This window comes from Gorilla gorilla, chromosome 19, assembly GCF_029281585.2.
Source record: "Gorilla gorilla gorilla isolate KB3781 chromosome 19, NHGRI_mGorGor1-v2.1_pri, whole genome shotgun sequence".
Classification (NCBI taxonomy): Eukaryota; Metazoa; Chordata; class Mammalia; order Primates; family Hominidae; genus Gorilla; species Gorilla gorilla.
The window spans coordinates 110,527,438-110,580,794 of NC_073243.2; the positions used below are offsets into that span (position 1 = coordinate 110,527,438).

General features: G+C 51.0%; 3 pseudogenes; 1 reads left to right on the top strand and 2 right to left on the bottom strand.

Annotated features, from left to right (window-relative positions):
* The first annotated feature begins 18,657 nt into the window (after nt 1-18,657).
* Nucleotides 18,658-49,884, top strand: LOC134757564 (peflin-like; annotated as a pseudogene).
* Nucleotides 31,804-38,054, bottom strand: LOC134757636 (uncharacterized; annotated as a pseudogene).
* LOC115931237 (serine/threonine-protein phosphatase 4 regulatory subunit 2-like) lies at nt 36,601-36,867 on the bottom strand (annotated as a pseudogene).
* Nucleotides 49,885-53,357: the final 3,473 nt, after the last annotated feature.

Below are 53,357 nucleotides of genomic sequence, written 5' to 3' on the forward strand. Positions count from 1 at the left end.
TCACCCAAATGCCAAGGGCCTGTTTTGGAAAGCATCAACCACAAGTTCCTTGTGAGGCCTCGGCGTGGCCTGCCAGGGTCCCTCCCCTCACGGAGAGACACCCGGCCCAAGCTGGCTCTTCCCCACCGCCTAAGCCTCAGCCACGCCCCATCTTCCTCGTGTCCCCCCAGCAAGTCACCAGGCTGGTGGGGGCCCAAGGAAGCAGGAGCAGAGGCTACTCTGATCGTGTTCATTCCTAAATCCCTCCCTCCTGCCCCAACCTAAAACCCACTTGTGGGGAAGGAGGGCCAGTCCAGCCTCCAACAGGGAGGGCACTCCTGATGTCCTCCCCTGGACCCTTTGCCCTCAGGGACCCCCACACTGGGTGTGACATAGGGTGGCCCCTGGGAGCACTCAGCTACTGTCCTGCACAGGGCACCTGGGAGACCCACAGCATCCTCCCTGCACCCGGCCCTCGCCCCACCTCACAGCGTCCTGCGAGGCTGGCCAGATCCCATGGCCACATGGCCAGATCATGGATTTCCAAGCCCTGGCTCTCTCCTACATCCATGTTACACTCATGTGGTCCCTGGAGTGGGTTAGGGACAGCGTGGCCAGCCTGGCCCTCTGGAGAAGCACGGAACTGGGGTGGGAGCAGGGAGAAGGACAGGCCGCCATGGATTGTTCCAGGACCCCCCATGGCGAGGGACCCCATTCCCCCCGAGAATTTATCTGTTCTTGTCCCACTCTCAGGCTCCTCCTAAGAATGGGCCCTGCCCTTCCCTGGCCCAGCACCTCCCCCACGGCCTCTGCTTGTGCACCCACCCTGCCCCACACTCGGGGGCCTGAGGAGCCCTCACCTTGAGACCCCTCCTCTCGAAAGGTCCCTGACCACCCACCCACTCCAGGCACCCCCTTCTTCCCCAGGGAACTTCCACCCTGTCTGGGCCATTGCTCCAGACCCTCCATCCCCTCATCAACCTTCGGGGCAGGAGATCAAAGAAAAACCAGGCTGCCTTGTTCTCAGCAGGAGCTCAGCAGGAGCCCAGGGCCTGGCAGAGGCTCTTCGGGTCACAGGATGAGCCAGGGAAGGGAAGAGTGACACTGTCCCAGACCCTGAGGACCCAGGCCCCGAGGACCCAGGCCCCATGCCCCCATAGGCCCTGCCCCACAGGCCAGCCCTCCCCCAGCCCTACCCCTCCCCAGACCTCATCCCTCCCCAGCCTTACCCTCCCCAGCCCTGACATCTCCAGGCCACCCCTCCCCAGGGGTCATCCCTCCCCAGCCTTGCCCTACCCCTGCCCCGCCCTCTCTGGCCCCACCCCTCCCCAGCCCCACCTTCCCCAGGCCTCACCCCTCCCCAGGCCTCATCCCTCCCCCAGCCCCACCCCTCCCCAGCCCTACCCTCTTCCAGCCCCACCTTCCCCAGGCCTCACCCCTCCCCATCCCCCACTCTTCCCAGGCCCTACCCTCCCCAGGCCTCACCCCTCCCCAGGCCTCATCCCTCCCCAGCCCCGCCCTCCCCTGACCCCACTCTCCCCAGCCCCACACTTTTCTGGCCCTGCCCTCCCCAGGACCCACCCCAGCCCTCACGGCACGTCTGTCCAGCGAAGCTGTCTGGATCCCATGGCTCACTGCCAGGTGGTGAGCTTCCAAGCCCTGGGCTCCCGGGACTCTGTCACTTTAGGTATCCCCTCCCACCCACCTCCAAACTGCTCATACCCCCCACCACCCTCACCCGCAGCCCCTGCTTCCCCACACCCGGGATGAACACCCAGTAATTAAGATGTTCAAGTATTTTCTTTCTTTCCCTTTCTTTCTATTTATACACCTTCAAATTAAAATTGGAATAAAGTCGTCTGTATAACTTAACGCTCTCACTTAGCACAACCCTCTCATGAGTGTTTTCTCATGTTACTGGAAGTTCTTCAGCAGCACTGTCTACCTGTAGCGCCTGCCGAACACGACAGGATTTGCATTTGCCAGAATCAATTGAACTACTTCCATGAGGTTGGAAAGACGGACATTTAGGCCCTTTATTTCTTTATTTTATTTTTACCAACATTTTCTAAATGCTGCAAAATGAACACCTGGACCGTTTTGTTGTTTACTTGTTTACTCCTCCACGTAGATCAGGGGTCTGCAAACGTGCTCTGCAGACAGCTAGAGAGTCAGTATTGTGCTGGGGGCGAGGACGGGGAAGATGGTCTCCACCACACACTCTTCCTTATTCGCTAATCGTTTTCACAGTAACGGACCATTCCGAGCTCTTGGCCGTGCAGCAACAGGCCACAGAGCGGATTTTGACCACTTGCCAGTTTATCGTCCTAAAGGCAGCATTACTAGGTCAGCCAAATTGGAAGGCTTCTGGTGCATATTACCAAATCCCTCTCCAGAACAAAATTATGCTGATACTTTTGCTAGTAGTATCTGAAAATGCATATTCCTCTGAATATTTGCCAACATTGACTATTACTGTTTTTAAGCAAATTGCTAAATTCATCGTTAAAACTCAAATTGCATCTTCCTGGGTTGTTGTGATTCTATTTCCACATCTAACTTCATTCGATTGCACCTTCCTTCTTCCCCTAAGACCTCTAGGCACTGAGGACATCAGATGTCAAAACTGTCACAGCGTGCTTCTGGTTTTTGTTGGATTTTGTTTGTTTTGTTATGGTGTTTTTTGAAGTGTCACAGGGTTTAATGTCTTTGTAATCAAATCTAAATTTTTTTGAAAAGTGTTTATTGATACATCATAATTGGACATATTTACAGGGCAGTTGTGATATTTTGATTGTGCACACAGCATGTAGTGATCAAATCAGGGTATATAGTATATCCATCACTTGGAACATCTACTCTTTCTTTCTGTTGGGAAGATTCCAGTTCTTCTAGCTATTTTGAAATATACAGTGGACCAGGTGCAGTGGCTCACACCTGTAATCCCAATGCTTTAGGAGGCCAAGACAGGTGGATCACATGAGGTCAGGAGTTCGAGACCAGCCTGGCCAACATGGCAAAACCCCGTCTCTACTGAAAACACAAAAATTAGCCAGGCATGGTGGCACACACCTGTAATCCCAGCTACTTGGGAGGCTGACAGGAGAATCGTTTGAACCCAGGAGGTGGAGGTTGCAGTGAGCCGAGATCATGCCTCCACTGCACTCCAGTCTGGAGTGAGACTCTGTCAAAAAGAAAGAAAGAAAGTAAGAAAGAGAGAAAGAAAGAGAGAGAGAGAGAGAGAAAGAAAGAGAGAGAGAGAAAGAGAGAAAGAAAAAGAAGGGAAAGAAAGAGAGAGAGAGAAAGAAAGAAGGGAGGGAGGGAGGGAGGGAGGGAGGGAACGAAGGAAGGAAGGAAGGAAGGAAACAGTAAATGATTGTTGCCTTTGGTCTGTGAACTGTGCTATGGAACATTGGAACTTACTCCTTCCCCTGACTGCATGTTTGTGCCCCGTAACCAGCCTCACTTTCTGTCTGCCTCTCACCCACACACCCTGCCCAGCCTCTGGGAACCACCAGCCAACTCTCTGCCTCTGTGAGAGCCACTCTTTCAGTGCCCACAAATGAGTGAGAACATGGTACATTTGTCTTTCTACTCCTGGCTTACTTCCCTTAACATGACAGCCTTCAGTTCCATCCATGTTGTTGCAGACGACATGATTTCATTCTTGTGTATGGCTGCAGAGTATTCCATCGCGTATAGATACCACGTGCTCTGTATCCATTTATCCATTGATAGGCACCTAGGTTGATTCCATATCTTTGCCATTGTGAACAGTGCTGCAGTAAACAGGTGGGCACAGATTCCCTTTCACACAGGATTCCCTTTCCTTTGGATAAATTCCCATCAGCGGGGATGGCTGGATCATAGGGTAGCTCTATTTTTAATTTTTTAAGAACTCAATCCCGTTGTCCATAGCGGCTGTACTAATTTACATTCCCACCTACAGTGTGTATGGTTCCCCTTTCTCCATACCCTCGCCAGCATTTGTTATGGTTTTTGTTTTTAATTAAAGCCATCTGAACTGGGGTAGATGATACCTCATTGTGGTTTTGATCTGCATTTCCCCAATGATTCATGATGTTGAGCATTTTTTCGCTTGCTTTTTGGGGCCAATGTCCAGAATAGACAAGGAAATCAAACAACAGAAAAAAATAGATAAATAAATAATCCCATAGAAAGTAGACAAAAGATCATTTCTCAACAGAAGACATATAAGTGGCCAACAGGTATATGGAAAATTCTCAGCTTTTTAATCTTTGTGTTCCTTTCTTGTTTCAAGCAGTGTTTCTCTTTTTCTTTCTTTTTTTTTTTTTTGAGATGGAGTCTCACTCTATTGCCCAGGCTGGAGTGCAGTGGTGTAATCCTGGCTCACTGCAACCTTTGCCTCCTGGGTTCAAGCGATACTCCTGTCTCAGCCTCCCAAGTAGCTGGGATTACAGGCATGCACCACAACGCCCAGCTAATTTTTGTATTTTTAGTAGAGACAGGGTTCCACCATGTTGACCAGGCTGGTCTTGAACTCCTGACCTCAGGTAGTCCTCCCACCTTGGCCTCCCAAAGTGCTGGGATTACAGGCATGAGCCACTGCACCCAGCCCAAGCAGTGTTTTTCAAAGCCACGTCTCAGGACCACCTCAAGAATGCAGACATGAGGGTGGGATCAGCAGTTCTGGGGGCGTGGGGGAGCTGAGCGCCCCACCAAAGAAACGCTCACCTGTTTTGCAGAGCAAAGGATTCCACAGGGGGAAAAACAAAAAGCAAAAACAAGAACTTCCTGATCACCTTTTATTTTTGAGACAGTCTCAGTCTGTCACCCAGGCTGGAGTGCAGTGGTGCAATCTCAGTTCACTGCAACCTCTGCCTGCTGGGTTCAAGTGATTCTCATGCCTCAGCCTCCCAAGTAGCTGGGATTACAGGTGCAGGCCACCATGCCCAGCTAATTTTTTTTTTTTTTTTTTTTGTATTTTTGGTAGAGACAGGGTTCGCCATGTCGGCCAGGCTGGTCTCAAACTCCTGATCTCAAGTGATCTGCTCGCCTCGGATTCCCACAGTGCTGAGATTACAGGCATGAGCCACCACACCCGGTGGCTGATCACCCAAGTTCTATCTGCTCCTCCTGGAGCCTGCCAGAGCCTTCCCACCTGGAAGCATCCGAGGGACTGAGGCTGGGATTTCGGGGAAAGGAGGCTGTCTGAGGAGGCCACAGCTGGTGAGCTGACAGGATAGACCCACAGGGCCCGGGGTAACAGGCAGGGGTTTGGACACTGTCTTTCGAGTGACAGGGAGATGCTGGCGGGCACCAAGCAGGGTGGTGGTGCCATTACCTTGGAAAGTGAAAGGCTGCTTCTGCCTCAGAGAGCCATGGGCTGGAGAGAGGCGCCCGTGGGCTAGAAACCTCACACGATTAAAACGCCTATGACAGAAGGTTGGAGGGTGGCTTTTGCTTGTAAACATGATTTTTATTATCATTATTATTACTATACTTTAAGTTCTAGGGTACATGTGCACAATGTGCAGGTTTGTTACCTAGGTATACACGTGCCATGTTGGTGTGCTGCACCCATTAACTCGTCATTTACATTAGGTATATCTCCTAACGCTATCCCTCCCCCCTCCCCCCACCCCACAACAGACCCTGGTGTGTGATGCTCCCCTTCCTGTGTCCAAGTGTTCTCATTGTTCAATTCCCACCTGTGAGTGAGAACATGCGGTGTTTGGGTTTTTGTCCTTGCGATAGTTTGCTGAGAATGATGGTTTCCAGCTTCATCCATGTCCCTACAAAGGACATAAACTCATCATTTTTTATGGCTGCATAGTATTCCATGGTGTATATGTGCCACATTTTCTTAATCCAGTCTATCATTGTTGGACATTTGGGTTGGTTCCAAGTCTTTGCTATTGTGAGTAGTGCCACAATAAACATACGTGTGCATGTGTCTTTATAGCAGCATGATTTATATTCCTTTGGGTATATACCCAGTCATGGGATGGCTGGGTCAAATGGTATTTCTAGTTCTAGATCCTTGAGGAATCGCCACACTGTCTTCCACGATGGTTGAACTAGTTTACAGTCTCACCAACAGTGTAAAAGTGTTCCTATTTCTCCACATCCTCTCCAGCACCTGTTGTTTCCTGACTTTTTAATGATCACCATTCTAACTGGTGTGAGATGGTATCTCATTGTGGTTTTGATTTGCATTTCTCTGATGGCCAGTGATGAAGAGCATTTTTTCATGTGTCTGTTGGCTGCATTAATGTCTTCTTTTGAGAAATGTCTGTTCATATCCTTTGCCCACTTTTTGATGGGGTTGTTTTTGTCTGGTAAATTTGTTTGAGTTCTTTGTAGATTCTGGATATTAGTCCTTTGACAGATGAGTAGATTGCAAAAATTTTCTCCCATTCTGTAGGTTGCCTGTTCACTCTGATGGTAGTTTCTTTTGCTGTGCAGAAGCTCTTTAGTTTAATTAGATCCCATTTGTCAATTTTGGCTTTTGTTGCCATTGCTTTTGGTGTTTTAGACATGAAGTCGTTACCCATGCCTATGTCCTGAATGGTATTGCCTAGGTTTTCTTCTAGGGTTTTTATGGTTTTAGGTCTAACATTTAAGTCTTTAATCCATCTTGAATTAATTTTTGTATGAGGTGTAAGGAAGGGATCCAGTTTCAGCTTTCTACATATGGCTAGCCAGTTTTCCCAGCACCATTTGTTAAATAGGGAATCCTTTCCCCATTGCTTGTTTTTGTCAGGTTTGTCAAAGATCAGATGGTTGTAGATGTGTGGTATTATTTCTGAGGCCTCTATTCTGTTCCATTGGTCTATATCTCTGTTTTGGTAACAGTACCATGCTGTTTTGGTTACTGTAGCCTTGTAGTATAGTTTGAAGTCAGATAGCGTGATGCCTCCAGCTTTGTTCTTTTGGCTTAGAATTGTCTTGGCAATGTGCACTCTTTTTTGGTTCCATATGAACTTTAAAGTAGTTTTTTCCAATTCTGTGAAGAAAGGCATTGGTAGCTTGATGGGGATGGCATTGAATCTGTAAATTACCTTGGGCAGTATGGCCATTTTCATGATATTGATTCTTCCTACCCATGAGCATGGAATGTTCTTCCATTTGTTTGTATCCTCTTTTATTTCCTTGAGCAGTGGTTTGTAGTTCTCCTTGAAGAGGTCCTTCACATCCCTTGTAAGTTGGATTCCTAGGTATTTTATTCTCTTTGTAGCAATTGTGAATGGGAGTTCACTCATGATTTGGCTCTCTGTTTGTCTGTTATTGGTGTATAAGAATGCTTGTGATTTTTGCACATTGATTTTGTATCCTGAGACTTTGCTGAAGTTGCTTATCAGCTTAAGGAGATTTGGGGCTGAGACGATGGGGTTTTCTAGATATACAATTCTTACAAACCCACTTTCAACTGAATTTGAGAGCGGGGAAGCTGGGAAGGAAAGCCCAGGTGTAGACGGCCCTGGGTCCGCTAGCCCCGGTGCTGGGTGGATCCGGCGGCCTGGTGGGTGTGCGAAGAATTTCTGTCTCGGTCTTTCCCTCCAGGATCACTGAGGCTGAGCATGACCGTGCTGGGCGCGGCTTCCTGCTGGCGGGATGGATGTCTGCCCCTTCGCCAGCTTTCCACAGGGCCGCTCACGACTCTGGTCTCCACCTCCCTCCAAGGGGTCCTCCCTTCTGTCCCTGCCCTGGCCAGGACAGCGGTCCGTCCGGCCCCGACAGAGCTCTGAGGCCTCCTGCAAGCCCCACCACTGCCCAGGATGGAGGAAGGCTTCGGGGAAGCCCTCCCAGGCGGGATTCCGCCAGACCCGGGGACCATCCACAAGAGAGTGTGGGCAGCACGCAGGACGTCCTGAGAAGATGCTTGCTCAGCTGGAGTGTTTAAAAACAAACCGAATAGCTTCAGCTCCTGGGGACTGCAGGAAGGGAACAGGCTCAGGGCCAGCAGCGCGTAAGCTGCGGCTCCGGACTGGGGACGCGGAGACCACACGGTGGCGCTGTGGGCCGTGTTTCCCGACACTGCAGCGCGTTAGTTCGTTCCCGCGGTTCTCACCCTTAGCCCCCAGCAAACTCTGCAGCAGAGGAAAATCAGATTCACCTGCCTGCGGGGTGCGGGGGAGCTCGGTTTCAGCAAACTCTGCAGCAGAGGAAAATCAGATCCACCTGCCTGCGGGGTGCGGGGGAGCTCGGTTTCAGCAAACTCTGCAGGAGAGGAAAATCAGATCCACCTGCCTGCGGGGTGCGGGGGAGCTCGGTTTCAGCAAACTCTGCAGGAGAGGAAAATCAGATCCACGTGCCCGCGGGGTGCGGGGGAGCTCTGTTTTATGCCTTGAAATGCATTCGCGGCATCCCATTGTAAAACTGCCCGTGAACGCAGCGTCAGGCGCTCGTTTAAATAGGATGGTGCTCTAAGACATCACTGAGAGAATTAAAAGTAACTACATAGCAGGAACAGCACGATCTTGTTTGAAGATTTTATTTAGAAACACCAAAAAAGGTAAAACGGGTAGTGTTCTGTAGATGGAGGAATAGGAATTCGTTTATTTTCTTATTTTTGCATATATATGTGTAACTTTAACGCCACTACTCTGAAAATCACTGAATATCAGAACATCTTCTAAATATCTGAGTACCCAGGGCAGGTCCGAGGACGTTTCCCCAGGGAAACTGTCCCTTGTCGGGGTGAGTGGCCCAAAGGGGCCCCTTTGGGATGGGGGAATGGGGACCCTCCCTCCCCAGGGTTTCCCATCCAAGGAATTTCACTGGAGGTGGGAAGGCTTCAGAACAGTTTTTCCCCCACTCTTGGATGATTTTCTTGGACTGCCCCAGACCATACAGCCCCTGTCACTGAGCAGTGTTTTGATGCTGACAGCCAGCTCCAGTTTCTGAGCTACCAGCTTCAGCCTTGCTCCCGGGCACTTGTGAAAAAACCCTACCTGGGCCCCGCGAATCCACATTCTCATGCTCATTCTGATCCTTGGTGACTCAGGGCCACATGGGAGTCTGGGAAGAAACAGCTCTGCCGGGGCAGGAGCATCTGCAGCCATGATGCCCCCAGCCAAAGCACAGAGGGTTGTGCCCTCTCAACGGGAGTGTCAGGGGCAGGGACTGCATCCCCACCTGTCACCTGTCCACCTGCAGCATCTGAAAGAGGTGTAGTTGTTAGTATATTGGCATTACTAGAATCTCATTGCAAAACATTTCTATCATCCTGAAAAGGAGCCCTGGATTCACTCCCAGCTCCCTCTCTCCGCAGCCTCCGGCTGCCCCCAGTCTGCTTTCTGCCTCCAAAGAGCAGCTTATTCCCAGCATTTCATATGAACGCCATCACAGGACACATGGTTGCTTTCACGTCTGGCTCCTTTCATCTAATAATTTTTTTTTTTTTTTTTTGAGGTGAAGTCTTGCTCTGTCGCCCAGGCTGGAGTGCAGTGGTGCAATCTCGGCTCACTGCAACCTCCGCCTCCCAGGTTCATGCCATTCTCCTGCCTCAGTCTCCTGAGTAGCTGGGACTACAGGCACCTGCCACCATGCCCGGCTAATTTTTTTGTATTTTTAGTAGAGACGGGGTTTCACTGTGTTAGCCAGGATGAGTCTTGATCTCCTGACCTCGTGATCTGCCCATCTCAGGCCCCCAAGGTGCTGGGATTACAGGCATGAGCCACTGTGCCCGGCCTCACCTAATAATTTTTCTAATAATTTATTCAAATAGGCATCAAGCTCCACATAGGCACAAGGGCCAAGAGGTGCCCCCAAGGGCTTGTGTGTGGGGCGAGGTGGCAGGTGGTCCTGCAGAGGGGGTGGTCCTGCAGTGCAGGTGAGCGCCACACATGCTGGTGGCATCACCAAGGCGGGGACTGCGCTGCAGTAACACCCACCTCCCACTGGCTCAAAGCAAAGGGTCTGTGTGTCACTCATGTCACTGCTGAACCCGGGCTGGGTGGCCCTCCCACAGCCCCCAGGGCTATGGTCTCTGGGTCACAGAGCAGGCATAGGAGCTGCCTCAGCCTAGCCTGACCCCCAGCCCTTGTGCCCACAGTTTGCTGGGCAGAGCTGGTGGTGGCCCCACCCTGCCTGTGGAGGAGTCCTGGAGGTGTGGGAGCAGCAGCAGGCCAGGCTGGCCCAGGCCCCTCCCTGTTACTAAAAGAAAAGCATCTCATGTGGGAGGTAGAAAGGGCAGAGCTGGGGAGGTTCTCATTGCTGGTTTCAAACTCTTTTTGCCAAATACTTTTTGTCCACACCTAACCCTCCACAGGAGAGTGGCCAAGATGCCCGGCTGCTCATAAAAGAGGCCCCAGAGCACCCCTCCCCCGTCCGCCATGTGAGGACGCAGTGACACACTAGGGAAGCCGGTCCTCGTCCTCACCACACACGGAATCTGCCGGTACCTTGATCTGAGACTCCCCAGCCTTCAAAGCTCTGAGAAATGCATTGTTGTTTCTAAGCCCCCCAGTCTATGGCATGTTGTTATGGCAGCCAGAACTAAGCCAGGCTTCCACATGTGCATTCTGGGAGGACGCGGTTCAGTCCCTCACACTTGCTCTTCTCTATTTTCCTCCTTATGTTCCTATCCTTCATTCTGAGAATTTTCTTCTGACCTACTTCCCAGTTATTCATTATTTTTCAATGACATCTAAACTATTTTTAAACCCACTTATTGAGTTCTGAAACGTTGCTTGTATTTTTCCCAGGCAATCATTTTTGTATTGCATTTACAAATAGGCACAGAGATAGAGACTGCAATGAGAAAAATAGAGAATGCAATGAGAAAAGTTGGAGTTCTAGAAAGAAAGTGGAGGGAGAATAGGAAAAATACAATCAGAAAAAAAAATACAAATCTTTCCTTTTCGTGTAATTTTTATTTCTCCTCTGAAGTTCTTGACCTTGTCTTTTTCTTCTCATGGACAATGTCTCCAGTGCTTTCTGCAGCCATCTGAGGGCGCTGTGTCTGCATTCTTGTGTAGACGTTTTCATTCACTCAGTCTCCAGTGCTCTCTGCAGCCAGCGTCTGAGGGCGCTGTGTCTGCATTCTCATGTAGACGTTTTCATTTGCAGTGTCTCCAGTGCTTTCTGCAGCCGGCCTCTGAGGGCGCTGTGTCTGCATTCTTATGTAGATGTTTTCATTCACCGGGTTTCTCACCACTTACACTCGCGCTGCCATCTCTCCATGTGTGCCTGGCTCTTTCTTTCTTTGCCTGACATTCTATTTGCAATGTTTTGGAAGGAGAATCTGAGGCCAGAATGATGGCTCCTCCAGAGAGGGTGAGCCCGAGTGCCAGCAGCTTGGAGGGGCAGGGCGGCGGCTCTGGTGTCCTGTGGTTTGCATGGGCTCTCTCTGCATTTACAGTCACAAAAAGACAGCATCTCAGGCAGGAATTCTCGCAGGGTGCATGCTTCTCTTTTGACAGTTTAATGTCACGCATGGGTTCCTTTGTAAACACCAGATCAATAGCAGAGTTCCAAATTAAAACATTAGGACAAGAAGCCCATGTTGACTCATCAGTCCCTGGAATGGCCTAGAAGATGGGGCACTTGGTGTTCGGGGATGCGTCTGTCTCAGGCCGGTCTCCACCGGTCAGGCAGTCTAGGGTGGGAGGAGGAGGGCGGCGGGCAGCCCCACAGCCGGGATCCAGGAGAAAGGAAGGGCCACTCATTTCCTCTTCTTCACAAAGTCCTGGGAACGCAGGGAGGGGAGACGGGGTCTCGCTCTAAAAGGCACCTTTGTAGCCAAACTGCTCCCTCCAGGCAGGAAGAGAATCCCCGCTCAGAAGAAAGGTGGGCCACCCCTGATGACAGCAGGTGGCCCCAAGTGTTTGGATGCGATGGTCCCCGCTGGTTTGGGCCTAACCTCAAGCGGCTGCTAATGGTTCCATGATACTCTTCTCGCTAACACTTCACAGAGATGTCTGACTGATGTCCACTGCTCAGCCGCACCCCTGAGCTGGTGAGCATTCAGGTAGAGCACCCACCTCTACTTTTCTCACCCCTAAAATCAGAGACTGGTTCTAAGCTGGTGCAGCCACTGCCCCAGCGTGCCGGATGCAGGACTTTCCCTGCCAACACTGGACAGTCCCAGCAAAGCAGACGGTGGGTCGCTCTGTATCTCTGAAGAACAGCTGGGCCTGTGTGTGTCATTCTGAGGCATCTGGCCCAGGCCTTCTCCTCCAGGAAGGTGGGGAGGGGCTGCTCGGCTCCGGGCACTGCCAGGGGCCATGGGCCCCACATCCTTTCCAGGCTGTTCCGCAGCATCTGCCTTCATACTCATAGCCACAGCGGCGTGTGTCCCAGGGGTTCTCAGAATAGAATTCTGTGCCTCTCTCGCCTCTGGAAGTGACCGTGCTCTGTAGGAAAATATCACAGCACGCCGGCCTCAAAAAGGCCACGACGTGGCTCCAAACGCTGTAAGTATGTCAGTTGCTTAGAACAATCAGAAAGGGGCAGAACAAGCTGAGGTATAGAGTCGGGGGTCAGGGAACAGACAGCATCTCTTGTCTTGCAGAGAGACTGCTAGCAATTTGCAAGTTTACGTGAAAAGCTTTGTGATTTTCCAACACCCTGAGTAGTTCTAGCCAAAATGCATGATTGGCCTCACACTAAATGCTTGCTGTAACTGTGTCTCTGTATTAAACTGACCGTCCTTTGGAGCTTCAGAATGGACCAGGAGGAAAAGGTAAATACCAAGCTCGCTACAACCTCAGAGGCATCAATGCCCTCCTGCTACAGACGCATCTGTTCTCACCTGGCTCCTGCCAGCTGCCCTGGGAGAGGCCACAAAATGCCCTCCATGGACAGAAGACCTGAGAACCTTCGGGGCTCCTGCTGTCACTCACTGTGTTGAAGAACTGCCCAGTCAGCACCCTGGGCCCTACACACATACACACACGGCTCTGCGGAGGACGAGGAAGTGCTGTCAGATGAGACTTCACCGTGAAAAATCTGCAGAGACACAACAATCTCGCTGAATTAAAACTACAGACTCTAATTTATAAAAACTGTCTGTTTCAAAAGCCCCAAATGTTTACATTCTCCGATTCATCATTCCTTCTTCTAATTTATTTTAGGAAATAATGCAAAGTACTCACAAAAAAAATTTATATAGGAAGATGTTCATTGCAGAATTCATTATAATAAAGAAAACCTGAGTGCCCAGCATCAGCATGGTGATAACATGCATACGAGGGAATATTGTGCAGCTGCAGTTAGTTCTTATTACATTTCACAGGCATCTTAAGTGCTTTGTGAACATTGGTATATAGATTTTTTTGTTTGGTGTAGATGGCAATAATTAGATGGCTACAAGTAATAAAAACAGGACATGTAATTTTAAAAAGATTGAGTGACAGAAAAAAATGAAACAATGTTTAAAGAACTTTTTGGTTATGATATTATCACTACAAGGCCCTGTCTCCTTGCTCCCTTCTTTGGGGACAGTTCTGGCCTTGCCTGGCCCGTGGGTGGGAATTGTGGTGCTCCAAGTGCCTTCAGCTGCTGCTGGGGTCCCAGGAGCCCAGCCTAGGTGTTCTTCCGTCCTCACCACCCCATGGCCTCCATGGAGCCCCACAGCAGCCTCAGGAAAGAGGGCAGTATCGTCAGAACAGAGTCCTCATGGACCCCCAAGAGACCCTTGTACAGAATGCCCCATCCAACCCAGGTCCAGCTTCACTCAGCTCCTAAACAGGAGCACGGCTGCAGGCCGGCTCCACGCACCCTGTCCCCGGGGAAGCCACAGCCCCCGTCCCACACATCCCAGGCAGGCATCTGTAACTGAAGGCAGCGTGCTCGGGTGAGCAGCGAGGCACACACTAGCTGGGCGGGGAGGGGTGGCCCTGAGTGGTCGTCTTGCTCAGTGCTGGAGGGGCTCCGAGCCAAGGGTCCGAGGGTCCTGGAGCTGCCATGGCAGATCCCCACAGCCTGGGCAGCTCGAAACAACAGGGGCTCATTCTCTCCCTGCTCAGCAGGGAGGGGTCTGAAATCAAGGAGTCCACAGGCCGTGCTCCCTCCAGAGGCTCCAGGGGAGGACCCTCCCACCTCTGCCAGCTTCTGTGGCTCCAGGCGTCCCTGGGCCGCGGCTGCATTGCTGCACCTCTGCCTCGGTCTCCAGGTGGCCTCCTACTCTGTCAGCGTCTAACCTCCCTCTGCCTCTGTGTAACCTGCCTCTGCCTCTTGCCATGCGTTTAGGGCCAATGGGTTAATCCAGAATGACTTCCTTATCTCAAGATCTTTAACTTAATCACAGCCACAAAGACCTGCGTCCTGTCTGAAGAGAGGTCCTGTGCGCAGTTCCAGGGTCAGGAGGTGAACACCCGGTGGCCCAGCCTCAGCCACCCCAGTGAGGATGTGCAAGGTTTCAGAATGGCTGTGCTGCCCTGTTAGGAGCTATACACGCAAAAAGGCAACTCCGTCAGAGTCAGGGGTGCTGGATGCGTGCGGGGATCAGATGGCGTCGGATTTCCCAGGGAAGCTGGGGAGCAAGGGTCCTGCACCAAGGGAGGCAGGAGGCCGGAGACCAGCCCAGGCCCAGTCCAGGAGGAGCCTGGCCAAGAGTCCCACCAAAGCCACTGGAGCCTCCGTGACCCAGCCCTGGAGGGTCAGCGCTGTCCCTCAAATGGATTCCACTTCACACACAGGTCTCCCTGTCTGTGGGGGCTGCAGGGCTGGTGCCTGGGGAGCCCAGACTGCTGGAAACCTTCGGGGTGGGAGGCTCCAGATGGGACTTCCTGGCTTGTGTTTATGTGGAGCCCAGGCTGTGGGCGCCACAGTCAGGCACAGGTTAGGGGTGAGTTGTGGGTGATTTAAGAACTAGAAGCACAAGTAATGGCCTGATCCCCATGTCCCGGCTTTGCTGTGCGGTGGGAAAGACATGGGCTTGGGCGGCTGCTGGGGGTGGCCTGGCCTGCACCTGCTGGGGGTGGCCTGGCCTGCACCTGCTGGGTCCACCCCTGGCCACTAGGCTCACCCAAGGACAGTTGGTGACTGCCTGCCTCACTCCTACTGACCCTCAGGGGCCTAGGGGTCCCGTGAGGCGGGGGGGGGGCTAGGAACCATGCTGGAGGACGTGCCTGTGCCAGGCACACTAGGATGTCTACAGCAGGAGCCGGTGCTAGCAAACCCCACAACCTGAGCCCCAGAGCCAGGCTCCTCAGCCCAGGAAAGGGATCAGAGGCAGGAAAACCACACGGCAAAGGCTGTCCCGTGCAGTCATGGCTCCCCCACCACTGCCCACACATGGAAGGCAGCCGCAGCTGGGAGAAGCCATCTTCACAGACATGCCGTCCTTGAGGCTCTCACGCATGCGCACAGATGCTCCGTCCTCTCCCACCCCCCCCCCCCGCCCCCCGCCACCCCGGGCAGGCCAGGAAGTCCCATCTGGGGCCCCCCACCCCGAGGGTTGCCGTCAGTCCGTGTGCCCAGGCATCAGGGCCTGCAGCCCCCACAGACAGCGAGACCTGTGTGCGAAGTGGAATCTGTCCTAGGGACGGTGCTGACCCTCCAAGGCTGGGTCACTGGAGGCTCCCCAGGTCCAGTGGCTTTGGTGGGACTCCTGGCCAGGCTCCTCCTGGCCTGGGCTGGTCTCTGGCCTCCTGCCTCCCTTGGTGGAGCACCCTTGCTCCCCAGCTCCTCCCTGGGGCTGCGCACTGACACAGGGGCAGGAGGTGGGCCATCCTCTCCATGGACTGAAGACCTTGTCCGAAGGGAAAGCAGGGCCCGCCCAAGGCCTGGCTGGAAGAGTGGGTCTTGGTGGCAAAGGCGGCCCGTGGGGGCAGCCCACGCGAATGCTTCCCAGGCGCCCTGAGCCCCTGACCGCGGCTGAGCCTGCTGTACTCTGGCCCCTCTCATGGAAAGATGACCTGGGTCTACCATGCTCAGTATCACCCAAAAATTCCTACAGAAGTCTCTCGGGACAAGAAAAGGCCTTCTTCCCTCCCTCCTCCTTTCCTCTTCCTTTCTTTCATTAGGGAACAGCTTCCGGCCACCTGCACTGTTTGGGCGCCATCATAAAAAGCCGTGACGGCCTTCACAGAGCTCCAGGGCTCACGGGTGTGGCTGACCTGCCACAAATGGGGCGACAGAGGAGAGGGAGGGTCGGGCACCGATGGCTCAGGAGGGAAGAGATCCCTTCCGTATGGGGAGATGGGGGCTTCCTGGAGGGAGCTGGAGTGAGGGGCTCACCAGGGTGAGTCATCCAAGGGACCTGGGGGACTGGCCATGGGACACTGTGGTCCCACGTGGCTCCTGGATGCTCTGTGTGTTTGCTGAGCTGGAGGGGACGGGGAGCCCACGTGTGGGAGAGGGAGAGGCCATGCACGCCCTGAGTCGGGCTTTACAAAAACCTTCTGGCGACAGCAGGAGAGGAGCCAAGCGGAGGCAGAGCCAGGGAGAGGCGGTGGGGTAGTGAGGAGGATGTCGGGGTGCACGGGTTAGGAGACCCCCGAGCCCTGGGACCTGCATGCTGATGGTCAAGGTTGCAGAGGCGGCTGCTGTGGTGACCACAGAGCAGGGAGAGGCAGTGGGGTAGTGAGGGAATGTCGGGGTGCACAGCACCAGACCCTCCCAGATCTTCCAATTCAGTCCTGGGGGGACCCTACCCCAGATCTTCCAATTCAGTCCTGGAGGAACCCTACCCCAGATCTTCCGATTCAGTCCTGGTTCGGCCTGAGAATTTGCATTTCTAACATGTCCAGGGACCACAGTTTGAAAACCTCCACGGCTGACATGTAATGGGATGACTTGGTCCAATAAACGAAGGAAAAATAACAGGTGGCAACCTCAGGCAGCTTCATCCCAACCAGTAAGAAAGTAAATCCTTTTGTAAACTAAGAGGAAGTATTAATATGGGCGTTTGAGCAAACATTTAAGTGTTAGGACAAATAATTAAAAACTAGCACAGGCACCCCTGAAGCACGATAGGATGGCAACAGAAGGGCTGATTTAGTTTCCAAGAAATAACTGACAGGCAGTGTTGTGTGTGTGTCTACTGCTTAGGAAAACAAAACAAACCTTCAGACCGTTTTCATGAGTACTGAGACCAAGAAAACCACTGGGCAGTGGGTGGTCTGGAAATGTAAATGTTTATATACTCCATGGAGTACTGTATGAGTCATGGAACGATGTTTCCTATTGAAAATGTTTTTGTAAATGTGGGTTTCAAGGTTTCAAAGTGAACCCATATGTTTTAGGAGAAAGGACACACCAAAGAAGTAAAATAATTGGGTCAATATAAAAAGAAAGTAGAATATTGCCCAGAGAGGAGATGTGGATAATTCCTAACACGGATCAAAGGCACCAAAAAGGTGAACTGTGAGTAAGATATTCAGACCTGCACCGTCCCCTGCAGTAGACACAGACAACATCTTGGTAGGCAACTGGGTGAAAATTCAGAGACAACCCTAGGAACTATGAGGATGAAAAAAGTTAGCATTCATGGAATGAGGCACTGAAGAAACTGAAAAGCTGGAATAGCCCCATGAAATAACGAGAATAATTGTAGTATTCTGAACCGGGGCACAGGACACAGGACTGGAGTGGAAGGCCGCATGAGACCACCCGTGCGGGAAAGACCCAGGGATCACACTGGCCCAAAGGTGGGCACTTCCCAACTCCGGGATTTGTGCTACAGGCACTCCAGGCTCCACCACAGAACCGTGTCCAGCACGAAGGCAGTGCTGTCTTGCGGGAGGCAGGGCTGCACCACCACCGGGGCGGGAAGGGGTGCGGCAGGGAGGCGCCCAGTGTTTCCAGCTGCACGGGTCGGGGACCGCGCTGATGCAGAGCGCGGGGGCGCAAGTTAAACCTAAAGGAGGGAAGCTTTTGGGGGCGGAACAGACAACGGAGAACGCTGCGCACTGCCCTTCCCACGCGAATTGTGCTTTGCCTTTTTTTTATTTTTTATTTTTTTGAGACGGAGTTTTGCTCTTGTTGCCCAGGCCAGGAGTGCAATGGCCTGATCTCGGCTCATTGCAACCTCCGCCTCCCGGGTTCAAGCAATTCTCCTGCCTCAGCGTCCCGAGTAGCTGGGATTACAGGCGTGCGCCACCACGCCCGGCTAATTTTGTATTTTTAGTAGATACTGGGTTTCTCCATATTGGCCAGGTTGGTCTTGAACTCCCCACTTCAGGTGATCCACCGGCCTCGGCCTCCGAAAGTGCTGGGATTACACGCGTCAGCCACCGCACCCGGCCTTTTTTTTTTTTTTTTTTTTCAGAGTCTCGCTATCCACCGGGCTGGAGTGCAGTGATCTCGGCTCCCTGCGGCCTCGACCTCCCGGGCTCAGGCGATCCTCCCGCCTCAGCCCACGGAGTAGATGGGACCACAGGAGCCCAGCACGCCCGACTACTTTCTGTAATTTTTGTAGGGATGGGGTCTAGCCACGCTGCCCAGGCTGGTCTGCACTGCTGGGCTCAAGAGCTCCGGCCGCCTCCGCCTCCCAAAGCGCAGGGATCACAGGTGTGAGCTACCGCGCCCCGCCCAGAGTTTCCGACTGTTAGCGAATCACATTCACCTCAAAACTTCTTTTTATACAAGAACTGAAAGGCAAACTAAGTCCCTGCTCCATCACTGCCTGTCCCGGGTCGCAGCGCGGGACATTTTCTCCAAGCGCCTTCCCGGCCGGCGCGCAGGCGGCCTGTGCGGGAGCATCCCGGACAACGCGCATTTCCTGCGCCCCCGGAAGTGGCGGTAACGCCAGGCCCTGCCCCCGGCAGAGGCGGAAGCGGTGTCGCTCTGAGAGGTCGCCAGTCGCCGCAGGCGCCTCAGCCCAGCGGCGGGCCTTGGCCCTTGGCCGCCTACTCCTACCGCCCCAGCCCCGGGCGGCCCTGGGCCTGCTGCGGGCGCGGCGCTGCCCGACCAGAGCTTCCTGTGGAACGTCTTCCAGAGGTGCGGGCTGGCACCGCCCCGGCACCTCCCGCCTGCCCCGCAGCTGCCCCGGACCCTTGTCCCGACCCCCGCGGCCAACCCCGTTCCCTGCCGGTTGCCCCGCGGCCTCCCCCGTCACCTGCCGTGTCCCCAGCGGCCTCCCCCGTCCCCTGCCCCGACCGCCGCCGCCTCTCCCGTCCCCTGCCCCGACCCCCGCGGCCGCCCCCGACCCCTGCCCCAGCCGACGCGGCCGCCCCCATCCCCTTCCGGGTCCCCCGCGGTCTCCCCCGTCCGCTGCCCTGTCTCCTGTGGCCGCCCCTGCCTCCTGCCCGGTCCCTGTCCTGTGCGTCGGGCCCTTCCCAAGGTGCAGAGTGCGCCACTGCAGACCCGAGGTCACGGCCACCGGCTCCTGAGCCAGGCCCTGTTTCTCGCCTCGAGCCGTCAGGGGGAGGGTCTCCAGGGCGCTTGTTTGGGGAAAGCGGAAACAGACTGTCTGGGCCGCTGTTAAAATGTCAGCAGCCAAGGAAGAAGCAGCGACCTGGCGTCTGCTCGGGCCAGGTGACCTTTATGGCGGCGCCTTCTGTCCCTGGTCGCTTTTCCACTGAATGAATGACCGAAACTGTAGTAACTCATGGCCAGGGAATGGCTTAGTTATCTGAGGGAATCTTGTCTTGTCTGTGAAAAAGGGAAACTGGTGCAAATGGGAATTCAGACAGGCCAGGAGGGGAAGAAAGGGAAGGATTGAGGGGGGAAAAGAGAAAGATGATTGTCCTCTTAGGGAAAGACCACACTGGACGTCGGCTCCTGGGGCACTTCCTCGATTCCCCTGTACTCCTCAGCAGGACGGGAGAGGCGGAGGTTCCAGGAGGGAGCCTTCCAGAGTCGGTGCAGGGTTGACAGGAGACGTTTGTTTTGCTTTTCCTGAACTTTCGATCGCCAACTTATTTGGTCTTCTTGATGTTATAGGGTCGATAAAGACAGGAGTGGAGTGATATCGGACACCGAGCTTCAGCAAGCTCTCTCCAACGGTGAGTGGGCCAGTGGGACCTGGGTCTCCGGACCAAGAAGCCGCGAGCCTGCCCTGTTCACAGTGGATAACTTTCTGAAGTTGTTTTTCCAAGGACAAAGGAATCATTAGGACAAATTGTTATTACTGCTTCATGGTGGAGACGCTTCTGGTTTATTTTGTGGCTACCGCTGTTACTGCTTGGAGTGCCTCACCGAGCCAGCTAACAACTGCGTGCGTGAGCACAGGGAAAGACTTCTTGAGAAATGAAAACTAGATTGTAGATTTAGGAGGGGAATAGGAAGGTTAGCTCTGTACAGCCAAAAGCCTTTTGGTAAGTTGGAGGTCCTTGAATTTCCTGGGTGACTGCATCTTGGTGACTTCTCTGAATAGACCTTCGAGGGCACTGGGGGGTGATTGTTGGAGGGCTTGGGGAGCTCAGGCAGCACTTGTGTGGGAACGTGGCTGTTACAGGAACTGCAGAAACTGGGACTGGGTTCCTGGGGAAAGGATTGGGGGTGTTGGAGGCGCTGGCAGGGGAGTTATGGGGAGGTGTTCTTATCAGTGTGCGAATATTGGGCGTTCAGGCAGCGGGAAATCGGGTCCTTGCGTGTTGTGAGCTCCCTGGAGTTACGTTCTTGCCAGTTTCAGCTCAATTGATCCCCCTCCCCTGAGCTATCATTGGATACATTTTACTTCATTGAACACCTGACTGCTGCTTTTTCTGTAATCCCTCAGGGGCAGTCATCTTTTCTGATTCTGTGTATAGTTTGCCTTTCCAGATCCGTGCCATTTAAGCTAGAATAGGGGTCAGTTTTGAGATGTTGTGAAAATGTTGAAAGGCTCCTCGTTGTTAGTGGGAAGTATCTGATGTTGCCAGAGACTGAACTGGGGTGCGGAGGGCACTGCGGCTGCTAGACACTGCCTCGCTGCGCTGTGGGTGGGGGGGTGCTGGATTCAGCCTTACTGCCTAATGATTTGTGAGGATTTGTGTTTTCAGAGTGACATGTTTACCTTATATTCTGACATCCGTTCCTGATATGTGGCGTGTGGGCCACAGATGCTGGTGTATTATTTCACATGCATTTATATAGATTGTTTTCAGGGAATTCAGAAATGCTGTTATCTCTACACTAGTGATTGTGCTTTCTTGATTTTTCTCTTTTCATTATTCTTAAATCCTCCTTTTTTTATTTGCATGTCAGTTCATTTATACTCGGGAAGTGCAAGACATGGCGACTAGAAAGAGATGTCAAGAGAACCCGGAATCCAGTAGGCTACAATTTGGCATATCTTAGCTTAAAACTTCCTGAATGTTGACCACAGTGGATGCAAATGGCTCTGTGCATCGTCTGTTCAGTATGGTCAGGTGACCACCCAGGTTCACGTGGTTTGTCACCAGGGTGATACGAGCCACACGGAGTGCCCTCCTCAGAGGCCATGTCTCAGAGACGTTTATTTTGAGTGGTTTTCCAGCGAGTGATGCAAGATTTATGATCCATTTTAACAGCCTGCTTTTTATGCATTTGCTCAAATTGTTAGATTTTAAGTTTAGTTTTAGGTTTTCTGTTAAACTTGCTCAACTAGGAGTGGTGGTCAAATACTGGACGTCATTAGCATGGTAGCCTGCCCACCTTGGCAGGCTCCACTGGAGTGCTTTGGGGCCTGCCTGGATTCCAGTCCTGGCTCTACCAGTTTTGTGTCCTCGCCGTTACTGGGAGGGAGTATTGAGGAAATGCATGCGAGGTGTTTCCGTGATTCCTGGCAGGGAGCAAGTGCTCAGTAATTGTCAGCTGTGAGTATTAGTAGTAGCTAATACACTACTACTATTCTTGGCTAACAAGCCAGCTCAAAGCTTTGATGGTTTTCCATTACCTGATGATGGTGATGATGGTTTCCACTTACTGAACACTCACACGCTGGGCTAAGCACTTAACCCAAATCCAAGGTCAGCATTATTGTTTGGGGGTGGGGGAGACACCTCCTGCTCTGACTTGTGTGTTTGGGTTCCTGTATTTTCACCAGAGGGTGTTAGTCCTGCCCCAGTTCAGCTGGTCCTCAAAGCGTATATAGCTCTTTAACCATGAGCAGGTGTCAGTCAGAACATAAGCTTGATTTCAGCTGCTACTAAATATCTACCAGGAGACTGCTTGAGAGAGAGAATTGCCTGACAGGTGCTGAGTCCACCATTCCTGAGATACTTTGAAATCAGTGTCTGGCTTAACCCAAGCTGTGTATCGGGACCCTCTCACCGTGGTCCCAATGGAGTCACTTTTCTTAGGCGCCCCCCTTTACCTTGGGCCCTGAGCTTCCTCTGCCTTTCCTCTCTGCAGGATGAAGCCCCACCCACCTTTCAGGATGCAAAGCCGTCCTCTATAAAGTGCATGCGGGGCCAGATGCAGTGGCTCACATCTGACCTCCCAACACTTTGGGAGGCCGAGGCAGGGGTATCGCTTGAGCCCAGGAGTTTGAGACCAGCCTGGGCAACATTGTGAGACCCTGTTCCTTGAATTGCCCTGGGAGATTTCCTCAGCTTGTACTAGAGGCGTGTGGCCCCATGAAGCCCGTAGTCACCGTTCACCCTGAGAGACGCTGGCTTTGGGGCTCACACGCCTGCTGCAGGGCAGCCCCAGGAGATGGCCACCCTGTTTCTCCTGGAGCTGGAGCTGCGCGTGTTCTCAGAAACTGTGGTGGCTGTTCTCTTTTGTTTGCATCTTATAAACCTTTACCTGATTACATTTTCCTCTTCAATTTAGCTGCTAGAAAATTTAAAGTCAGGTTGGTGGCTCACCAGTAATGAGAGTTTAAAGTAGAGGTAAACTTTATGACATAGTCTTAGACTCTTCACTTTCTCCTCAGCCAACATGATTCACATTTACTTTATTTTGCTGTACTGTGAGTGTCTCTGCGTTTCCTGAATTCCTTCCGGAATAAGGCAGGTTGTTAGTAAGCACAGGTTTCTGGTCCATCTCATAGCCTCAGGCAGTGGGCGGTGCTGTCGGTGCTCCCTTTCCGGGTTACCTGTGGTAGCTCTCAAGTTGCAGGGCTGCGATTTGAAGCCTGATTTAGTACACCGTGTTTCTGTCGTGTTCTGTGGTGGTTTGCTCCTCACATGTGAGCATTCACCGTGGCCCTGTGTTTTTCCACCACACCTCTGCCTGGTGGCATCCTACTGGATGTCTCAACCGAGCCACTCTGTTCTGAAGATGCCCTTGTCCTCCACCCCTTTGCTTTGGGCTCTGAGCTTCTTCTGCCTTTCATCTCTGTAGGATGAAGCCCCACCCGCCCTTCAGGATGCCAGCCTTGGCAACATTGTGAGACCCTGTTTCTACAAAAACTAAACAAGTGTAGTGGTGCACGCCTGTATTCCCAGCTACTTGGGAGGCTGAGATGGGAAGATCACTTGAGCCTGGGAGGTTGAGGCTGCATTGAGCTGAGATCAAGCCACGGCACTCCAGCCTGGGAGACAGAGCAAAACCCCATCTCAAAAAAACAAAGAAAGCGGATGCGTGCCGCTCCTGCCATTGGATTATCGCAGCATTTTCCTTTTCTCTGATATGCGCCTTTTTCCTCATCGTGGGGGCTCATGTTTTCGTAGTTCCCTCTCGCTACTAGATTGTGAGCTGTGTGAAGGAAGGTTCATAGTTGAGTTGTATGTACAGGCACACAAAATTTGTCCTTGGATAGACACATATCAATCCACTTCCTTCTCCTCTCTGAATTTCTTTATTTAAAAAAAAAAAATTAGAGATGGAGTCTCACTGTCTTGCCCAGGCTGGTCTCAAACTCCTAGGCTCAAGTGATCCTCCCGCCTCTACTAATATGAATTATTAGCCTATGCTAATATGAATTCCTATACTAATATGATTGAAATTAGTTTGACTTCTATAATAATTGTTCTCCCAGATTGGGCTTCTGTTTTGATAGTAGAACTAAATTATTAGGCTATTTCAAGAAATTAATATATTAGTGGTAGAAAAACTGAAGCTACAAAATGGCGTGGTTTCTCACTTCAGTTAAATTTGTGCTTCTGAGTGCTTGTATTCTAGGTGAGACCGCACTGAGAAGGTATTTGTGGCCCATACGCTGATTCATTGATGAGACTTCTTTGCACAGGAGAGCTGCTAAAAATTACTGTGGTGAACAGGTATGAAGAAGAAGACTGTTCTCTGCCCTTCTTTTTGCAATAAAATGTTACAAACTATCTTGAGTTTGATCCCTTTTCAGGTGTTTGGGTTTTTTTTAACATTCACATATTTCTTGGAATTATAAGAAATTAACTTTGTGCTTCTGAAGTGGGTTTGCCTTAATATAACACTGATGTATTTGTAAGGGGCATTTTTAAAGCTGTACTTTAAAAAATAATAATTCTTACATTCGTTTGAAGGTTTTTTGTTTGTTTGTTTGTTTGTTTTTGAGATGAAGGCTTGCTCTGTCACCCAGGCTGGAGTGCAATGGCATTGATCTTGGCTCACTGCAACCTCTGCATCTGGAGTTCAAGCGATTCTCCTGCCTCAGCCTCCTGAGTAGCTGAGACTACAGGCACCTGCCACCACGCCCAGCTAATTTTTTGTATTTTTAATAGAGATGGGGTTTCACCGTGTTAGCCAGGATGGTCTCAATCTCCTGACCTCGGCCTCCCAAAGTGCTGGGATTACAGGCGTGAGCCAGGGGGCCAACATGGTGAAACCCTATCTCTACTAAAAATACAAAATTAGCTGGGAATGGTGGTGTGTACCTGTAATCCCAGCTACTCGGGAGGCTGAGGCATAAGAATCACTTGAACCCAAGAGGCAGAGGTTGCAGTGAGCTGAGATCGCGCCGCTGCACTCCAGCCTGGGGGACAGTGAGACTCCATCTCAAAAAAAAAAAAAAAAAAAAAAAAAGAATAGAATAACTCTTGTTTAGGTGTTACAAAGTCCAGGCCAGACAAATCTAAACTTTAATCTCACACCCAGTTCCTAGATTAGTCCCTTCTCCAGCTCAGGTTCGGCCTAAGCCTCAGGGTTCCTTACTTGGTGGGCACCACCTGCTCGCTTCCCCACCTTTGTTCCTCTTTTTCCGCTGCTGGCTCCTCCGGGGTTGGGTGTGTTCAGAGGCAGAGACAGGCTAAAGGTCTTTGGCTTTTAGATTCTGTTGATGGGTGAGTTCCAGATACTAGCTTTCTCTTGTATGATATTTCATTTATTTATCTATTAAAAATATTTATTTAGAACACACCATTCATGTGCCAGACCCTGTTCCAGGCACTGGGGATAGGGTGATAAATGAGATCAACAAAAATACCTGCCCACATTAAGCTCCTGTTCTAGGGAAGACAGAAAGAAAATACACGTGTCCTTAGTACATTAGAAGATTCCAAGTACTGTAGAGAAAAATAAAGCAGGCGGGACTCGGTGGCTCATGCTTGTAATCCCAGCACTTTGGGAGGCTGAGGTGGGAGGATTACTTGAGCTCAGGAATTTGAGACCAGCCTGGGCAATATGGCAAATCATGTCTCTACAAAAATAAATAAATAAATAAATAAAAATAAAATAAAAATTAGCTGGGTATGGTGGCATGCACCTGTAGTCCCAGCCACTGGGGAGGCTGAGGAGGGAGAATTGCTTCAGCCCGGGGGGTGAAGGCTGCAGTAAGCCGAGATCGTGCCATTGCACTCCAGCCTGGGTGACACAGCCAGACCCTGTCTCAAAAAAAAACGAAAGAAAGAAAATGAAAAAAAGAAAGCAGAGATGGGGCAAGCAGGGGAGAGGACTGGTGCTGGGGTCACAGGGGAGGGGCTGGGGATGCACGGGAGGGGCTGGGGATGCACGGGAGGGGCTGGGGATGCAAGCTTTCCTGAGTTCCCACAGTTCTCTGCCCCTCTCCTGTCTCATGGCACAAGGGCCCCCTGGGGCTTGCGGTGGTTTTGCACCAAGCTAATATCTTGTTCTTCCCAACAGATGGAGGCCCATTGAGGCTTCTCTGTCCTCCACGGGGAACAGCATTGGCCTAAACCTGCAGACACCATTGCAAAGGGAATTCAGGCAAACCGGCTGGTGAAGAATGATTCCAGCGTGGGGACAGAGGCTGACATTTCTTGTGTGGGTGATTTAATGTTGGGCCTCGATTTTTCACTCCCCCCGTAAGAGTATGACATAGCCACAACCTTGCCAGGGCCCGAGGGAGGGTGGATGGACTTATCCATCCCATAGGTGTTGCTCGTGGCTGGGTGACTTGCTTCTGGCAACGAGATTTTCACAGACACGGCAGAAGCAGAAGCCTGGAATGTGTGGTGCTGCCAGGCCTGCCCTCTAAGGCTCTTGATTTTCCCCACGAGATGTGTGTGCCCCAGGGAACAGCGGCTCTGGCTGTGGGATGAGAGGCGTGTGGAGCAGGCATGGTTCCCATCCTCAGCCTCGAGTCAAGGCCAAACTAGATCAGCCTAAGCCCAGCCACGCCACGGGTGCAGCAGTGAAGAGCAAATGCCAACTGTCCATGACAGTGACTTTCAAAGGGGCGTGTCATGTGCCTCATCCCAGCAACAGGGAAGGCATTTCTCTATCAGTCAGTCGGTAAATGATTATTGACAATGTGTGGGAAGGTGGAGTGATTTGAGTAGATTTGGCCTCTATTCTCATGGAGCTTCCTTTCTAGAGGGGAAGGCAGATGATGGATGAATAAATATGAATGATTCTAATAGGTTGGTGCAGCAGTCATTAAAAGTAATGGCAAAAAAAAAAAAGGGGGGGGGGGAGGAGCCGGTGCTGCAGTTCATTAATAGTAATGGCAAAACCCGCGATGACTTGTGTACCAACCTAACCCAGTAATCACAGGTCTGCAAAATGTGGCAATGGGCAAGTTCTGAGTGCTAGGAGAGCATCTAGCTTCCCGGAGTCGGGAGACGAGGGCAACCTAACCAAGGTTAAGTCCAAGGGAGGGGGGTGGGCAGGGAGCGATATTTCAGTGGAGACTCCAAGGACGAATGGTATTTAGAGAGTAAACCCCGATAGAGAGGGTTTGTGTCTGGCACAGAGAACAGCCTGTGCAAAAGCTGGCAGGGCGAGAGGACACCATGTGTTCATCCACCTGAGGGGCGACCAGCAGGCTGGAGCTCAGAGGGTTGAGAGGAGGATGCAGAGCCCGGGAAAGGCACCCTAGGCAGAGGGCACAGAAGGGCAAAGGCCTGGAGTCAGGCCTGAGCTTGTGTGGTTTGAGGAACGGACAGAGGCCTGTCCGGCAGGAAGGGAACAGCACAGGGGAGAGACCTTAGGCCAGAGCAGAGGGCAGGGCAGAGGGCAGGGCTGTGCTGGGCACTGTGGGCTGTGGATGGTGCTGGCATTTAAGAGGGGAGACCATAGACCAGGGCAGAGGGCAGGGCCGTGCTGGGCACTTTGGGCTGTGGATGGGAGCTGGCATTTATGCTCAGGTGATGGGAATATGTTAAAAGATTTTAAGGAGGGGAGTAACAGTTGGGATTAATGTGTATTCTGGGAATCTCAACAAAGTAAATTCATAGTTCGAATTTTCATAAGATTTCTGCACAGGCAGAAATAGGATCGTGTCTACAGCTGTGTAATGATTTTATTTAAAAATATTACTAAGTTTTTAAACGTGATTTCAAATGGTGTGTTTCTATTTCACATTGGACATAAGTAGATTGCAAGGCTAATGGAAAGTAGAAGAGTTAACTCACGAACATAAAAGAGATATCGATTTGAAAACAAAACATTTATTCATTTACTTCCGCTGCAGATTTCTTGACTGCTGAATTTCATGAGAAGGGATTGTTTAGGGAGGGTCGTGGGGCTGAAGACCTGGAGAGGAGCTGGTGCTACTGCTGTTCAAATCTGAGGGTGGTGGAGATGGAGTCTTGGGGAGGAGCACGTGCTGCCTTTTAAGTCTATGAGAGTTGTTGAGCTGGACGTCCAGGGAGGAGCCGGTGCTCCCACTGATGTCTTAGGTTGTGGAGCTGAAGACAATGAAGGAGCCAGTGTGGCTGTTCTGTGAGGGTCGTGGAGCTGGAGATCCAGGTGGGAGAGGTGTTCTAGCTTGGGGAGGAGCTGATGTTCCACCTTGAGGGCCCTGCAGCTGCAGACCCAGAGAGGAGCTGATGTTCTAGATTGAGGGTCGTGCAGCTGGAGACCTGGAGAGGAGCTGATGTTCTAGTTTGAGGGTCTTGCAGCTGCAGACCTGAAGAGGAGCTGATGTTCTACATTGAGGGTCGTGCAGCTGCAGACCTGGAGAGGAGCTGATGTTCTAGTTTGAGGGTCGTGCAGCTGCAGACCTGGAGAGGAGCTGATGTTCTACATTGAGGGGCATGCAGCTGAAGACTCGGGGAGGAGGAGATGTTGTAGTTTGAGGGTCATGCAGTTGAGGACTCGGGGAGGAGCCGATGTTGTTCGCCTTGAGGGTCTTTCAGCTGGAGACTCAGGGAGGAGGTGATAATCTTGATTGAGGGTCATGGAGCTGGAGACCCGGACAGGAGCTGATGTTCTAGTTAGTGGATCTTCCAGCTGTAGACCCAGGGAGGAGCTGATGTTCTACTGTTAGGTTCTTGCAGCTGCAGACCCGGAGAGGAGCTGATGTTCTAGATTGAGGGTCATGCAGCTGCAGTTCCGGAGAGGAGCTGATGTTCTAGTTTCAGGGTTGTGCAGCTGCAGACTCGGAGAGGAGCTGATGTTCTGATTTGAGAATCTTGCAGCTGCAGACCCGGAGAGGAGCTGATGTTCTAGTTTGAGGGTCGTGCAGCTGGAGACCTGGAGAGGAGCTGATGTTCTAGTTTGAGGGTCATGCAGCTGCAGACCTGGAGAGGAGCTGATGTTCTAGTTTGAGGGACATGCAGCTGCAGACCTGGATAGGAGCTGATGTTCTAGATTGAGGGTCATGCAGCTGAAGACTCGGGGAGGAGCCGAGGTTCTAATTTGGGGGTCATGCAGCTGAAGACCCGGGGAGGAGCTGAGGTTCTAGATTGAGGGTCTTGCAGCTGCAGGCCCGGAGTGGAGCTGATATTCTAGTTTGAGGGTCTTGCAGCTGCAGTTCCGGAGAGGAGCTGATATTCTAGTTTGAGGGTCATGCAGCTACAGACTCGGAGAGGAGCTGATGTTCTGATTTGAGAATCTTGCAGCTGCAGACCTGGAGAGGAGCTGATGTTCTAGTTTGAGGGTCGTGCAGCTACAGACTTGGAGAGAAGCTGATGTTCTGATTTGAGAATCTTGCAGCTGCAGACCCGGAGAGGAGCTGATGTTCTAGTTTGAGGGTCGTGCAGCTGGAGACCTGGAGAGGAGCTGATGTTCTAGTTTGAGGGTCATGCAGCTGCAGACCTGGAGAGGAGCTGATGTTCTAGTTTGAGGGACATGCAGCTGCAGACCTGGATAGGAGCTGATGTTCTAGATTGAGGGTCATGCAGCTGAAGACTCGGGGAGGAGCCGAGGTTCTAATTTGGGGGTCATGCAGCTGAAGACCCGGGGAGGAGCTGAGGTTCTAGATTGAGGGTCTTGCAGCTGCAGACCCAGAGTGGAGCTGATATTCTAGTTTGAGGGTCTTGCAGCTGCAGTTCCGGAGAGGAGTTGATGTTCTAGTTTCAGGGTGGTGCAGCTGCAGACTCAGAGAGGAGCTGATGTTCTGATTTGAGAATCTTGCAGCTGCAGACCCGGAGAGGAGCTGATGTTCTAGTTTGAGGGTCGTGCAGCTGGAGACCTGGAGAGGAGCTGATGTTCTAGTTTGAGGGTCATGCAGCTGGAGACCTGGAGAGGAGCTGATGTTCTAGTTTGAGGGACATGCAGCTGCAGACCTGGATAGGAGCTGATGTTCTAGATTGAGGGTCATGCAGCTGAAGACTCGGGGAGGAGCCGAGGTTCTAATTTGGGGGTCATGCAGCTGAAGATCCAGGGAGGAGCTGAGGTTCTAGATTGAGGGTCTTGCAGCTGAAGACTCGGGGAGGAGCTTAGGTTCTAGTTTGATGGTCTTGCAGCTGAAAACCCGGGGAGGAGCTGAGGTTCTAGATTGAGGGTCTTGCAGCTGCAGACCTGTGGAGGAGGTGATGTTCTAGTGTGAGGGTCTTGCAACTGCAGACCTGGAGAGGAGCTGATGTTCTCGTTTGAGTATTTTGCAGCTGCAGACCTGGAGAGGAGCTGATGTTCTAGTTTGAGGGTCTTGCAGCTGCTGACCCGGAGAGGAGCTGATGTTCTAGTTTGAGGGTCTTGCAGCTGAAGACTTGGGGAGGAGGTGATGTTGTTTGCGTTGAGGGTCTTTCAGTTGGAGGCTCAGGGAGGAGCTGATGTTCTAGATTTAGGGTCATGGAACTGGAGACCTGGAGAGAAGGTGATGTTCTAGTTTGAGGGTCTTGCAGCTGCAGACCTGGAGAGGAGCTGATGTTCTAGTTTGAGGGTCGTGCAGCTGCAGACCTGCAGAGGAGCTGATGTTCTAGTTTGAGGGTCTTGCAGCTGCAGACCTGGAGAGGAGCTGATTTTCTAGCTTGAGGGTCGTGCAGCTGAAGACTCGGGTAGGAGCTGCGATTCTAGGTTGAGGGTCGTGCAGCAGAAGACTCGGGGAGGAGCTGAATTTCTAGATTGAGAGCCTTACAGCTGCAGACCCGGAGAGGAGCTGATGTTATAGTTTGAGGGCCCTACAGCTGCAGACCCGGAGAGGAGCCGATGTTCGAGATTGAGGGTCATGCAGCTGAAGACTCCGGGAGGAGCTGAGGTTGTAATTTGAGGGTCTTGCAGCTGCAGACTCGGGGAGGAGCTGATGTTCTAGTTTGAGGGCCCTACAGTTGGAGATCTGTACAGGAACTGATGATCTAGTTTGAGGGTCGTGCAGCTGAAGACTCGGGGAGGAGCTGATATTCTAGTTTGAGGGCCCTGCAGCTGGAGATGCAGACAGGAGCTGATGTTGTAATTTGAGGTTGTGCAGCTGAAGATTCAGGGAGGAGCTTCTCATGTATTTTTAGGGTCATGGAGCTGGAAACCCGGAGAGGAGCTGATGTTATAGATTGAGGGTCGTGCAGCTGAAGACTCTGGGAGGAGCTGACGTTCTAATTTGAGGTCCCTACAGCTGGACACCCAGAGAGGAGCTTATGTTCTAGATTGAGGATCATGCTGCAGAAGACTCGGGGAAGAGCTGAGGTTGTAGTTTGAGGGTCGTGCAGGTGGAGAACCAGACAGGAGCTGATGTTCTAGATTGAACATTGTGCAGCTGAAGACTCGGGGAGGAGCTGATGATGTTCACTTTGATGGTCTTTCAGCTGGAGACTCAGGGAGGAGCTGATGTTCTAGATTGAGGGTCATGGAGGTGAAAACCCAGAGAGGAGCTGACGTTGTAGTTTGAGGGTCTTGCAGCTGCAGACCTGGAGAGGAGCTGATGTTCTAGATTGAGTGTCGTGCAGCTGAAGACTTGTGGAGGAGCTGAAGTTGTTCGCGTTGTGGGTCTTTCAGTTGGAGACTCAGGGAGGAGCTGATGTTCTAGATTTAGGGTCACGGAACTGGAGACCTGGAGGGAAGCTGATGTTGTAGTTTGAGGGTCTTGCAGCTGCAGACCCAGAGAGGAACTGATGTTCTAGATTGAGGGTCGCACAGCTGAAGACTTGGGGAGAAGCTGATGTTCTAACTTGAGGGTTGCGCAGCTGAGGACTCGGGGAGGAGCTGATGTTGATGGCTGTACAGCTGGAGATCTGGCGGGGAGCTGATGTTCCAGTTTGAGGGCCGTGCACCTGGAGACCCATGGGGGAACATCAAACTGGAACATCTGCTCCCCGCAGTGCCTCCAGCTGCATGGCTGCCAAACTGGAACATCGGTTCCCACCTGGGTCTCCAGCTGCACGGCCCTCAAACTGCAACATCGGCTACCACCGAGTCTCCAGCTGCACGGCCCTCAAACTGGAACATCAGCTCCCCACCGGGTCTCCAGCTGCACGGCCCTCAGACTGGAACATCAGCTCCCCACCGGGTCTCCAGCTTCACAGCCCTCAAACTGGAACTTCAGCTCCCCACCGGGTATCCAGCTGCACGGCCCTCAGACTGGAACATCAGCTCCCCACCGGGTCTTCAGCTGCACGGCCCTCAAACTGGAACAGTTTGAACCTGGCGGGGAGCTGATGTTCCAGTTTAAGGGCCATGCAGCTGGAGACCCGGCAGGGAGCTGATGTTCCAGTTGTAGGGCCGTGCTGCTGGAGACCCAGGGGTGGAGCTGATGTTCCAGTTTGAGGGCCATGCAGCTGGAGACCCGGCGGGGAGCTGATGTTCAAGTTTGAGGTCTGTGCAGCTGGAGACCCGCGGGGGAGCTGATGTTCCAGTTTGATGGCCGTGCAGCTGGAGACTCTGCTGGGAGCTAATGTTGCAATTTGAGGGCCATGCAGCTGGAGACCCGGCGGGGAGCTGATGTTCCAGTTTGAGGGCCGTGCAGCTGGAGACCTGGCAGGGAGCTGATGTTCCAGTTTGAGGGCCGTGCATCTGGAGACCTGGCGGGGAGCTGATGTTCCAGTTTGAGGGCCGTGCAGCTGGATACCCGGGGTGGAGCTGATGTTCCAGTTTGAGGGCCGTGCATCTGGAGAACCGGTGGGGAGCCAGTGTTGCCGGTTGAGGGCCGTGGAGCTGGAGACCCGGGTGGGTGGGAGCTGATGTTCCAGGTTGAGGGCTGTGCTGCTGGAGACCTAGCGGGGAGCTGATGTTGCAGTTTGAGGCGGTGCAGCTGGAGACCCAGGGGGGAACTGATGTTGCAATTTGAGGGCCGTGCAGCTGGAGACCCTGTGGGGAGCTGATGTTCCTGTTTGAGGGCCTGGGAGCTGATGTTCCAGTTTAAGGCCATGCAGCTGGAGACCTGGCGGGGAGCCAATGTTCCAGTTTGAGGGCCGTGCATCTGGAGACCCGGTGGAGATCTGATGTTGCAGGTTGAGGGCCGTGGAGCTGGAGACCCGGGCGGGGAGCTGATGTTCCAGTTTGAGGGCCATGCAGCTGGATACCTGGCTGGGAGCTGATGTTGCAGTTTGAGGGCTGTGCAGCTGGAGACCTGACGGGAGCTGATGTTCCAGTTTGCAGGCCGTGCATCTGGAGACACGGCGGGGAGTTGATGTTCCAGTTTGAGGGCTGTGCATCTGGAGACCCGGTGGGGAGCTGATGTTCCAGTTTAAGGCCATGCAGCTGGAGACCCGGTGGGGAGCCGATGTTCCAGTTTGAGGGCTGTGCATCTGGAGACCCGGTGGGGAGCTGATGTTGCAGGTTGAGGGCCGTGGAGCTGGAGACCTGGGTGGGGAGCTGATGTTCCAGTTCGAGGGCCATGAAGCTGGACACCCGGGGGGAAACTGATGTTGCAGTTTGAGGGCCATGCAGCTGGATACCTGGCTGGGAGCTGATGTTCCAGTTTGAGGGCCGTGCATCTGGAGACCTGGCGGGGAGCTGATGTTCCAGTTTGAGGGCCGTGCAGCTGGAGACCCGGCGGGGAGCTGACGTTTGAGGGCCGTGCATCTGGAGAACCGGTGGGGAGCCAGTGTTGCAGGTTGAGGGTCGTGGAGCTGGAGACCCGGGTTGGGGGGAGCTGATGTTCCAGGTTGAGGGCCGTGCTGCTGGAGACCCAGCAGGGAGCTGATGTTGCAGTTTGAGGTGGTGCAGCTGGAGACCCAGGGGGGAACTGATGTTGCAATTTGAGGGCCGTGCAGCTGGAGACCCTGTGGGGAGCTGATGTTCCTGTTTGAGGGCCTGGGAGCTGATGTTCCAGTTTAAGGCCATGCAGCTGGAGACCCGGTGGGGAGCCAATGTTCCAGTTTGAGGGCTGTGCATCTGGAGACCCAGTGGGGAGCTGATGTTGCAGGTTGAGGGCCGTGGAGCTGGAGACCTGGGCGGGGAGCTGATGTTCCAGTTTGAGGGCCGTGAAGCTGGAGACCTGGCTGGGAGCTAATGTTGCAGTTTGAGGGCTGTGCACCTGGCGCCCCGGGGTGGAACTGATATTCCAGTTTGAGGGCTGTGCAGCTGGAGATCTGATGGGAGCTGATGTTCCAGTTTGCAGGCTGTGCATCTGGAGACCTGGTGGGGAGTTGATGTTCCAGTTTGAGGGCCATGCATCTGGAGACCCGGTGGGGAGCTGATGTTGCAGGTTGAGGGCCGTGGAGCTGGAGACCTGGGTGGGGAGCTGATGTTCCAGTTTGAGGGCCGTGAAGCTGGAGACCCGGGGGGGGAACTGATGTTGCAGTTTGAGGGCCATGCAGCTGGATACCCGGCTGGGAGCTGATGTTGCAGTTTGAGGGCTGTGCACCTGGGGCCCCGGGGTGGAGCTGATATTCCAGTTTGAGGGCCGTGCAGCTGGAGATCTGGTGGGGAGCTGATGTTCCCGTTTGAGGGCCATGCAGCTGGAGACCCGGCGGGGAGCTCATGTTCCAGTTTGCAGGCCATGCAGCTGGAGACCCAGCGGGGAGCTGATGTTCCAGTTTGAGGGCCGTGCAGCTGGAGATCTGGTGGGGAGCTGATGTTCCAGTTTGAGGGCCCTGCAGCTGGAGACCCGTGGGGATCTGATGTTCCAGTTTGAGGATGGTGCAACTGGCGACCCGGGCGGGAGCTGATGTTCTAGTTTTAGGGCCGTGCAGCTGGAGACCTGGGGAGGAGCTGACGTTCCCGTTCGAGGGCTGTGCAGGTGGAGACCTGGAGAGGAGCTGATGTTGTTCTAATTTGAGTGTGGTGCAGCTGGAGATCCAGGGATGAGATGGTCCTGCGGTTCAAATATGAGGGTCCTGGAGCTGGAATCTGCGTGAAGAGCCAATGCTGCCTCTGATGTCTTAGGTTGTGGAGCTGGAAACTCGCGGAGGAGCTGGTATTGGTGTTTCTAGTTGCGGGTCGTGGTATTTCCAGGGTTTCACAAAGGCCAGATTTTATTTCAGTTACTCAGAAGAGAAAGAAAATGTCTTCTGAAAGAGGTGAACTCAATCATTACCAATAGAAAAAGTATCCACTGTATTCATCTCTTATAGAAACAGAAAAATATAACATTTCCCCCCTTAGAATATAACTTAAAGTTCCATTGTACGTAGCTGAACAGTAAAATCTGGAAACCAGCATGAAACCCTATTATTCACATGTTAAAATGTTGAAACTATGACCAAAATATGAAAACTGCTAGAGCTATCAGAAAGACACAAGACAAAAAGCTTCTTGCATATGTATAAACTAAATGTGACAATCTCAAAAAACTTTTCAACATTATGATTACCTTCCAGTTTAAAAACCTTAATCCTAAATTAAAAAAAAAAATCTATACACAAACCACTGATTTGCCCAGACCAAAAGAAAGAAAGAAAGATCAGCGGTAAGGTAAGCAGGACCCAGAGGAGCTGATTGAAAATTCACAGTTCTTACATGCACAACTCTTCCAGGAATTATCCATAAAGTACTTTATTTTACAACCTGCTTTTCTTGTAAAACTAAAGGTCCACTTTTTTACATAAAAGTTTTATACGGCGTTAAAACCAGAACTGTATGTAAAATACTGCATCTAAATGTTTCTAAATAGTCTTGTTCCATTGGTTCATCGGTGACTTCTGTGGCTTCATCATCATTTTCCATGGATGATTCTGAAAGAATCTCTCCAGTTTTACTGGAATTGGATCCTACTAATTCTTCTGTTTCACAGCAGTCAGAAGAACCACTACTTTCAGGGCCTTCGTTTTCATTACCTTCGGAATGTAGTAAATCTTTCTCAGCTTGCGACACATCAGATTCCTCCATTTGATTATTTTCCTCAGAAGTCTCTTCATTCACAGTTGAGGCATCATCAGATTCTTTTTCTTGATTTTTTCTTTCCGGGATCATTTCTCTTGATGCCATAAAAGACTAAAAATAAGCAAATGTTGTTGTACTTAAATTTTATTTTCAAAATACCTCCACAGTTAAGTTTCATGAATTCTGATGTTCTATAGTTCAAATCACATCCCCTGAAATTCAGCAACAACTACATACAGGTGGGAGAAAAGCCCAATGTGGGCATTACAAGGAGTTCTATTATGTACAATTCTTTCACAAAAACAATGAATACAAGAATTTGAGAATCTTCTTACTCCTCCCTTTTACAGATGGTCTCTCAATACCTTCTTCTTCCTCTTCATCCGCTTCTTCATCCTCTTCTGTACGCACTGCCGGGTACCACGGCTTTCTGTGTCTTTATCCTGAGATGAAGGTGATGCTTCTGTTTCTTCTATCATAACTGAAGAAAGTTCTCTGCAAGTGGCTTGAATGGCTGTTTCTCCGACTTCGCCTTTTTTGTCAAACGTGAGTCTTTTTACCTCATGCCCCTCAGCTTCCACAGCATCTTCATCTGGATGTTTATTTCTCAAAGGGCTCACTGAGCAAACTTCTGATTCAGATGTTGAAGAGTCACTGTGATTTTTCTCTTCATTTTGCTGCAAATTTACCTCTTTGCTGTCTGTGCTGTCAGGCGACCCATTTGTTGTCATGGGGGCTGACAAAGAAACCTTTGGTCGATTACGTGGCCTGGGTGTCCCAGGCCCATTTATATTAGACCTCTCAGTATAGCTTGGTGAATTTCCAGGAAACATAACACCATTCATTCGATTTAAACTATTGGAATTGTTTTTCTCTGAAGAAGGATAAACACAGCTAACAACCATCACATCCTTTTCTACTCCTCTGAGAAATTTGTCTGTTCCTGTATAGTTTCTCCTTCGATCTGTTAACAATTCACATAGTCGCTGAATAGTAAAAGGGATACTGTTAAATCCAGTGACAATTTTCAGTATTCTTTCCTTCATTTCATCAAAGGGAATATATTCAACATTAGGGTTTGGAGGACCTCTTGGCTCAGGAGCTGAAGTTCTGAAATCATCCATCACTTTCTCCATTTTGAAAATAAAATAGCCTTTAAATTGGGACCACTGAATCTGTTTCTCCAGTCTTGGCTACATGACAAAGAAACTGATCCAGGACAGGACAAACTTCCTTTTTCCCCTCTTCTCAAAATCTTTCAGCGCCTCCTGGAGCCTCTCGACGTCCATGGCTTCCCGGAGTCCCTCACAGCCTCCGCCTCCCTCCGCGGGTCCCTTGGGGACCGGAATGCCTCCCCCCACCCCCCGACGTCCTCCCACTCCCTTGCACACACTCCCGCATGCAGGCCAAGTTGGGTGGGGGGAACGAAGGGAGCCAGGGGAAGCGTGTGAGAGAGTGAGACCAACAGAGCGAGCATCTCCCCAAGCCGCTACCACCAACCCTCCAACATGGCGCCTGGCACGTCACCCTAAAAAGTTATTTCTTGGAGAAGCGATGGATGACAGAGATTAATCTGAGAGTTACTATTAATGGAGAAACTTAGAACTTACCATTTTTCTTGTGAGGTTTCGGCGCTGATACTGCTATTCTGTGAGTTCTGGCAATTGAGTCCGTTCACACAGCCTGGTGATGCAGCAGGTGTCACAGAAGGACCCTGTCCCAGCTTGTCCTGCTCCACTGCTATGATGGTGTGGCCTCTGATCTCTGACCGTGTCTTGAGGGGAGACCAGGCCCTTGATCACAAGCGTATCCATGGTGAGGTTCCGTGGATGGAACCTCATGGATGTTCCTTCCTGATGTTCATCTGCCACCTTGCTATTGAATGCATCTTGTTTATAACTGCTTTCTAAGTATTGAATAGAAATAAAGCATTTGTACAGTATGGGTAAGGTATAAAGAATATTGACACATTGGACACAGAGGACCTCCACCAAGTTTAAGGAGTAGAATCTCAAGAAACATAACTGTGGATGCTCCCTGGAGGCCCTGCCTGAGTCCCGGGTCCCTTCCCTTCTCCTGCAGAGGGAATCAGTTCCTGCTTTAGTCTTTATTATTCCCACACTTTTCTTCATAGTACATTTCTTTCACCATGTATCTGCACATCCCTAAAAAATATGCCATTTAGTTTTTGAACTTTCTGTTTTCTTTTTGAGGCAGGGTCTTGCTCTGTTGCCTCGGCTGTAGTTTTGAACTTTGATGTGAGGAAGTTCTCCTGCGTGGCTGCTCCTGCCCTGCATGGCTCTGAGCATCTGCTCTATGTCTATTTCTGTCCTCCATTCTCTCCCTGAGACCCACCCACACTGACATGGTTCATTTTCATTGCTGCGTGATCTCCCGTCTCCATTCTCTCCCTGAGACTCACCCACACTGACATGGTTCATTTTCACTGCTATGTGATCTCCCGTCTCCATTCTCTCCCTGAGACTCACCCACACTGACATGGTCCATTTTCATTGCTGCGTGATCTCCTGTCTCCATTCTCTGCCTGAGACTCACCCACACTGACATGGCTCATTTTCACTGCTGCGTGATCTCCCGTCTCCATTCTCTCCCTGAGACCCACCCACACTGACATGGCTCATTTTCACTGCTGCGTGATCTCCCGTCTCCATTCTCTCCCTGAGACTCACCCACACTGACATGGTCCATTTTCATTGCTGCGTGATCTCCTGTCTCCATTCTCTGCCTGAGACTCACCCACACTGACATGGCTCATTTTCACTGCTGCGTGATCTCCCGTCTCCATTCTCTCCCTGAGACTCACCCACACTGACATGGTTCATTTTCACTGCTGTGTGATCTCCCGTCTCCATTCTCTCCCTGAGACTCACCCACATTGACATGGTTCATTTTCACTGCTGCGTGGTCTCCCGTCTCCATTCTCTCCCTGAGACTCACCCACACTGACATGGTCATTTTCATTGCTGCGTGATCTCCCGTCTCCATTCTCTCCCTGAGACCCACCCACACTGACATGGTTCATTTTCATTGCTGCGTGGTCTCCCGTTTCCATTCTCTCCCTGAGACCCACCCACACTGACATGGTTCATTTTCATTGCTGTGTGATCTCCCGTCTCCATTCTCTCCCTGAGACCCACCCACACTGACATGGTTCATTTTCATTGCTGCGTGATCTCCCGTCGTCTGAGGGGAGCATGGGAAATGTCTTCATCTTCCTGTGGATGAGTGTTTGGCCAGGTTGGGGCCCTGAGGACTGTGTTTTGCTAGGAACATTCTTGGGCGTTTCTTTTGTACACAAGTGCAAGTTTCTTCTGGTCAGTAGCTTTCAAGTTTTAAAATTTCATCCCAGGTAAGAAATGTAACTTTCCTCATAACCTGCAACATACACTCTTTCATATACAAGCATAACAAAAATAGACTTCACAACCATTCTTAGCAGGGCGTGGTGTTCCTGCTTCTCTCCATTCTCCCCAACACTGGCATGGATTGGGTTGTGGGTGGTGGGATGTTTGCCCCTCTGGTGGGTTTCACGTGATATCTCCCCCTGTTAGGCTGAGCCCCTCTTCATGTTTTCATTAGCCATTCCTCCACATTTCCTCTTCTGTGGAGGGCCGGTCAGCTCTTTTGCCCAGTTTCTGTTAAGTTGTTTGAATTTGCACTTTTCTTGTATTATTCCTATTGTTATGTTTTTGAGACAGAGTGTCACTCTGTTGCCCAGGCTGGAGTGCAGTGGCGCAATCTCAGCTCACTGCAACCTCCACCTTCTGGGTTCAAGTGATTCTCCTGCCTCAACCTCCCAAGTAGCTGGGATTACAGGCGCCCGCCACCATGCCCAGCTAATTTTTATATTTTTACCAGAGATGGGGTTTCACCATGTTGTCCAGGCTGGTCTGAAACTCCTGACCTCAGGTGATTCTCCAGCCTCAGCCTCCCAAAGTGCTGGGATTACAGGCATGAGCCACCATGCCTGGCCTGCCTTTTTCTTTTTCAAAAGGACTCTTTCTAGATTATACCTATTCATTGTGGTGACTATCTGTGTGGCAAAGATGGGTTTGAATCCACCAGGATGAATGTGCAGGGTCTCCTCTCTGGTGGGAGAAGAGACAGAGAGGGATAGAAGGGTACGGAGAATCAGAGCCAGAGGAGGCCGAGTCAGGTGGGGGTGGCAGGCTGCTGTGAGGACTTGGCTCCTTCTCTGAGGCGGGTGGGGATTAGCAGAGGATTTAAACAGAGGAACCATGGGATCTCCCTTATGCATTTCTGCCATGGTTGGCTCAGCTGAACGCACCTGTTGAATAAGACTTGGCCTTGGACACCCAGAGGCCCTTGGTTGAGGGTTTACCTCCTGGCATGGCCACTGACACATCCACGTTTGGCTCCCACACAGCTGGGCGGCCCCGAGACCTGCTCTGCCTGGGCTTCTCCTTGGTGGCATTTCTCAAGTTTGTCCCCTCTCAAGTCTGCACCATCTGGAAAACCAAACACCTCTCTCTCCTACAGGGAAACCCCCATCAGCACCTCCCCCTGACCCACAAAGCATCCCGTCAACATCACAATCCCGACTTTCCCACACAGACAAGCCCACGGGACCCCCGATGGACCAGGACAGCGCCAGCACTGAGACATGCCCTGAAGCTCACAGGAAGAGCAGATCAAGAAGACAGGAACAGCACGGAGCACTGGGAGCTGCAAACGCCCACGATACTGTCAGAGATGGAGAAAGGTATGGCCATGGCTGACACAAAATGTTACTCAACATTTATCACAGGCCTAAATGGAGAACATAACGCTATCAAACCCTTAGATAAAAACATGGGAAAATTTGTATGGCCTGGGGTCAGGTGAAAAGTTCTTAGACATGACACCAAAAGCATGATTCATAAAAGATTGACAAGTTAAATGTAGTCATAAATTTAAAATTATAATTCTATAAAGCAATGTGAAAATCTAAAGAGAATGAAACACAAACCATGGTCTAGAAAAAAATATGTGTGAATCACACATCTCACAACGTACTGGCACGCAGAATATATGAAGAACCATCAAAGCTGAACCATAGGAAAGTAAAAACCCCAGTAGTAAAGAGAGGGCAAATATTTGAATGGAGGCCTCATCAAAGAAGGTATAAACAGGGCATATTGCCCGAGAAAGAGGCTCAACATCATAGAGATGCTGGAGAAATGCCAGTTAACGGTACCTCTGCAAATCTATTAAAATGGCTAAAAACAGACAAAAACCACAGGCCGACCCAGGTTCTAGTGATGATGCAGAGGAACTGGGACCCTCATAAGCTGCAGTGGGAATGGGAGGGGTCCCGCCATGCTGGAAAGTGGTCCGGGAGTTTCTTACGAAGTTAGGCACATCTTTACCCTGTCATCCAGCAACCCCGCTCCTGAAATGTCCCCCAAGAGAAATCTTAAACGTGCACACACAAACCTGCACACAAGTGTTTAGGCCTCATTCCTCATTGCCAATAACTGGAAGAAAACAAAATGTCCATCGGCAGGAGGAGGCGGGAACCAACGCGGATGCTTCCACACAGGGGGCACCAACCAGCAGTGGAAAGATGCACCCAATGCCCCAGGTCTCCCAGGCCACATGCCCGGTGAAGGAAGCTAGTTGTCGGTGGGCACAGGCCGAGGGATGCCACCGCGTGACATCTTGGAGAAGACAGTGCTACCGTGTTGGGGAGCAGGGCAGTGGTTTCGAGGGGCTACGGGTGGAGGGGCGAATGGAGGAGCTCTCTGGGGCGGTGGCGTGAGCACCTGCACCTCACTGTGGGCTGCTGCGGCTGAGGGGCTGTACAGCAAACACTGGCTTCAGTACACGCAGACTGAAGGAGGAAGGCTGCCACAAGTCAAAGACAGAGGGTGTCACCTCCATGAAACAAAAACATTAAAAAAAAAAAACTCTTAAAATTAAGAAAAAAACCACAAAAAGTATTTCATAAGCCCATTGGACTTTGAGTTGACATAATCTACCTGGGAGCATGGAACTGAAACCACAGGCTTGGCAATCCCAGAGGGAGAGAGTGGAGGGTTTAGACCTCCATTGAAGGGCTCAGTACCTGGCTATAGAAAATAACATTTAAAAAGCGGCAGGGTGGAAATAATTTCTGCTGATGAGGTTGCATTTCTCCACATAACCGGCAGAGTAAATTAAAGCATTATAGTAAAACAATGCACATATTGATGGAAACTCAGGATCATAAGGTTGTGGTGAAGGAGATTTGAAGATGTCCAGGAAAGAAAGACAAATGAGATGAATCTTGCAGCTGCCCTTCAAGGGGGCATGGGCCGGGTGGCCATGATTCTCCGTGACGTTGCAGGAATTCTGGCTGGGTCCTCAAGAGCCTTTTTTTCTTGTCCACATTCACCTTCGGTGGGTGGTCCCTGGTGGTCATGACCGCACTCAGGGCCGGGGGCCTGCTGAGGCTGCTCTCCCTGTTCCCGGAATGCAGGGGTTTGTTCCAGATCCCACTGCTCACCACGCAGAAAGCCAATCACTAAGACGATAGTTACTGCCAATGAAGAAGGCGTGCATCAGAAGCTACAGGCCAGGAGATGGGAGGTCAGCTTCAAATCCATCTTCCTGACTCACTATATAGCAGGGAAGAAGTGTGACTGTGTGTAAGGAAAACAGGAATTAGGGAGAGTGAGGAAGAGGAGTTGGTCAGGAGGAGGCAGGTGGCTGGTCAGGCACTCATGATGGGTGAGGGGTTTGGCGTCTCACTGTCCAGATGGTGTGATCTGGTGAGTCTCTCTTCCTTCACACTACCCGGGAGGCCTGATGGTCAGTTTCCTAAGAAAGGAACTCAGATAAGACAAATGTCACTTTCTCAAGTTTCAAGACAACAAGGCTCCATTTCTGTGTTATTCAGAGAAACCATGAACATCAGTTCTATGGGACAATCGGGCCAGTTCAACACCAGATCTGAGCTGCCACGACACCTGCTGCTCGGCTCTCAGATAAAGCCCAGAATCCAGTGTCCTCTCCCCAACCCCAGCCTGGCCCCACACCCACACCTCCCCACTTCATCCTGGGCCTCAGTGCTCTCTCACCACAGAGGGGTCAAGGAGCTGCTTACGCCCCACGTGCACTTGGGCATGTGGCATATTTCAGATGCACCTGGTGTCACTGTTTGCACAAACCTAAGTGGGAAGAGATCCAAATGCTCGTTCACTGCAGGTGGATGAGGACATCCCAGTGGATGTCAGTGGAGTCAGCCCTCAGTGGAGTCCGCCAGCAAGGCGAGTGAGGGACCCCCAGAGACATGAATGGGTCTCAGATAGTGTGTGAGTGGATGAAGCAGGAAAAACACACGCTGCTAATTAATTCAGTTATGTTGAGCTCAAATTAGTCCACATCATGTTGATCTTATTAACCTGGGGCTCACATTCTTCATTCAGAATATGGCAAAGACTTTAGAAGTCATCTAAAGTATCAGTAATTTGAAGTCCTTTAATACAAAAAGTGTAGAATATTACCTTTTGTCACACAGCAATAGGGAAATGAAAAAAGAAAATCAACTTATGTTCTTTAATGGCTAGCAAAATATTCTTAAAAAGATATCTCATGCACAGGTGAATCTAACAAATGACAAATTTATTTCTTTACATAGATAAATATAAGGTTAGATCCATGTAAATAAATGAAGCCATTAAGGGTAGAGTCCCACAGATCACAGCATCCAGCTCTGCTATCGATATCAGGGAGTAATTCCCAGGCACAGGTTGAGCTGGAGAAGCTGGGGGCCCTCGTAGCCCCACTGTCCTTCCTGCCTCATGGGGTCTCTGAGGGGTTCCTGGAACATTTTCTCTTGGGCTTTGAAGATCATTTCACTTAAACACATTTTCCAGGTGCCATGGACCTGAGCCCAGAAACTTCACGGTACCAGGACCACCCAAGACAGTGGCTTCCCAGGAGTGAGCACCAGGCACTGTCAGGGGTTCTCTCCCCAGCACATTTACAAGGACTTGATGGGTTCTTCTTCCTTCAGAGCAATCCCAATGGGAAGAAGGAGGGGACGGGAGGCCTGGCAAACGCTCCTCCCCAGCTCCGTTCCAAGCTCTGTGGGGCTCTGGCAGGCCCCATGTCATGTGCAGATGAGGGATTAGGGTTCCTCCCAGCCTTGCTGCTCTCATGGGCTCCTCTCCCCACCCCTGTGCAGCCAGCGGACCCTGCTCCCCCACCAGCTGCTCTCCCCCAGCTGCTCCCCCCCAGCTACTCCCCCCAGCTGCTCCCCCCCAGCTGCTCCCACCCAGCTGCTCTCACCCAGCTGTTCCCACCCAGCTGCTCTCCCCCAGCTGCTCCCCCCCCCAGCTGTTCCCACCCAGCTGTTCTCAGGTTTCTCATCCTTCCTGGATGACGCCCTACCTGGGGCACCCGTTCCTGTGGCATCCCCAGTCCTGCACTGCAGCATTCACCCCGTCACCTCCATGGCGAGACCATCTTGGAACCATGATCAGCCCATCGGTTTCATCCATTATCCTCCTAGCCCATTTTCTGTGCTGATTTCTCATTCCCAAAACATCTTGGAATTACAAGAAATTAACTTTTTTCAAGGTCTCTGTGCTTCTGAAGTAGGTTTGCCTTAATATAACATTGATATATTTTTAAAGGGCATTTTTAAAGCTGTACTTTAAGAAATAATTCTTATATTCTTTTGAAGGGTTTTTTTTTCTTTAAGATGGAGTCTCACTCTGTCGCCCAGGCTGGAGTGCAATGGCGCAATCTTGACTCACTGCAACCTCCACCTCCCGGGTTCAAGCGATTCTCCTCCCTCAGCCTCCTGAGTAGCTGGGATTACAGGCATGCGCCCCACATCTGGCTAATTTTGTATTTTCAGTAGATACGGGGTTTCACCATGTTGGTCAGGCTGGTCTCAACTCCTGACCTCATGATCCACCTGCCTTGGTCTCCCAAAGTGCTGGGATTACAGGCGTGAGCCCCTGCGCCCGGCCGGTATTTTTTTTTTTTTTAATCAAATACAGTTGAGGCTGTCTTGGAGATCCCATATTAAAGAGAACTGAGAAAAATCAGACCTCAGAAGCAGGACAGTGCCCTGTGAAGTACATGTCCAGTCCCATCACTGTCCTTCTCTCACATGGGCCCAGGGATGTGGGTGATGGTATTTGTTGCCCTGGTGATGGAGCAGATTTGATCTGCCTATGTGGGAAGGGGTTAACTCAGCGGGTCTGGATTGCTCAAACCCTGCACGTTCCCAGGAGGGGCCCTTGGCTGGCTCCCGGGAGCTGAGCTCCTGCAGTGTTCGGACTGATGAGAGAGACTTGAGCCACGTTGCTCTACTTTGCCTGGGTAGTTGACCAACAAGGTGATGGATGGCAAACACCTGCTTTCGCTGTGGGTGGCTGGAACGTCCCTGACTGACCCCCAGGTTCAGGAGAGCCTCCCTGGTCCGCACCACGGCACTAGCTGTCCCAGCTTCTTGCTGGAGGAATCCGGCGCACCCTGTGTGACTCCGCTGGGAGGGGCTCTGGAAGCGCCTGGCTTCCCTGGCAGCCCTTTCCCTTGGCTGGTTTACTCTGTACCCTTTCAAGTTGGAGGGTGATCTCAGGGACCCCCATGGCAGTCTTTCATGCTTTCACCAGAAACTCACCTTGGCAGGGCTTCAGGGGAAGGCTTGGGATTTGGTGAGAAGCGACTCCATGGCCTTGGGCCAATCACAACATCTACTTAGGTTTTCAGGCGGTTGCCCAGGTATGTCTAGCACCTAATGTAACCGAGGCGTGAAATGCCTGTGCGCCACGGTGCTTCAGCTCGTTACGGGCCGTTAGGCCTTGTGGTGGTTCTCTCTTGGTTTCTGTGGAGAAGCCAGACCCCGCTGTGGTTGGCAAGGAAGGCGAGTGGAGACATCAGGAGTGTCCATCCCTCAGCGGCCCTTTCTGTTGGGGCGGCTGCCTCTCTCTCATCCTCGATTAATCCCGGGACAACCTCTGCTCTCCTGGGCAATCCTTAGAATACTCCGGAAGACCCCAGTATGGCCGTCCGGTTCCTCCTGGCCCCAGCTCTCAGGAATGCACCATCTTGGCGCACTCCATGCGTGCCCGTCCACGCGGCACCTGAGCTTCCCTGTGCCTGTGCTGCGGCGTTAACATCTCGCTTGTGTTTTAACCTGTGTTGCTTTGGTTTAAAACTTGTTTCACCGTGTTATTTGCTGAGATGGCCCAGAGAAGCTTCTACTTATGATCAGGACACCTCACAGTGCAGCCTTCACTTGAGGACTTAGGTCTCATCCAGCTCCACACAGTCAGTCCAGGGCCACGGACGCAGAAGACAGAGGAGAAGAAGCTCATGGCATGAAGACAGAGGATTGATTGCTCAGGAGGCTTCCAGGGGCTTTGGCTCCTGGGGCTTCTGTCAGCGCTGGGTCAGAGTAGGTCACCCTTGTGTGCAGACACTAGGTTGCTGCACACAGCAGTGAAGAATGGGGGAGACCAGATGGAATTGGGTGAGGCAGGGATGCTCCTTGGTGTTTAGAGTTTTCCTCTTTCTTTGCCTTGTGGGTTCTCTGTAGCCTATCTTTGCTTTTTGTAACACTAGTTTTCAGTAATTCCGACCTTTCCGAATACCTCTATGTACATATACCTGCCTACTCTCCTTTCAGATACCTGTAAAGCCTACAGAAAGGTATTCCTGCAGATTATCACTCTATTCAGCTTAACAGATGCTCGTCGAGTGCTGCTGTGTGTGTGGGCCGCGGGTTCAGGTGCACCTGCCTTTGTGGGAAGAGCACAGCTTCCCTGCATAACTGCTGGAGGGCGGGTCATCCAGTGCTGCTGTGTGTGTGTATGCCTCGGGTTCAGGTGCACCTGCCTTTGTGGGAAGAGCACAGCTTCCCTGCATAACTGCTGGAGGGTGGGTCGTGGAGTGCTGCTCTGTGTGTATGCCTCAGGTTCAGGTGCACCTGCCTTTGTGGGGAGAGCACAGCTTCCCTGCATAACTGCTGGAGGGTGGGATCTTCCCAAGGGGAAGTTGGGAGGTGCTCAGGCGGAGCAAATGGATTTAACTTCTGGGCTGGGAGAACGTGGTACCCCCGTGGAAGTCTCCCTGAGGAAGGAAAGGAAGGAGCTGGAGGGAGGGTGTGTGTGTCTTAGGAGGGGACGCACTTCAGGTGAGAGCGGGCATGGCACTAGGAGGAGCCCCATGAGCCCAGAGTGGTGGCACGTAGAGGCCTAAGGGACCGTGCCAGCAGACCCCACTGCCCGTGCTCTACCAGGAGCCTGACATTGTTCTCTGAGATCAGGGGGCTGTCTCTGTGTGCTGCCCAGGACTGTGGCATTTTTGTGTATTAAAAAAAAAAAAAACTGTGTGTCTAATACAGATGGGGTATGAGGAGAGCCACTGGTCTCTCCTGACCTTAAAAATATTTTTTTAGTTCATTTTTAGTGAGTATGGAAATTACTGAAGGTACAAATCACTCTGAAGATAGGTTCTTGTGTGTGAAGGTTATCAGTGAATCTTCATCCTCATAGTTGATAAATGGTTGTGAGCGCTCAAGGGTATCAGATTCAACGATGAGTCTGAGGATAGTACAGCTTTCCTATTCAGTTTCAAGGAAAATCGTATAAAGCCCAGACCGTAGTTTGTCAGGAATTTTTGAAGTGTGGTGTGATGGATGTCTTCACCGTGCTTTAGGATGATTACTGAGGGAGAACGGAAGGAAGGGGTCTGGTACTTGCACCTTTCAGTAGAATTAGTGTGAATGCCACAGCGACCAAGCTATGCTCAGGTGTCTGCAGGCAGTGGTGGCCTTGATGATGGATTTTCTGAAATGGGAATTCGTGAAGTTCTCTAACAAAACTAAGTGCGAACTTCTCAACTTAGCTGGTGACTGCATCCTTGAAAAATTCCGTGTGTAAAATGATACAGAACCATTTCTTGGTTATCTGTTAAATAAGAGTGCACGTCCAGCCGCGATGAGTGTGGACGGCCTTGGAGGTCTGGGAGGCCACGAAGGACTCCCACACACAGCAGGGTGTGACCCCAGCAGGCCGTGCTTTGGCCCCCTCCCAAGAGTCATGGCAGCCGACACGTCACCTGGAGTGTCTAGAAAACCACTACTTAGAGCCCCCACTGCTTTTCCTGGGGCCTCCAGGTATAGATCAGAAACTCAGTGTCCCAGAAAGATTTTCCTTTTGCTTTAACTCCTGTTGTTGTTCGTTTTCAGGCACGTGGACTCCCTTTAATCCAGTGACTGTCAGGTCGATCATATGTAAGTATCGGCAGACGGACCAGCCTGGGCTGCTTTGTATCCGACCCGCTTGGGTACCCGCTTGTGTTTCCTTTGTCTGTGGGTCCGTATCACTTTGCTCCCTTGTGGAATTCCACTTAGATGAGCGTGGGCCCTTTCATCCCTCTCCCCCCGTCTCTACCTTTTCACGTCTCTCCGTGTATGTTTGCTCTATTCTTGATTCTGTTTATTTGTAATGTACTGTGTAACCTGTCGTTTCAGTTTCTAATTCTAAAGATGACATATATTTAAAATTTCTAAATTATTAGTTACTTTCACATCTTATCTGGGTGTTTTTGATAGACATTGCTTATTTATTTTTGTGATTCCATCCTTTATTCAAATATTTCATATGATAGTCTTCAGTTTTAAGAACATGCTTTTTTGAAAAGCGCTAGATATTTGTGACGTGGAGCTCCTTGACTGTGTTTGAAGTCCTTGGGAGGGTGGTCTACAGCCAAATATTTTTCCTGCTCAAGCCCACACAGAGTGACCGACTTCCTTGATGCTTCTGTAATTTTTGTTTGTTTTGTGGGTTCATGTGTAGCCTTAATGTGAGGGTCTGCATCATTTCTTTGGGTCCAGGGTCTCCCCAGCTGTATAGGTAGCTGGGTTTTTGTTTGTTTCTTTTAAGAGACAGGGTGTCCCTGTGTTGCCCAGGCCTGGTCTGGAATTCCTGGGCTCACGCAATCCTCCTGCCTCAGCCTCCCAAAGAGTGGGGATTACAGGTGTGCACCCCCATGCCCAGACGGTAGCTGGGGTGTGAGCTGCGGCTCCAGGCACAGGCAGGTGTTCAGGAGAGTCGTGCTGTGTCTCCATCCCCCGTAGCCGGGTGAGAGCTGCAGCTCCAGGGGCAGGCAGGCCTGGGAGGCAGGTGTTCAGGAGAGTCGGGTTTCCATCCCCGCCCCACTTGATTTCTGAAAGGCTTCCTTTGCTGGGAGGTGCGGCCCCCTTCAGGCCTCTTTAATATGGAATCCCAGGTTCAGTTCTGCCTCACAGAGACCATGGCATTGTGTCTCAAGGTTTCCCAGAGCAGCCTGGGGCTCGTTCCCTCACCTCCCATCCATGCATGTGTTTTAGACTTGTGAGGATTCCCTGAGTTCCTTGTGGAGCCCATGTGTGGTAAGGTGTCTGAGTTGATGATTTTTAAAAAATCTATGCCTTATTTGTGCAATAAAATACACAATGAATAATTAATGCTCATAGTAAAACATGTTAGACCTTGTGAAAGGAAAATCAATCTTGGGGACCCAAAATCACTAAGCTAAAGGGAAAAGTCAAGCTGGGAGCTGCTGAGGGCAAACCTGCCTCCAATTGTATCCAAAGTCACCTGTCTGCTCACCGAGATAAATGCGTATCTGAGTGCCTCATCTGGAGAGGGTAATCAGCAACTCAAAAGAATGAAACCATTTGTCTCTTACCTACCTATGACCTGGAAGCCCCCTGTCTGGCCTTCTCACCTTTCTGACTGACTGAACCAATGTACATCTTTCACATATTGATTGATGCCTCATGTCTCCCTAAAGTGTATAAAACCAAGCTGTGCCCCGACCACCTTGGGCCCATGTCGTCAGGACCTCCTGAGGAGGCATCCTGGGTGTGCATCCTCAAACTTGGCAAAATAAACTTTCTAAAAAATCTGAGACTTGTCTCAGATTTTCGGGGTTCACACATGTAGGATGTCAATGTTTATAAAACAGACATTATTCTATCTACTATTACAAATACACTGCCAATTAACCTTAGACTTTCTCAAAAAAAAATGTTGATGAGGTACAAATAATATATTTAAACTTAATGTTGCAAGATTTAATATGCCTAGTTTTCAATAGTTTTGACTAACACTAAGAAAAATAAGTAATGAAAACATGAATAAAAGTGTTTACAGGGGGTGCACATGTTTCCTCCAGCCTCTGCTAGGGTATCTTGACCGCATCCTGGCAGATGTCTTGGCTGTGACACTGCACTATCATTTTGCAGATGCTTCCATTGGGGAAAGCTGGGTAGAGGGTACATGGGCTCTCTGTATTGCTGATGACAACTGCATAAGACTTACATGACCCCAAAATAAAATGTTTAATTAAAAGAAACTGAGTTGGGCCCAGTGAACTCAACCAGTCCCTTTCAGCTCTAAAACTACGTTTTCTAGGTCAGGGGAGGAAACAGGAGGTACAGGAACGCTAGAGGGGAGAAAGCACGGAGAGATGGGAAAAGCACGGAGAGAGAGACGGGGAAAGGGCAATCAGGAAGACCGAGAGAAAAGGGGGGAAGCAGAATGACAGAGGAGGTGTGAAGAGAGAGAAGCCCGCTGGAGCGCTGAAATACTGAATATTCTCCCCCGGGAGCTACTCAGGGTAAGAATTTCTCCAGGGACTGCTCTTTCAGGCAAGCACAATTACACACATTTCTATGTTATGTTAAGTAAAAATCTAGTAAATGGGCTGGGCACGGTGGCTCACACCTGTAATCCCAGCACTTTGGGAGGCCGAGGCGGGCAGATCATGAGGTCAGGAGATCGAGACCATCCTGGCCAACATGGTGAAACCCCGTCTCTACTAAAAATACAAAAATTAGCTGGGCGTGGTGGTGGGTGCCTGTAATCCCAGCTACTCGGGAGGCTGAGGCAGGAGAATCACTTGAACCAGAGAGTTGGAGGTTGCAGTGAGCCAAGGTCACGACACTGCACTCCAGCCTCGTGACAGGGCAAGACTCCGTCTCAAAAAAAAAAAAAAAAATTCTAGTAAATGAAGCAAGTGATCAGGACAAAACTAGCCTCTCGTCAATCAATCAATCAATAGCGCTTATCAAGTATTCATACGTCTGCCTCTTCTTCTAGACTACACTAGGGGCTGGTTAACGCTCTTATGTGCAATAGAACCTCAAACACCTCATAACACACCTTTGGAGAATCCTTACAAGAACACCAAGTTAACAGTTATCTCTGACCACACTACCTCAGCAAAAAACCAGGAAGAAAAAATATTCTTCAACCCTTTTCAGGGACAGAAAGCATCATTTCAAAAGTCCAAGAAGGGAAGGTAAGAATTTCAGAAGTGAAAGTTATCGTGAAAGGCTATAAAAGCTGGAGATGAGTCTGAAAAACAAATGGAAAATGAGTCACTTCAGGGCCTCTCCCAGCCTCAAAGCCAATTAATTATTACATTAGTCAGAGTAATTTTAAGGCTTCCAATCCACTCACCCTAGCCACAGGCAGCAGTAGCCTCTCCAAGTGTTAAGGGTTTTTTTCCCAAGCCTGCAGGCGGATGAGCTTTTTACATGGCAGCCCCTTAGGATTGGATGTGGACCTGCCCTGTCTTTCACCAAGAAGCAAGCACTGCGCAGATCACTGAATCATAAAAACCACCTGCTCTTACCAGCCTCCTCTTCCTCTACAGCAAAACTTCTGACCTGAGACATCGAAGCAGATAAAAAGCCACTACACAAAATGTATCGCTACAACTAGAGGGCAGTTTTGCCTTTCTTCCATTCAATTATTCAGTTTCTCATGTTCCTAAGTGCCAGCCCAGAACCATGGAATGTGAAGAAACACAAAACTCACTCCTCTGCATCAGTGAATTGATTGTTTGGTGGGGATGTAAGTCTGCATATGACCGGCAGGTCCCCAAAGTGGTGCCAAGTCAATCTAAACTAGAGAGAATTTCTGGCCAGGCCAAGCAGAGATTTCATGGATGAAGTCTCCCAAAGACTGATTTCCTAAACATTAAACATCACTGGTTTTCCAAAACTGGTTTTCTTTTTTTTTTTTTTTTAACCCTGTTGCTCAGGCTGGAGGGCAAGTGGTGCCATCTCCACTCACTGCAGCCTCGACCTCCCAGGCTCCACTGATCTTCCCACCTCAGCCTCCTGAGTAGCTGGGACTACAGGTGTGCACCGCCACGACTCGCTAATTTTTGTATTTTTTGTAGAGATGGGGTTTTGCTGTGTTGCTCAGGCTGGTCACTCGATCTGCCCACCTGGGCCTTGCAGAGTGCTGGGGTTACAGGTGTGAGCCACCACGCCCAGCCCACTGGTTTCCTTTACACCCGTTTTGTTCCCCCAGCAGTCCTTATGAGGGCACCTGAAATAAGGAACCTCCTCCCCGACTTGAGAGCAGCAAAGCCTTGAGAGGGAACTAAGTTATTAAAACCCACCACACACAAAATGCTTCTAAACGCCTTGGCTGACTTAATCCTTGCAATGTGCTGAGGTTAAGTATGATTATCTATCTCCTGTGAACAGGAAGACTGAGGCTCAGAGCTTAAGTGATTTGCCCACGGTTCATTGCATGGGATAAAACTCGGCTGTCCCTGGCAGGTCCCAAAGTCACGGCCTTCAGGCTCCCACACCATGCTGCCTCCCTCACCGGGGCTCCACACTCTCAGCCTGGAAAACACGAATTTTAAGAAAACCATGACTTACGAAAAGCAGCCAATCCCAGCATTGGAACCAACAGGGCATAATTCCACCTGCTTCCATCACCACCATCCGCCCTGGAATTAGGCCGGATATTCCAATTTGGGGGATCATTTAGGTTATTCATGGAGATATACCTTGAAGTAAAGAATAAAAACGTTAACTACTTTTATTCAAGAAATTTTTCTTCAGTTTTAACTATGTGCTTGCTGCAGAGCACTGAGGCCCTACGGGATTCAAAGAAGAAAAAAACTAGACCAGGGCCGGGCGTGGTGGCGCGCACCTGCAGTCCCAGCTACTCAGGAGGCTGAGGCAGGAGAATCGCTTGAACCTGGGAGGTGGAGGTTGCAGTGAGTCGAGGTCGCGCCACTGCACTCCAGCCTGGTGACAGAACGAGACTCCGTCTCAAAAAAAAAAAAAAAAAAAAAAAAAAAGGAAAAAAAAAACAAGACCTTAGGTGAAAGCGACTCACAATCTGGCTGGGGAAAGTGGAGAAAACAGACATGTCTTAAGCATCTGAAGTGCAGGTAGAATCAGGTAAGTTCTCTGGTACAAATATGTTTAAATGTATGGCTGCCGCGATGGTTAATTTTGTATGTCAACTTGACGGCACCATGAGGTGCTCAGATACGTGGTTAAGCATTATTTCTGCGCGTGTCTGTAAGGGTGTTTTTGGATGAGATTAGCAATTGAACCTTTAAACCAATTCCTCACATGTCTCCCTTCTATTGGTTGTGTCTCTGGAGAACCCTCATACAGTTGTATCGAAGATACAGAATCAACTCGATAAAGTGGGCTCACACAGAACATTTTCATATGAACCAGGGTTTGAAGACTGAGCAGCATTTTGACAGGCAGAGAAAGAAGGAAAGGGTCTTCCGATCAGAAGGAAGACTGTGAGGAAGGCAGGGAGGGGTGATGTGGGGAAGGTGCAAACAGTGCTAGAAGCTTCTCAGGCCTCCTCGTGGTGGTGATGAATGCGGAGATTACAGAGCTCTCTGCTTCGGGCTCAGCATGCACCCTCCATAACTAGGCTGGGGGCTAACGTTAATAAGAATTTACTAATTGAGTACCTACACGAGGTTGCACGTTTTCACAAAGTAGAGTCACTTTAAGTTTGTTTACATGTGACCTCCACAAACACACACGA